Source organism: Peromyscus eremicus, chromosome 1 (assembly GCF_949786415.1).
Source record: "Peromyscus eremicus chromosome 1, PerEre_H2_v1, whole genome shotgun sequence".
Classification (NCBI taxonomy): domain Eukaryota; kingdom Metazoa; phylum Chordata; class Mammalia; order Rodentia; family Cricetidae; genus Peromyscus; species Peromyscus eremicus.
Window position 1 is genome coordinate 184462499 of NC_081416.1, and position 60948 is coordinate 184523446.

The window sequence follows — 60948 nt, forward strand, 5'->3', positions numbered from 1 at the left end:
AGCGGTTTTTAATGGATTCTTGTCAAGTTGGGTGCCAAATGTAGATGTAACCAACCGTCTTATTAAATAAGAAACACAGATCCGATTCAGAGAAGAAAGCCAAGAGGTCAGAACTAAGAGCCTTACCCTTCCTGCTTCAGCCAAGAGAGCTCTCCGAAAAGGAGCTACTCCCTGTGTGTTTGTCTTTATAAAGACTTTCGGTTCTGCCTTCTCATTGGTTGTAAACCCATGCCTAATCACTGCTTGTGTGTAAAGACTTCCAGGTCTTCTATGGTTGGGATTGAGATTAAAGGCATGTGTCTCCAATGCTGGCTGTATCCTTTTACACACAGAGATCTACCTAGCTCTGTCTACCAAGTGCTGGGATTAAAGGTGTGCGCCACCACCGCCACGCTCTTCCTATGGCTCTAATAGCTCTGAACCCCGGGCAACTTTATTTATTAACATACAATTAAAATCACATTTCAGTACAAATAAAATACTCCCATACATATTCATAAACCATAGTTTTGCTCAGTGCATTTTAAAATCACAGATCACATGCATTCAGTGTCTCCTGAGGTCTTTGTCTCTTTTAGGAATGCTGTGTCTCTGACATATAGACTTTTTCTTAACTGGGACCAGATCTCTGATATATTTTCTAATTCAAATATGCTAGCCCAAATACATTGAAATAGAAACAACTCTAAATGGAATAAGTAAGGTATATGTATCTGTATATGTTTACAACTCTCTATACATATAAAAGTACAAAAGGAATTCATGAATTTGGGTGTGATTAGGTTTATATGGGTTTAAGCAGGAGGATGAAGATGAGAGAAATTTTATGAATATAATATTAATATTTGAGACCTGCAAAGAATAAAACAATAAATAAATACAGCATTCGTTGTGTCCTTCTCTGGTATTAGGGACAGTAACTTGCAAGAGCTTTTCATAAGAAGCAGTAACCCTACCACTGAAAGTAGAAAACTCTATACATACTTAGCAGTAAAAAATCTGTACATCTTCATTTCTTCCCCTTTGGGAGCATAGAGCACCTTCCTCCTGCCCTAACTTTCAACTTATTGAGATCCAGACCTGGTCAATGTGCTCACAGCTGAAGTAAATAATGATAAACAACATGAGAAAGATAACACATGAGCCTTTAAGAACAAAAGTTAAAACAGAATTTTGTATAGAGAAATAGTACCCATAAGTTATTATCATCACCATGGTAATTGGAGGAAACCATATTGTAATTGCTCTGAATCTTTGCATAATTGCAGAGAGGCATGATGTGCTTCCAAGATTTAAAGTATTTTTATTTAGAAGAATGTTTTTATGGACAAATTTGTAGTTGGTTAATTTGTTTAAGGGATTAGGAATTTTGTTCCTAGTTCATCACAAAACAATGGGTCATGAACTTTTTATATGTTTATTATTAAATGTACAAAAGTATTGAGACGATAACAGTACTCCTGTTTGCTGCATCTCAAATACTAAATAGGACATATCACCACCCACAAAAAAGACTTGCCCTACATTTGTCCTGTATCCTCTGCAGTCCATATCCATTGAGAGAGGCTCTTTATCCCATACTTAGCAGAACATTATCACAGTGGCAGTGCAGGTCCCAGAATGCAAGTGAAGTAAATGAGCAGAAAAATTGTATGAGAAGAATTTATACATAAAACACAGGGTTACTTCAAGGTTCTACTTGCTTCTAAAATACTCAATAAGACTTCTTTGTAGCCTCGAATGTATTATAAAACAAGCAAAAACAACATTGGAAATCACAGATAAATAAGAAAAAAATGGGTCAACACATGTGAGGACTGAGAATTATGGAGGAGTACCTTAGTTTAGAAATGAAGTATTCAACTTATCTTCTCATGAATAATGATTGGTTGGGAGGAGAAGTGATAGGTCTTATGTAGTATATGAAATGAGGCATACAGGTCAGATGTTCTTTCTGAGCTCTTTGAATATTTTAAAAAAATCAACATGTAATTTTTAAATGAACTATGGTTCTTTGATGATCTGGATAGTTTTAGAACAGCAGGATCCAGAAAGTTAAATGATTTGGACTGGTTATTGGTTTTCAAGGCAATGGAATCACAGGCTTTGGTTAGATATTCTGTAACTGATACTGGTATAGAGTAGGCCCCACTCTGAATGCTGAGTTTAACTCAATTACTCTACACATGAAGCTGCTTTTCCATGACATGGACTTTGTGATACAATCCCAGTGTGTAACCATAAATTCTTAATTTATGAGTTCCCCTGAACCAATAATGCATGTCTCACTGTGGATAATCTAACAAAATACACTGATATCATTTCTAAAGCTGTTAACACTAACAAAAAGCTGAGACAGTCATTGGACCAAACGTTCCCAAAATGTTATTTTCCCTGGGTCTCTACTTTCCAAAAAGATGAATGATGTCATGAAACTAGCTGAACTATCATCCTATATATTTATCATCCAAATTGTACATCATGGACTATGGACAGCAGATAAAGAGCCCCAGGGAAGAGAGTTTCAAAGTATTCTCAACAGGTGAGAAACAAATGCACAAATAAAGAAAATGAATCCTGATACATAAGTAGCCTTTTATTTGGTTACAGAAATAAAAGTAAGTGGAGATGTCTGTGTGCCCATTTGATGTTCTGATAAGAACGGCATGTCACAATCCAAAAGTCTCAGGGTTATAGCAGAAAAAAAAATGTTCACTTTGATTTTACTCTTCTTGCTCCTGAACATTTCACTTCACGTGTCAAGTTCCATTCATCCCAGTTGCTTTTGGACAACAAAGCAGAGTGAAGACAAGGATGGAATATTTCAGTCATGTGACTTTGTACTTGACACAGTACATGGGCCAGTGGAGATAACAGAGTTCATACAACCTTTTAAAGAAAGGTAAGTGCCTTATACTTTTTACATAGATGCCATCATGAATATTTCATGAGGGGTCAGAGGATGAGGATCAGAGCAATGCCTTAAAATTTCTGCCTCGTTCTCCCAACCTGCACATCAATAAACATCTCCAAATTCTTTTAGAAAGTCAATGCCATTTTTATACTTTTAATTTGTCCAGAGAGTGTTTTGTTTTTCTCCCACTTACCCTCTAACTTCTAAGCCTGGAAGCTGAGTGAAGAAAGGACTCCATACATTGTCGCATCACATATAGTCTGCCTCTTCACAGTTTCCATATCACAATATCTGGTGATGTCTCATCAAAAGGAACCTCATTCTAATTCAGTGAATGCCATCCTAACTGGGAAAATAAATGCCATACAGTAGAGTCAGCTGATGGATATGCCATCAATGGGTAGTTTTTAACACATTGCTAGGGCAAATGATATTTTTGGCACACTAGCTACAGAAAATTTTCATATAGCTGTTCAGTTACTCTCTCAGATGATCTGCATGTAGTCACACTGTGCCTTCTAAAGATGCACCAAGAAGGAAAGTAGGAAACCTATCCACTTTGAACTTCATATGTGTTCCCGTTTCCCCATTCTTCACTTGTATGTATGTATAATCACTGGCCTTTAATTTCAAAGTCCATTTATTCACTCTTTCTTTACAGTAAAGAAGGATTGTATGGACTGTAAATGATGTGTTTGCATTTTTTGAGAACTGTGGCTGTCCTTAGTAGTGATGTCTGCTTCCTTACCTAGTCACTAGCCTGAGACAAGTGTAGCATGTGATAATTGGCTACAATTGATGGTAGGGAGAGAGGTGTTGCCCACTAGCTCACATTTACCGTTATTTAAGAAGCTGTGTCTTCTCTCTATATATGTCTAATCTGTCTATTCTCTGACACTTACATCACATTCACTACTTTTGTTTTTCTTTAAGTAATCTTATTCATTATATCTGCTTATTTTACCAATTTCAAGACTATCTACATTTTAATTTTGTGTATATTTGATCTTTATTGGTTAGATGGTATGAAATGACTAGGAAGAAAGTGGAGTTATTATTCTTCCCATAGACATAAACACAAGCTGGTATCATTCTCTTCCAACTGACCTGTCACTCATTTTTTTTACATGAAACTTCATAAACTTTTTCATACATTTTACCTTTTAGAATCTTCTATTTTACAAACATGTAGTAGTGGCACATACAAATTTTAATAGGATGCTATTCTTGTGTTAGTGTACCTGAGAAGGTCTTCAAACAATGTTTTCTACAAAAAAAATTGTCTTGGTTAGATAAACCCAGTGTGAATATATGACATGGCAGTGTAAACATAAAATAAGTGAACAATACTAAAGAGGTAGTAATCTCTGCACTCATGACCTAAAGGAAGTGTATCCCTGTGCATTTGAGGTCCATTTAGTCCACAGCTGGAATCCATTCCCTTCTTATGTATTAACTGAGCATTAATATTATCCATTACCATAAATGAATACAGATATACATTATTACCAAATCTGTCTCTGGTATTTGAATTTATTCAAAAACAAATCCTTAAAAAAGATTTTATGGCCACAAAACATAGACCAGAAAGAAGAAAGATAAAGATTGTCAGGATGGCATATGTTAACTATATTGCCCATTGATTATAAAGAATTGGAAGTAACAGAGCCAAATGTTGTCCTGACTATCATGCATAATCTGACATTCAAGATTGCCTTACCCTATCCAGTTAATTTCATAAGAAAATACTATAAACTCAATGATTCACACACCATGTGCATTTTACATATTGCTCAATAATTTAAAAATGAAATCACAATCAGGTTTACTGTTTGGTCAATGTCTTGGGCCTTGTCTTTACCTTTTGAGAAAGAACTAAAAAACCAGAGATATACAAGGCTCTCTGTAGAAGATTCTTATGGCTCCTCTTAATTATAGGCCTGTATTTTCATGAACTTTTAATGTTTTTGTAAGCTTCCATCTTCTTATGTCATCTCAAAATCCCAACATAGAAATTTTGTTTGAGTCTTTGGGGGTGCTTGGGAATACCATCCAGTACAGGATAGTCCTTGTATTGATTACACATGATTATCTTTAAATCTCTGTCCCTATTAATCACTGTAACCTTTTACAGAGGAGGAAATGACAACAATCAGTTTGCACTGGCCTTAGCTTTTTCAGTGGATCAAGTCAACAGGAACCCTGATATTTTACCAAATACGTCTTTAGCATTTGGATTTCTAGCAGATGATTGTAAGTTCATGTCAAAAGCATATGATATCATTCAATCTTCTGTAAAAGATCATTATAATGCACCTAATTATAACTGTGTTAATCTGAACATATGTTCAGTGTTGCTTTTAGGACCAAACTTGGCAGAATATTTAGTAGTTGGGAAAACAATGGACCTCTACAATTCTCAGCAGGTGAGATTTTGTGTGGTAGTTTTGCAAGAAATCCTGTCTCTATTGGTGCCATTCCAAGATGCAGAGAAGAGTGTGAGGGAGAAACTGACCTTACACTTATGTAAAACTACATAGTTCAAGGGTACTATTCAGAGATTTTATGGGCCTTTCATAATACTGTTTTTGAAGTATAGATAAGGGAATAAGTAACAGGTAAGGGGATATTTAAGATCTCTTTGCCAAAAAGTGCGTTTAACAACTTATTTTAATGCATGTTACCTCATGGTTTTCCCTGTGTCCCAGGTCGTTCAATTTACCTTTGGACCCTTCCATCCTATCCTGAGTGATCATGAACAATTTCCTTATTTGTATCAGATGGCCCCCAAGGACACATCTCTAGCCCTGGCCATGATCTCTCTCATGATTCACTTCAGCTGGAACTGGATTGGGCTGACCATCTCAGACAATGATCATGGTATCCAGTTTCTCTCATATTTGAAAAGAGAGATGGAAGAAAATATAATCTGCTTTGCCTTTGTGAACATGATTCCAGCCAACATGCATTTATATGTGTCAAGAGCTGAAACATATTATAAGCAAATCATGACATCATCCTCAAATGTTGTTATTATTTGTGGTGATACAGATAGTACTCTAGCTTTGAGCTTTAGAATGTGGGAATCTCTAGGTATACAGAAAATATGGGTCACCACCTCACAGTGGGATGTCACTTCAAGTATGAGAGACTTTACACTTGACTCATCTCAAAAGACTCTAACTTTTGCACACCATCATGCTGAGATTTCTGGTTTTAAAAATTTTCTCCAGACATTGAGCCCTCTCACCACAAATGAATACCTGGCAAGTCTGGAGTGGATGAACTTTAACTGTGAAGTCTCAGCTTCTAATTGTAAAACACTGAAGAACTGCTCATCCAATGCCTCATTGGAATGGCTAGGATTACAGACTTTTGACATGGCTTTTAATGATGGCAATTATGATATATATGATGCTGTGCATATCGTGGCCCATTTCTTCCAGGAGAATCTTCTTCAGACAATGGATAAAGTAAAAGAACATCAATATAATTGCTTGAAGGTAGTGTTTCTTCTATTGGATGATATTTGGTGTCATCAATGTCAGAGTCTTTAATAGTCTCTCTGATGCCACATTCTAGTTGATTAGGAAATATTTTGCCAAATGTAAAGCTTTCTGAACATTTTTGCTCCTGAGAAAGTAAATCTAGTGGTTGGTATAAATCTCAATTGCAAAGGCACTAGAGTAGGACACAGAATTTATCAAGGTAAATCAGTGATTTTTTTACAGAGGACCTGAATATCATCACCCCTGTTCTAATACTAGAAACATAGGAGTCCTTCTTCATTAATCATCTCTCTGATGGGAAGATAAGCTTTTCTTCATTATTTGTCAAATAAGTTGTAATCAGTGTAGGGGATACTTTTCTACAGTGTTATTAGCTTATTCTGCCCCAAATCTAGGCATTGGAAAATACACAGAAAATAATGGTAGGATTCTGTTCAGTACATATATGTGTATCTATATGTGTGGATGGATGGCTATTATTGTTTATGATGTATTTGTGTTTGTTTCTGTGTATCTAGGTGTATATCTGTGTTGATGTGAATAAATGTGTTTCTGTCTATCTGCATATCTGTCTGTTTGTAGAACTTAATGTTAATTTTTCTTACATCAATGTTTTTCCAGTAGGTGTGTGTTTCTGTATGACTCTTCCTGTGTGTATTTGTCAGCACATGTGTCTACATGTGTCCATGTGTGTTATTTGTGTGTATGTTTGGATTCCATTGTGCACATGTATATCTCTGTTTCAGCGTATCTGTGTGTATTTGTATGTGTGACTGTCTCTCTTTGGATTTCAGAATAAATTTGTTTGCATCAATGTCTCCCTGTGCATTTGTATCTGTATATATCTATGAATTTGTGAGTGTGTGTGTGAGCCTGTGTATGTTTTTTGTGGGTTTCTTTTTCTGTGTGTCTGTTTGGGTGCATAAGTGTGATTTTGTGTGTCTTTGTGTTCGCATGTGTGTCTTGGCTTGCATGTGAGAAAATAGTATGTGGCTGTATTATATATGTATCTCTGTATCTGTATGAGTGTGCGTATGTGTTTCTGTATATTTAATATTTATGTTTGGTGTCTGCATGTATGTATGCATTTGTGTTTAGTAGTTTATACTGAGAGAACTGCAATTCTAGGGACATTATGATAATTTTATTAATCCACTTGCTTTCATTGCAATTTCTCAACTGTGCACCTTCAATAAAGTTGTATTTATAATGAAATCAGAATACATTTTCTGACTTCAAGCAAGGACACACACACTATAGAATGTTGACTGTCTTTCAGCTGCACTCCATTCTTAGGAAGACCCACTTCACCTATAATGTTGGGGACAAAGTGATAACAAAACAGAAAGAAAAACTGCAGGCAGAGAATGACATTTTCCAGATTTGGAATTTCCCAAATGGTCTTGGACTTAAGGTGAAGATTGGACAGTTTAGCCCGTATTTTCCACATGGTCAACAGCTCCATTTATATGAAGACATTATAGAGTGGGCCACAGGAAGTAGAGAGGTGGGTCTGACCTAACTGTTCTGATTTCCATTACACAACATTTCTATTTGTGCTTCCTTGTAACTTAGTGAAATGAAATAGATCGTCACAATAGGGACCATTCTTTAGAATCCTTTAGTATGACTCTCCTTTTCACTTTTTGATATGATTTTTTATTAATTCTTTGAAGATAACAGACATGAACACATTGAATATTTATCATACTAGAACATGTTTCTGTCTTTTAATATAATTATAAAAATGGTTGTTAGCACTGTTTAATATTATTTCCAGTAAAGTGAAATTCTTTTGGTACCACTCTGAGTACTACACAATGATTTTCCTCTTTTCTGCTGAACCCCTGACACCAGTGGTGAAAAACTGAGGCTAATTGTAATGAGGAGAAAATTACACATATGCAAATCTTTATTTTTTTATTACAGACTGAGTTCAAGAATAACCAGGGCTACAAAGAGAATCCTTGTCTCTAAAAACAATACAAAAAAATAAAGAAATGGGCAGAAAGAAGGAAAGAATGAAAAGGAAGAAATGCCATTAATTAAGATCATCTCTTAATTTTTTTATTTAAAACAAAATTTTATTCATTTTACATACCATTTTACGTACACAGATCCCCCTCTCATCCCTGGTCCTGCACCCCCGATCCTTGCCTAACCACCCTGAGCCACCCTTCATCCCCTCCTGAAAAAAGTAAAGTTCTCCCATGGTGGGACAACAAAGCCTAGTACATTCAGTAGAGGTAGAACCAAGCCCCTATCCCCGGCCACAAGTGTGAACAAGGTGTCCAACCATAGGTAATTGGATCCAAAAAGCCAAAGATATATCCTAATCACTTTGCCAGGGGTCCCTCAAACAGATCCAGCTATATAACTGTCTCCCGTATGCAGAGGGTCTAGTCTGGCCCGATGCAGTTTCCATAGCTGTTGGTCTAAAGTTTTGTGTTCCTCTGTGCTTGGTTGAGCTGGCTCTGTAGATTTCCCCAGCATAATCTTGACCCCCCTTGCTCATACAATCCCTCTTCTCTCTCTTCAACTGAACTCCCAGAGCTCAACCTGGTGCTTGGTTGTGTATCTCTGCATCAGCTACTATCAGTTACTGGATGAAGGCCGTGTGGTGACAGGGTATTCACCAATCTAATTAGCAGAGTAATTCTGTTTAGGAACCCTAAACACTACTGCTAATCATCTAATCTTGGGATATCCTTGTGGATTCCTGGGAATTTCCCTAGCACCAGGTTTCTCTCTTACCCTATAATGTCTCCCTCTATCAAGATATCTCCTTCATTGCTCTCCCACTCCATCACTCCTCCAGCTAGACCACCCTATTCTGTCATGTTCTCATCCTCCATATCCACCCCACAATTGACCCTCCATATCCCAAGTTCACTCCTGGAGATCTCTGTTTCCCCTTCCCAAGGTGATTCTTATGTCCCTCTTTGGGTCTGCCTTGTGTCCTAGCTTCTGTGGAGATGTGGGTTGTAGTCAGATTATCCTCTGCTTTACATCTAGTATCCACTTACCATGTTTGTGTTTCTGAGTCTGCATTACCTCACTCAGGATATTTTCTAGTTCCATCTATTTATCTACAAATTTCATGATGTCATTTTTTTCTCTACTGAGTAGTACTCCATTGTGAATATGTACCACATTTCCTTTATCCATTTTTCAGTCGAGGTGCATAGATTGTTTCCAGGTTCTGGCTATTATGAATAATGCTGCTATGAACTTAGTTGAGCAAGTTTCCTTGTGGTATGATTGAGCATCCATTGGGAATATGTCCAAGAGTGGTGTAGCTAAGTCTTGATGTAGATTGATTTCCAGTTTTCTGAGAAGTCCTCTTACTGATTTTTGGAGTGGCTGTTCAAATTAGCACTCCCATCAGCATGTCCTTTCCTTATAGAAGGTTCTCAGTTTCAGGAGGTATCATTTATTAACTGTTGCTCTCTGTGTCTGTGCTACTGGTGTTATATTTAAGAAGTGGTTTCCTGTGTCAGTACAATCTAGACTACTTCCTAATTTCCCCTCTTTCAGGTTCAGTGTAGCTGGATTTATTTGAGTTTTTTTATTTTATAATTTAATTTAATTTTACATAGCAGCCGCGGATTTTTCTGTCCTTCCTCCTCCTGCCCCCCCCCGCCCTTCCCTCCAGCCTACCCCCCATTTCTATCTCCTCCAGGGCAAGGACTCCCCTGGGGATTCAGCTCATCCTGGTAGATTCAGTCCAGGCAGGTCCAGTCCCCTCCTTCCTTCACCCAGGCTGAGCAAAGTGTTCCCGCATAGGCCCCAGGTTCCAAACAGCCAGTTCATACACTAAGGACAGGTCCCAGTCCCACTGCCTGGGGGCCTCCTAAACAGTTCAAGCTAATCAACTGTCTCACTTATCCAGAGGGCCTGATCCAGTTGAGGTTTTTGATACACATTGATTTGAGTTTTGTGCAAAGTGATAAGTACAGATTTGTTTGCAGTCTTCTACATGTTGACACACAGTTATGTCAGCACCATTTGTTGAAGATGCTTTCTTTTTTCCCTTGAACAATTTTTGTTTCTTTGTAAACAAAAAATTAGGTGTGCATAGGTGTGTGGAATAATGTCAGTATCTTCATTTTGATTCCATTTGTCCACATGTTCGTTTTTATGCCAATATCAAGCTTATTTTATTACAATAGTTCTATAGTAGAGCATGAAGTCAGGGATGATAATGCCTCCAGAAGTTGCTGTATTGTACAGGATTGTTTTGGCTATGTTAGGTTTTCTCTTTGTCCATATGAAGTTAAGTAATGTTCTATTGAGGTCTGTGAAGAGTTGTGTTGGGATTTTGGTGGGGATTGAATTGAATATGTAAATTTATTTTGTAAAGATTTCCATTTTTATTATGTTGATTATACCTGTCCATGAGCATGGGAGATCTTTTTTATTTTCTGATATCTTCTTCAATTTCCTTCTTCAAGGACTTCAAGTTCTTGTCATACAGGTGTTTCATTTGTTTGGTTAGAGTTACACCAGGGTATTTTATATTATTTGTGGCTATTAGAAAGGGTAATGTTTTTCTGATTCCTTTCTCAGCCTGTTTATCATTTGTATATAGGAGAACTATTGATTTTTTAAATTAACGTTTTATCCAGCCACATTCCTGATGGTACTTCTCAGTTGTAGAAGTTCCCTGGTAGAATTTTGGGGGTCACATATGTAGACTATCCTATCATTTCCAAATAAAGTTTGACTTCTTCCTGTCCAATTTGTATGCTTTTCCTATCCTTTTGTTGTCTTATTGCTCTAGCTAGGACTTTGAGTACTATATTGAATAGATATGGGGAGAGTGTGCAGTATTGTCTTGTTCCTGAATTAAGAGGCATCACCTTGAATTTCTGTCCATTAATTTTATGTTTGCTACCAGCTTCCTGTAAATTGCCTTTATTATGTTTACGTTTATTTCTTGTATTCCTGATTTCTCCAAGAACTTTATAATGAAAGGATGTTAGATTTTGTCAAATGCTTTTTCAGCATGTATTGTGATGATCATGTAGGTTTTTTTTTCTTTCAGTTTGTTTATATGATGGATTACGTTGATAGATTTTCATATGTTGAACTATCCCTGTATCTCTGGTATGAAGCTTACTTCGTCATGGTAGATGATTTATTGATATGTTGTTGGATTTGGTTTGCCAGTATTTTATTGAGTATTTTTTGCATCAATGTTCATGAGGGAGACTATTCTATAATTCTCTTTCTTTTGCATCTTTGTGTGGCTTGGCTATCAGGGTAACTGTAGCCTCATAAAAATAATTTGGCAATGTTCTTTCTGTTTCTATTGTGTTGAAAAATTTGAGGAGCATTGTATTATTGTATCTTTGAAATTTTTGTAGAATTTCACTGAAACCAATCCTTTGGTAGAATGCACTGAAACCATCTGGCCATGGGCTTTTACTTATGGGTAATAGGTCTATTTAAATTGTTTAACTGGTCTTGATTTAATTTTGGTATATGACACTTATCTAGAAAATTTTCCGTTTGTTTTAGATTTTCCAATTTTGTGGAGCACAGGTTTTTGAAGTATGACTTGATGATTCCCTGGATTTCCTCATTCTCAGATGTTATGTCTTCTTTTCATTTATGATATGGTTAATTTGGATATTCTCTATCTGCCTTTTAGTCAGTTTGGATAAGGGTTTTTCTCTATCTTGTTGATTTTCTTTTTTTTTTTTTTAGGGTTTCTTTTTTTTTTTAATTTTTATTTTGCAATACAATTAAGTTCTACGTACAGGCACAGATTCCCTTGTTCTCCCCCCTCCCGCCCCCCTCACCTTCCCTCCAGCCCGCCTCCCATTCCAATCTCCTCCAGGGCAAAGCCTTCCCCACAGACTGAGATCAACCTGGTGGACTCAGTCCAGGTAGGTCCAGTCCCCTCCTCCCAGGCTGAGCCAAGCGACCCTGCATAGGCCCCAGGTTTCAAACAGCCGACTCATGCAATGAGCCCAGGACCCAGTGCCAGTGCCTGGATGCCTCCCAAACAGATCAGGCCAATCAACTGTCTCACCCACTCAGAGGGCCTGATCCAGTTGGTGACCCCTCAGCCATTGGTTCATATTTCATGTGTTTCCGTTTGTTTGGCTATTTGTCTCTGTGCTTTATCCGACCTTGGTCTCAACAATTCTCTCTCATATAAACCCTCCTCATTCTCGCTAATTGGACTCCCAGAGATCCACCTGGGGCCTAGTCATGGATCTCTGCATCCAGATCCCTCAGTAGTTGGATGAGGTTTCTAGCACGACAATTAGGGTGTTTGGCCATCCCATCACCAGAGTAGGTCAATTTGGACTGTCTCTCGACCATTGCCAGCAGTCTGTTGTGGGGGTATCTTTGTGGATTTCTGTGGGCCTCTCTAGCACTTTGTTTCTTCCTATTCTCATGTGGTCTTCATTTACCATGGTCTCCTATTCCTTGTTCTCCCTCTCTGTTGTTGATCCAGCTGGAATCTCCCACTCACCCAAGCTCTCTTTCACTCGACCCTCGCCCTTCACTACCCCCACTCATGTCCAGGCTGTTCATGTAGATCTCATTCCATTTCTCTGTCATTGGGCGATCCCTGTGTCTTTCTTGGGGTCCTGTTTTCCAGGTAGCCTGCCTGGTGATGTGAGTAGCAGTCCAGTCATCCTTGTTCTACATCTAGTATCCTGTTATGAGTGAGTACATACCATGTTTGTCTTTCTGAGTCTGGGATACCTCACTCAGGATGATTTTTTTAGGTCCATCCGTTTGTCTGCAAACCTCATGATGTCATTGTTTTTCTCTGCTGAGTAGTATTCCATTGTGTATATGTACCACATTTTGTTTATCCATTCTTCAGTTGAAGGGCATCTGGGTTGTTTCCATGTTCTGGCTATTACAAACAATGCTGATAAGAACATAGCTGAACAAGTGCTCTTGTGGTGTGGTTGAGCATTCCTTGGGTATATGCCCAAGAGTGGTATAGCTGGATCTTGGGGGAGATGGATTCCCAATTTTCTAAGAAAGCGCCATATTGATTTCCAAAGTGGTTGTACAAGCTTGCATTCCCACCAGCAGTGGAGGAGAGTTCCCCTAGCTCCACATCCTCTCCAGCATAAGGTGTCTTCAGTGTTTTTGATCTTAGCCATTCTGACAGGCATAAGGTGGTATCTCAGAGTTGTTTTGATTTGCATTTCCCTGATGATTAGGGATGTTGAGCAATTCCTTAAATGTCTTTCAGCCATTTGAGTTTCCTCTGTTGAGAATTCTCTGTTTAGTTCTATAGCCCATTTCTTAATTGGACTGTTGGGCATTTTGATGTCTAATTTCTTGAGTTCCTTATATATTCTGGATATCAGTCCTCTGTCAGATGTGGGGTTGGTGAAGATCTTTTCCCATTCTGTAGGCTGTCGCTTTGCCTTGTTGACCGTATCCTTTGCTCTACAAAAGCTTCTCAGTTTCAAGAGGTCCCATTGATTGATTGTTTCTTTCAGTGTCTGTGCTACTGGTGTTCTATTTAGGAAGTGGTCTCCTATGCCAATGTGTTCAAGACTACTTCCTACTTTCTCTTCTAGCAGGTTCAGAGTAGCTGGATTTATGTTGAGGTCCTTGATCCACTTGGACTTAAGTTTTGTGCACGGTGATAGATATGGATCTGTTTGCAGCCTTCTACATGTTGCCAGTTTTGCCAGCACCATTTGTTGAAGATGCTTTCTTTTTTCCATTGTGCACTTTTGGCTTCTTTGTCAAAAATTATTTGTTCATAGGTGTGCGGATTAATGTCAGGGTCTTCAATTCGATTCCATTGGTCCACATGTCGGTTTTTTATGCCAGTACCAAGCTGTTTTTATTACTGTAGCTCTATAGTACAGCTTGAAGTCAGGGATCATGATGCCTCCAGAGGTTGTGTTATTGTACAGGATTCTTTTGGCTATCCTGGGTTTTTTGTTTTTCCATATGAAGTTGAGTATTATTCTTTCCAATTCTGTGAAGAATTGTGTTGGTATTTTGATGGGGATTGCATTGAATCTGTAGATTGCTTTTGGTAAGATTGCCATTTTTACTATGTTAGTCCTGCCTATCCATGAGCATGGGAGATCTTTCCATTTTCTGACATCTTCTTCAAATTCTTTTTTCAGGGACTTAAAGTTCTTGTCATATAGGTCCTTCACTTGCTTGGTTAATGTTACCCCAAGGTATTTTATGTCATTTGTGGCTATAGTAAAGGGTGATGTATCTCTGATTTCCTTCTCCGCTTCTTTGTCCATTGTATATAGGAGGGCTACTGATTTTTTTGAGTTGATCTTGTATCCTGCTATATTGCTGAAGGTGTTTATAAGCTGTATCAGTTCCTTGGTGGAATCTTTGGGGTTGCTCAAGTATACTATCATGTCATCTGCAAATAGGGAAAGCTTGACTTCTTCCTTTCCAATTTGTATTCCCTTAATCTCCTTATGTTGTCTTATTGCTCTGGCTAGAACTTCAAGTACTATATTGAATAAGTATGGAGAGAGCCTTGTTCCTGATTTTAGTGGAATTGCTTTAAGTTTCTCTCCATTTAATTTGATGTTGGCTGTTGGCTTGCTGTAAATTGCCTTTATTATGTTTAGGTATGTTCCCTGTATTCCTGATCGCTCCAAGACCTTTATCATGAAGGCGTGTTGGATCTTGTCAAATGCCTTTTCAGCATCTAGTGAGATGATCATGTGGTTTTTTTTCTTTGAGTTTGTTTATATGGTGTATCACATTGACAGACTTTCGTATGTTGAACCATCCTTGCATCCCTGGAATGAATCCTACTTGATCATGGTGGATAATTGTTTTGATATGTTCTTGGAGTCTGTTTGCCAGTATTTTATTGAGTATTTTTGCATCAAAGTCCATGAGGGAGATCGGTCTGTAGTTCTCTTTCTTTGTTGTATCCTTGTTTGGTTTAGGAATCAGGGTAATTGTAGCCTCATAGAAGGAGTTTGGTAATGTTCCTTCTGTTTCTATTGTGTGGAACAATTTAGAGAGTATTGGTATTAACTCTTCTTTGAAGATCTGGTAGAATTCTGCACTGAAACCATCTGGACCTGGGCTTTTTATGGTTGGGAGACTTTTAATGACTGTTTCTATTTCATTAGGGGTTATTGGACTATTTAAATAGTTTATCTGGTCTTGATTTAATTTAGGTATGTGGTACCTATCCAGAAAATTATCCATTTCTTTTAGGTTTTCCAGTTTTGTGGAATAGAGGTTTTTGAAGTATGACCTGATGATTCTCTGGATTTCCTCAATGTCTGTTGTTATGTCCCCCTTTTCATTTCTGATTTTGTTGATTTGGATGCTCTCTCTCTGTCTTTTGGTTAGTTTGGATAAGGGCTTGTCTATCTTGTTGATTTTCTCAAAGAACCAACTCTTTGTTTCATTAATTTTTTGTATTGTTCTCTTTGTTTCTATTTTATTGATTTCAGCTCTCACTTTGATAATTTCCTGGCATCTATTTTTCCTGGGACACTTTGCTTCTTCCTATTCTACAACTTTCAGGTGTGCTGTTAAGTCACTAGTGTGAGATTTCTCCAGCTTATTTATGTGGGCATTTAGTGCTATGAATTTCCCTCTTAGTACTGCTTTCATAGTGTCCCATAGGTTTGGATATGTGGTGTCTTCATTTTCATTGATCTCTAGGAAGTCTTTAATTTCTTTCTTTATTTCTTCCTTAACCCATTGGTGATTCAGTTGGGTATTATTCAGTTTCCATGAGATTGTAGGTTTTCTGTAGTTTTTGTTGTTGTTGAAATCCAACTTTAGACCATGGTGGTCTGATAGAACACAGGAGGTTATTCCAATTGTTTTGTATCTGTTTAGATTTGTTTTGTGGCCAAGTATGTGGTCGATTTTAGAGAAGGTTCCGTGGGGTGCTGAGAAGAAGGTATATTCTTTTTTGTTAGGATAGAATGTTCTGTAGATATCGATTAAGTCCATTTGGGTCATGACATCAATTAAGTCCTTTATTTCTCTATTAAGTTTCAATTTGGGAGATCTGTCCATTGGTGAAAGTGGGGTGTTGAGGTCTCCCACTATTAATGTGTGGGGTTTTATATGTGATTTAAGCTTTAGTAATGTTTCTTTTACATATGTGGGTGCCCTTGTGTTTGGGGCATAAATGTTCAGGATTGAGACTTCATCTTGGTGGATCTTTCCTGTGATGAGTATGTAATGCCCTTCTTGATCTCTTTTGATTGATTTTAGTTTGAAGTCTATTTTGCTGGATATCAGCATGGCTACACCCGCTTGTTTCTTAAGACCGTTTGATTGGAAAGTCTTTTCCCAGCCTTTTATTTTTAGGTAGTGTCTATCTTTGAATTTGAGATGTGTTTCTTGTATGCAGCAGAAAGATGGGTCCTGCTTTCGTATCCATTCTGTAAGCCTATGTCTTTTTATCGGTGAATTAAGTCCATTGATATTGAGGGATATTAATGACGAGTGATTGTTCATTTCTGTTATTTTTTGGTGGTGATGTGTGTGTACTTCTCTTTGTTGGGGTTTACTGCTGTGGCTTTATCTATTGCCTGTGTTTTCGAGGGTGTATCTGACTTCCTTAGGTTTGAATTTTCCTTCTAGTGCTTTCTGTAGGGCTGGGTTTGTGGATAATTATTGTTTAAATCTGGCTTTGTCATGGAATGTCTTGTTCACTCCATCTATGATGATTGAAAGTTTTGCTGGGTATATTAGTCTAGGCTGACATCCATGGTCTTTTAGTGTCTGCATTACATCTGTCCAGGTCCTTCTGGCTTTCAAAGTCTCCATTGAGAAATCGGGTGTTATTCTGATAGGTTTGCCTTTATATGTCACTTGGCCTTTTTCCCTTGCTGCTCTTAATATTCTTTCTTTATTCTGTACATTTAATTGTTTAATTATTATGTGGTGAGGGGACTTTTTTTTGTGGTCTAGTCTGTTTGATGTTCTATAGGCTTCTTGTATCTTCATAGGCATTTCCTTCTTTAAGTTGGGAAAGTTTTCTTCTATGATTTTGTTGAATATATTTTCTGTGCCCTTGAGTTGGTATTCTTCTCCTTCTTCTACCCCTATTATTTGTAGGTCTGGTCTTTTCATGGTGTCCCAAATTTCTTGGACATTTTGGTTCATGACTTTGTTGGCTTTAGTGTTTTCTTTGACTGATGAATCTATTTCTTCTACTGTATCTTCAACGCTAGAGATCCTCTCTTCCATCTCCTGCATTCTGTTGATTATACTTGCATCTGAAGTTCCCAATCGTTTTCTCAGATTTTCTATTTTCAGCATTCCCTCTGTTTGTGTCTTCTTCATTTTTTCTATTTCCCTTTTCAGGTCTTGGACTGTTTCCTTCATTTGTTTCATTGATTTTTCTTGATTTTCTTTCAGTACTTTATTGTTTTCTTCCAGGACTTTATTGATTTCTTCTAATTTATTTGCCCTTTCTTCTAGTTGTTTATAGCGTTCTTCACATTTTTTTGTCTTTTCCTCTACCCGAGCCTCTAGCTTCTTCATGATGTCATTCATAAGGCTATTTTCTTCTGCTTCTTCCAATTTCTGATATTCAGGTCTAGGTGTTGGAGGAGGGCTAGGGCCTGGTGATGCTGTATTGCTATTCATTTTGTTGTATGTGTTTCTGCCTTGACATCTGCCTATCTCCTTGTGGTTTGTTCTTGGCCTTATCCGCAAACTTGGTTCTGACAGAGCTGACAGATTCAGGAAGTCTCTCTCTCTTGTCCAGACGGGAGCTCTCGTGTCCAAATTGGAAGTTCGGGGCAGGATGGGAGCTCTTGTCCAGAAGGCAAGTCTGAGGCAGGATGGGAGCTCTTCTCTCTCTCTCTCTCTCTCTCTCTCTCTCTCTCTCCTCCAGAAGGGAAGTCCGGGGCAAGATGGGAGCTGGGGGCCGGCCTCTAAGTCTCAGGAAGAGGCTTGGGTCTTGAGCGGGTGGCCATGGGGGCAGGGCGTGGAGACTGCAGGGTCTGCCAGGGTTCTTGGGGAAGGGGATCCTTCCCGGTGGGGCTAGAAGAGAACCTGCCTGGTGGCCAGAATCTGGGGCCAAGTTGGGCATGTCTTCCCAGAGTGGCTGGTGCCCAGGGATGGGGTCCGGGGCAAGCTGGGGGACTCACCTGTGTTCCAGAAGGGAAGTCCGGGGCAAGATGGAAGCTGGGGGCTGGCCTCTAAATCTCAGGAAGAGGCTTGGGGCTCGGGCGGATGGGCATGGGGGCAGGGCGTGGAGACTGCAGGGTCTGCCAGGGGTCTTGGGGAAGGGGATCCTTCCCGGTTGGGCTAGAAGGGAGCCTGCCCGGTGGCCAGAACCTGGGGCCAAGTTGGGCAGGTCTTCCCAGAGTGGCTGGTGCCCAGGGATGGGGTCCGGGGCAAGCTAGGGCACTCACCTGTGCTTCAGAAAGGAAGTCCGGGGCAAGATGGGAGCTGGGGGGCCGGCCTCTAAGTCTCAGGAAGAGGCTTGGGGCTCAGGCGGATGGGCGTGGAGGCAGGGCGTGGAGACTGCAGGGTCTGCCAGGGGTCTTGGGGAAGGGGATCCTTCCCGGTGGGGCTAGAAGGGAGCCTGCCTGGTGGCCAGAACCTGGGGCAAATTTGGGCAGGTCTCGTGCTAATGATTTTGTACACGTACACGAGACCTTAAATATTCACTGTGAAACTTCTTCCATCTGATGATTACTCTCTGGAAAGTAGCAGATTGCAAAATCACTACAAAAATTAATTGCTCTTGTATATAACAGAAAGGATAACACTGGGGAATGTGTCAAGAAAGCAACTCCATTGCAGTGACCTCTAAAACATGAAATACCTGGGAATAAACATTACCAAGGATGTTAAGCCTCTTCATAGTGAACATCTTATAACACCAAGGAAAGAAACCAACAGACACTGAAAGATGGAATCTATCTCACATGCTTCTGGATTGATAATTAATATTGTGCAAATAATAAATGCCTATATAATGAACAATACACTGATATTCTGCACAATGTTCATCGAAATCAAGAAAAAATGGGACTATGAAAAAATTTCCTAAAATTCAAATAGAAAAACAGACTCTGGATGGACCAAGCAATGCACAACAAAAAGAACAAAGCTGGAGGTATCATCATATTTATATTCCATTACACTCTATTGATATAGTCACAGAGGATCTCCATACTGACACTACTATATACAAATATTTCAATGGGGTAGAAAAGCATAATTAGATTGCACAGCTATAGCTAGCTTAGCATTGAAATAGGTTTAAAAAATACTAATGGAAAAGACAAAACAGCTTAACCAATACTTTTGGGATCCTGGGAATAAAGGATTAGTATATCTAGAATCTAAAAGAATGTAAAATCTGAACAAGTTAGCTCAATTGTGAAAAGGTACAGAACTAAGAGTTCTCAGAAGATGAAACACATATGGCTGACCAATACTTAAGAATGTTCAACATCTTTAGCCACATGAAAATGCAAATTAAAACTACTTTGAAGATCAAATGGGAAGAGGGCTGGCAGGAAGGAAGAGTGAGGAAATGTGTAGAAAGATGGCTAAAATTAAAGGCCACTTGAGGAATATTGTGTCAACCGAATACAGTAGAAGCTTTCTAAATTATACACATGCCTAAAGGGGATATAAATAAATTCACTAAATAATAAGGGAGACAGAGACCCAACTAGCCATTTCATCACAATATGAAGTTGGGTCACATCTAATTAAATTGTTGCCTAAAGGGATCCCATGAGTGTCACCAAACAACCCAGGCTGTGGCCAGGATTATAGGTTGTTCTCCACAGACTGGTGGCAAGGACCAATTAATAAGACCTTCACAACAGATTAAACATGCAGAAGTTGATCTGGTGCCTTCATTGAGATTTCCATGTTCTGGCTATAACAAGCAGTACTCTAGTGTCTTTGATACTGAAATGTACTCTGGCCATTAACAAATGAGAATTGTAAATGCCAACACATCCAAAACCCCTTTGATCTATAGTGATGTCCTGCCTGCAAGATAGCTAGGGAAATGGTGGTGGTGCATGCCTTTAATCCCAGCACTTGGGAGGCAGAGCCAGGCAGATCTTTGTGAGTTCGAGGCCAGTCTGGTGTACAGAGCGAGATCCAGGAAAGGCGCAAAGCTACACAGAGAAACCCTGTCTCGAAAAACCAAAAAAAAAAAAAAAAAAAACAAATTTGTAAGAGTAAGCAACCAATATCTGATTTGAATGCATAAATACTCAACTTGAGTGAAAATCATCAGAGACTAGATATTCCAGTTACCTACAATTGCTACAGTTCTTTAAAAAGCAATAAAATGTCTTGTAATTGCATTGTGTTATACTCTTAGATCAAGGTCAGTCATCATCAGATAATCTTGATTCTTCAACAGACAGGAAAAATACAGAAATCAACAGCCAGATATTCTAGTGAGAAAAAGAAAACTAAATTTAAAAGGGTTGTCTCCTTCACATATATACTTACAAGGCACAGAGAAGAGCATGGATGCATATATACAAAGAGTATAAAATCCAGAGGGCATTCAGGACACCAAAGAAAAAAGACCTTTTAAATAAACAGCATTGATATACAAAAGAAATAATAGGACCTGAGGGTATAAGAACAGTACTTACATGGATGTTTTCCCATTTGTGGTCCAAGACCTGAAAGTAGAATGAACACAAGCCTCCTCCCTAATTCAGAAGCAATCTTGAGTTGATAACCACCAGCTAATGAGAATTTACTTTCCTCCAAAGGAGCCTCAATAAGGAATTAAACTACTTTTAATTGTAGACTGGATGCCCAGAAATAGATGAAAACAGAAAATTCAGTCAATCTCATTTTTGGAAGTCCTCATCTCATAATGTTGTGTCAGAGTTCCCCTCGTTTCCCCATTTTTTTTAGCATATATATGTATACACGCACACACACACACACACACACACACACATACACACACACACACACACATATATATATAATATTTTAGGATATTCATAATGTATTTAAATATATATACACATATATATGTATACACACACATACACACACACACACATATGTATGATTTTTACGGAAATCCTCAATATGTAAATAAATGGGTCAGATTTCCACGATTTCTCTTGGGATTTTTTCCTTCTGTTTGCCCATTTTGACCAATTCCAATGTGTTACATAGACTTTATCTTAGTATATTTTTATTATTATCCCATAGAAACCTGACTGTTTTCGAATGAGTGATAGAAATGGGGTGGATTCAAATAGGAAGGGATGTGGGGAGAAGCAGAGGGAGGTGGAAACATAATCAGGGGACATTATTGCTGTGGGATGTTCTGTATGGCAAATGTGTTGCTCTGATTGGTTGGTAAATAAAACACTGATTGGCCAGTAGTGAGGCAGGAGGAAGTATAGGCGGGACAAGGAGGAGAATAAAACTGGAAAGTGGAAGGCTGGGTCAGAGACACTGCTAGCCGCCGCGATGACAAACAGCGTGTGAAGATGCCGGTAAGCCATGAGCCACATGGCAAGATATAGATTTATAGAAATGGATTAATTTAAGCTGTAAGAACAATTAACAAAAAGCCTGCCACGGCCATACAGTTTGTAAACAATATAAGTCTCTGTGTTTACTTGGTTGGGTCTGAGCAGCTGTGGGACTGGCAGGTGAGAGAGATTTGTCCTGACTGTGGGCCAGGCAGGAAAACTCTAGCTACACATTATGTGAAAGAAAATCTGTTTTCAATGAATGAGAAAACAAGTGTTGCAGTATAGTGCTATGTAAAATTCAACTTAAAACATTCATTGAATTTCAATTTTGTGTCTATGCTTTTTGAGTGTGTTATCACTTTCTCATCTGAGTGTAGGTGTTTTTGGAAGACAGAAGAGGGTATCGGATCCATTAGAGCTATTGTGAATAGAAGGCTGTGGACTGTAAGATGTGTGGATAGGTTAGTGAACCCATCTCCTCTGGGAAAGCCACACATGATTGTAAATGCTGAGATATCTCTCCATATTTCTCAATATTCATTCTACCTATTTAATAAAACATCTTTCTGTCTTGTAAGTTTTACTCTTCTAACTTCCAGCATACAACAGGATTCTCTTGTCTTCCTCAGCAAAGGGGAAAATTAGTTTCATCATCTAAAAACATTCATTCACAAATTTTCTCTTGTTTTCTTTTACATTCAAAGTCACACATTCACTCAGATATCAAAAGAATTACTCAGAGTATTTTAAGTCTATTTTTGAATTAGAGAAAGAAAAGAACACATCCTCTATGTGCTAATATCCAAGAATCAGGTCTTGTGTAATAAGAGGTTGAGTGGAAGATTGTAGGCCAGGATGTACAGAAAAGTAGTATACATGGTATTTCTTGACATCATCTTTAGAAGACACAATGAGAATCACTAGCTAATGCATACATCTTGCATTGTATCAGAGTAGGTGGTTCTGTACAAACACTATAGTTATCAGTATCAATTTATGAAGTGGATGTTCAGGGAGATGTTTTACCCCTTATCTTTTCAAGAGAATTTCTCTCCGGTTTAAACAAAATTATGTAGCACTTGGGGATAAAGATGCATCCCAGCAAGCCTGCACTTGAGGACAAAATGGAGAAGACCTCCACTACCACCATGACCTTGCCCCTAGTGCTGTGGTAGACAGGGAGAAAGGTGACCCACACACTGCAGAACAACAGCATGCTGAAGGTCAGCAACTTGGCTTCATTGAATTTGTCAGGGAGATTCCTGGCCAAGAAAGCCACAATGAAGCTCCCAAAGGCAAGAGAGCCATGGTATCCCAAGACACAGTAGAATGCAGTAACTGAGCCCTTGTCACACACAATGATGATTTGGCCATGCACAGAGTGTGCATCAATGTTAATAGAGGGGGGAGAAACTCGCAGCCAGATTGCACAGAGAATAATTTGGATGAGGGTACAGATGGCAATGATGTAGTTGGGTGCCCTTGAAATCAGGAAGAACCTCATCCTTCTTCCAGGGGCTGTAACTGTGAAGGCTAGCAGCACAGTCACTGTTTTGGCTAACACAGTGGAAACAGCCACAGTGAATACAACTCCAAATGTGATTTGCTGCATTGCACAGGTAGCTGAGTTGGGTTGACCAATGAAGAGCAAGGGGCACAAGAAACAAAACATGAGTGAGATAAGCAATATGTAACTAAGATTCCGGTTATTGGCCTTCACAATGGGAGTGTCATGGTGTTTGACAAAGACCCCAAAAATCAGAACTGTGAATGCAGAGAACCACAAGGCCATTAAGGCAAGAGCCATCCCCAAGGGATCTTCGTAGTTCAGAAAGATCACTGCTTTGTGAATGCACTGGTCCTGCTCTCTGTTGGCATACTGGTCCTCTGGACACCTCACACATTTATCCACATCTGATGGAGAGAGAAAAGTATGATTAGAGCAGCTTCAGCCATTTATTGAGAGGATATTTCAATTAAGTGTGTTGAACAAGCATTACAATATCTGCATTTGTTTCTGAGGATGTAGTTGATGGACATTGCTGCATAGCAATGCTTCCTTTCCAAAATACTCATTCATTGTCTTTATGAGGAATGAAATCAAACAATCATTATGTTTTCTATTTGACAGTGTGTCGATGATGCCATTTTCTATATTATTTTAAGTACATTCTGAATACTATGATGAAAGGACTTAAACTGGTGAATTGACAGAGGGTAAAATCATTAAGCATTATTTTGCACAGAGTTTATTTTAAAGTATCAGATCCCATGGTTGTAGTGCCTCCTGATGTCTTTCTGTCTGTTTTATGCCCGCTGTTCCTGTAATTGATGGAGACCATGTTTGCTATTTGGACATGCCCTGTGATGTGCTTTCTACTTTCAAATTACCGGCCCAAACCCATTGACATAGAAGAAATGCTAAACACGGTCAGTAGGGACCCTTGGAGTCTGCACAAGTCAAAACCAAGTTCTCAATGCAAAGTATATTTATTTGCATCAGAGGACTATTGTGGGATGACTCATCCCTAATGGGCTTGAGAGCCAGACAGCCCAAACAAGTAAAAAAGATACTTTCTGAGAGCCAGCCTGGGTCTGCTGAAGGGTCTTAGCAACAGCAGCTGAAACATGATCTGGAGATGACCTGGACCAATGAGAGGCAGCCATGTCACGCCAGCAGATGCATATTCATCAGACCTCCCCGCAGGAAGGGGTGGAGGGTATATAAGGCTTGCCTCTTCCTGAATAAACTGAGCTTGTTGTTTCCACATTCTCTGGAGTCTATGTGGTTTGACTCTGCAGCTACTTGGCCCCCTCCCACAAAGGGAACAACAGCAAGGATCCTGCTACAGACAATGGCCAGGAAATCGGAGGCAAAATCAAGAGACAGAGAATGAAGGAGAAGGGTAAAGCAACAAGAGAGTTGGGGAAGGGTTTTAGGACAGGGAGGACAAAGAACTGCCTCTGAGTAGAGAGGACAGAGATGTGGCCTTTAGGAAAATGCCAGTTTATGAAGGAAAAATGGGAAACCCATGTTAGGATGAACTGTTTAATTTTGATTGGACACGTTAATTGGAAGAGCCACAAGGGAGTTATTGCTAGTTTAAGTTCAAAACTTTGATAGCTTGACCTTGATAGCCTCAGGAGGAGAAAGTGGCCAAATAAGGGAATAGACACTGGTGGCTAGCTTTAAGAATGTAGCCTCAGTTAGGGTTTCAATTGCTGTAAAGAAAAACATAACCACAGTAGTTCTTATGAAATTAAACATTTAAATGAGTGACTTAGAGTTCAGAGGCTCAGTCCATTATCATAATGGTGGGCCTTGTTGCTATTCAGGCAGACATAGGTAACATAAAGTAAGTTGTCTCATTGTGTATGGCTTAAGCATTTAAGTGGCCTTGAAGTCTGCATCCACAGTGACACACTTCCTCCAATAAGACTACACCTTCTCCAACAAGACCACATCCTCTGATGGGGCCAATTTCATTCAAACTATCATTGGAATCTAATGAATTTTATCAAGGCAAAGGGAACGGGCGAGAAGGGCAGGACTTGTTGTAGTCATATTTGCCATAATCAGCCTCACTAGAGTCCCTTCAGGATCAGTAAGTTGTGTGTGTGTTTGTTTATGTGTATGTTTGTGTACATGTAAAAATAACAACAGAGCTCAAATATGAGAGTGGTTGTGCTTATATGAGGAAAATAGGAGGATGAGAATGAGAGAAGGATGTTACATAAATATAATTTTTATGTTTTAAAATGCAAAAGTTAAATAAATCAAATAAATATGTCCTCAGTTGTATCCCAATCTGGCATTAGGAATGCTTTATCCCTGAGTCTTATTCATAAGAAGCAGTAACCCTATCCTGAAGGTAGAATCCTCTGTACATACTTATCATTTAAATGAGCTACCTCTTGATTCCACCATCTTTGGGAATAGACAACCACTTTCCTCCTTTACTAATATCCATCTATATGAGTCTCAGTTTATGTTAGTGTACTCAAGTGTGAAGTAGATACTGATACAATACCATGAGCACAATAAAAGAAGAAAATTCAAGCAAGAACGATAGCACAGAAGGTTTGTTGTGAGGAATAGTACCCCATCCATAAATTGTAATCTCCACCAAGGAAAGTTTATGAAATGAGGCTACACTTGCTTTGAATCATTGGATAATTGAATAGAATGATGATATGCTTCTAGATTTCAAGTCTTTTTATCTAGAACAGTGCATGTATGGACCCATGTATTTAGTTAATTTGTTTAGTGGAATGGAAAGTTGTCTCAGTTGTGAGGAAAAATGTACTACTCTTGCAGAAGAGCTGCATTCAGTTCCAAGAACCCATCTTGGGTTTCTCACAACTGGATGTAACTCTAACTACAGGGGCCTTGGTTGCTTCTCACATGCAACTGCAATTGTGTACATATAACCACATACATATAAACATAATTAAAGAAATGATAAAAATATTTTTGGCTAATTGTTGTATTTATTGTTGTAATACCCTTTACTCTTATATGTTTTTATATTTTAAACAGTTTCATTACAGTTTGTGTAATTAAATTGGAGTATGTTATATGTGTGAATGCACAGAGATCAGAACACGACCTCTAGGGGTTGGAAAACTCTTCCTACTATATGGGCCCTAGGGATGAATTCATCAGCAGATATAGTAGCAAGAGATTTGATTTCTGAATCATCTTAATGGCCATAAATGTCCTTTAAGGTCGTTCATTATATAGGATGACAGGCAATATGAGAGAAAGTCTATGTATCTGCTATTTTTCTGTAACCAGCTCTGAACAAATAATCATTTAAATCACATGAGCTGTGTAGGTGACAACACCATTTGAATAACTGTGGCTAGTTGCTTTCATACAAAATCATTTTAATCTCCTACTTTTTGACATTATTAACTGTGTGCTGTATATAAACAAATTGACTATAGGACTCAATACTTCTACATTATGTGCCAACACTTATCCAAAATTCCCTAGATTTCAAATCACCTTGAACCTTTGAAAAAGGGGGCTCTCTGGATATTGCTTGAAATCTTCTTTATCATATATCATCTTATAATTTTACAAGCAATTATTTCCACTCTTCATTAATCTTACAGAGGACTTAGATTTGGTTTCTAGTACCCACATAAAAGTGTCAATGGATCTGATACCCTAGTCTTTTCTCCATTGATTTCCTGCATGTACATGGTACCTATAAACTTATGTAAGGTCACAAACAGACATGGAAATAGAAAAAAAAATTAAATATTTATGACTGGAATCTAATCTACATGTAGTTTCAGGGAAGATTTTTCACTAGTTAAAACATTGTATAGAATTCTCTAATTTATTAGTTTGATTATGAAATATTTCTTTGAGAATGTCACTTACAATGGATTTTCAACGTTTGAAAGATGTATGTCATAGCATAACATGTTATTTAAAGTGACATTGTTAATGATCATAGTCCCATAAAAACTAACTGGAGAAAGTGATATGGTTTATTTTTACAGATGTCTTTTAGAACCTTTGATTATCCCAGTGTGTTTGGGAGAAGATTATCTATGTGAAGGATTTATCTCAGCAGTAAACACTCACTTGTCTCATTAGAAACTTCATTTTCTGGACAGGGGATGCAATCAAAACAGCAGGCTGCATTTCCCTCCTGCAAGAATTTTCTGAATCCAGGACCACAATCAGCACTGCACACAGAGGGTGGCATCTGAGGAAAATCAGACATATGCTGCTATCAGGAGTTTTACCAACGCCTTCCATAACTATATTACATTAGCATGCTAAAATATTGATAAGCTTATTTTACGTACACCAAATGAGTGACCACATTAAACTTAGTATGTTTTATAATGCCCAACAAGCAAATGTATGAAAACAATCTGATGTAAAGTTGAGTAGCTTCCCAATCTTAGAAAATTAGGAATAAAAAAGGGTTGTTTGCTGTGGGCAAACACCACAGAGTGCAAACTGATTTTTCTAGTTAATTTTCATTACGTTGACAGAAAGACCATTGAAAAGTTAGAGAAAACTCTAACTAAAATATTTCTCTCCAAGGAACTAGCTGCTGTCATATTATTTATGCATTTTATTAATGGGTAATTGATGTAGGAGTTCACAGTCCACTGTGGACAGTGCTGTCTCTATGCAGGGCTATTTTAGAGATCAAGCAGAGCAAGCCAGTAAGCAGTGTTCCTTCAGAGTTTAGTTGCAGTCTCCAGATTTCTACTTTGTCTTCCCTTTACTGTAACCCATGAACCTAATCAACCCTTCCTCCTCAGTTTGCTGATGGTCAGTGTTTAATCACAGCAACAGTACAGCAAGCTAGGATAAATGGATATCAGAAAGATGGGAAATATCTCTTCAAATCTCTAATAGAAACAAGAACTACAATAAATGCCACTGCAAAGCATGACAAACAAATTGTAAAGAGAAAAACAGCTAAATAGGCAGAGCCTGGTGCATTTCTGGTGAAGAAGTGTTGGATTGATATGTATGGAGCTTCAGGTGGAATGTTTCCTGAGGTCATAGTGTCTTACAAAGGCTGCAAATATTTGGGGAACTGGAATAAAAGTTAGATAGTTTAAGTTAATTAAGGGATTTCTTTAAGTTTAAATACAAAAACTTTGTATAATCAAAACCTGGTGATAGCAATCTATATACTGTTTTAGACAGCTGCTGATTGTTACATACTCACTTTGCATCCTTTGTACAATACTGAGTTGTATCAAAATCACATGGCCTCTATCTCTTTCTACACAATATGATTATGTACAAATATTCCTTTTTGTTGTGGTTTTCTTGAAACAGGGTCTCACAATGTATTGCTGGTATACCTCAACTACATATATAGAGTAGGTTAACTCAGATGACACAGAGATCTGCCTCTCCTGCCTTCTGATTGCTGGGTTTAAAGGTGTATGCTACCACTGGGCACATTTCTTCCCTTATGTCTGTATTTCATGTTTACCATTTCTTCTTGTACATGCTAAGATTAAGGGCAATTTTCAAGAGGAGTGGAGAAAATGTATATCCTTCTCCAATTTCTTTTTTAAGAAATTATTTATTTTACTTACCAACCACAATTGCCTCTCCCTCCATTCACCCTGTTCCCTCTCCACACCTCCTTTCTTCCACCCTATCTACTCCTCAGAAAGGGTAAGGCCTCCCACAGGAGTCAACAACGAATGGCATACCAAGTTGAGGCAGGACAAATTTCTTCCCCCCTGCATCAAGGCTGAGCAATTAATCCCACCATAGGGTATAGTTTCCAAATCCTTCTCGTGTACCAGGGACAGACCTTGGTCCCACTGCAAGGGCTGCAAACAGACTCAGCAATATAATTATCATTATATTAACATTCAAGGGGCTTAGGTAGATACCGTGGAGGCCCCCTAGCTGTAGGTTTAGAGACCCTAAGCTCCTACTACTTGGGTCAGCTTTCTCTGTGTTTTGCCCTGTCATTATCTTGACCCCACTTGCTGAAATAATACCTCTACCTTTATTCAACTAGACTGCCAGAGCTTGGCCCAGTGCTTGCCAATGAATCTCTGCATCTGCTTGTATAGTTATTGGATGAAGATGAACTCTTTTAATAGAGTTCATGGGGGAATCTGCTGTTATCTTGAAGGGACCTTTTGAAGAAATATGTTTCTCTCTCTGCAGCCTTCAGTTTCCTTTCTTTACTTCTATAATTCAAGTTTTAAGTAAAATATGTGATGGGAAGATATCTTTTATTGATATGTGTTTAGAATTTAAATGCCTCCTGTCTCTAGATGTCCACATGTCTCCCTATATTGTGGAAAATTCCCATTATATTTTACTGGATGTACTCTTGATGTCTTGGTAAGTCCTTCTTCTTCTCTTCTGCTCATTGTTTGTAAATTTGATCCTTTAATCCTATCCCCCTGGTCCCATATATCCTTCACTTGTCCTTATTTTTACCTTTGTCACAGTTTCAGTTTCCTAATTCTTTTGCCTTGTCTTCAAGTCTGCCATCTTGTCTCCAACTTGAAATATTCTGTTAGTGAAAATTTTTATTAGGATATTTATTATTTATTTTCCTTTCTTTACATATTTTAGTTTGATTTTTTTCATTTGTTTATACCTTTTCAAATGTGTTAGTCACATGCTCACTCTCAGTTCCTCATTGTATACAAGTTTTTGTGATCTCATTGTATTCTTCTGGAGGTGATTTGTGTCCTCTTTGATATTCTGGAATACTGTTATAATCCTTCTTTGAATTCTTACTTTAGCATGTCTTTGAACATACTCACATTTAAGCTTCTGACTCTGACATTTGGAGTTGTATTGATTTGCTTTCTTTATATTTTGTTCCTCTTTTCTGCATAGAAAATTTTATATCTGGGAGTAGAGCACTGTTTGCATTGTTCCTAATCTGCTGTACGCCTCCAGTGGATGTTTTTTGTAATGCTCAAGTGAACTTGATTAGAAAACACTTGAAATTTCATTGCTGCTCTCTGAATGGATAGAAAGTGCAGTTTCTGTACCTTCGGCTCATATGTCCTCTTCCCTGATAATAACTTTCCTTGTCATTCTGAAAAAGAATATTTTTGTAGATTTTATACTATCTGGTCTTCATGAGAGACAACTTTATATCAAGCTTGAAGACTTTTCTGAAGTTAGCTTCTTTAAATTTCAAGGTACTTTATAGTCGGGAAGTTGGAATAGGATACCATAAAACTACCCCCATCCCAAATCATACCTATATCATGCCATAGACTTATAGTAGAATAAATCATTTATGAATTTTCAAAAACCATTTATTTTGCTAATAATACTTCCTCACCACACACATAAGGAAATTAGACACACCCTTGTTTGTGTGGACTGTGAAAGAATTAGTGGGACCAAGAAACATTTTCTACTGAGCAATTTCTTTTACACAGGACGTGCTTCAGGGACTAGAGAATTGGTTCAGCTATCTGTCACAATTCTTGACCAGGTAAAAGGCCCCAGTTTGATTTTTAGCACCACTGTGTGGCCCTGCAATGTCTCCATTTCGCAGGGATCCAAGTCTATATGCATGTATCTGCACCAGGCAAACCAGTGTTGCAGAGACTTATATGCAGACAAGACATCCATACACATTTAATAGAAAAAAAGGAAAAAAAGAAAAATGTTATCATTCATCGGGTATCTAATGTGTTATGAAAATATTATCTTAAAGTATAGTTAGAGATGTTGACCATTTAGAAGCTTGCTGGTAAAAAGGATTAAAGCAAATTATATAATAAGAAATAATAGTTTGCATGTGTTACTTAAAACCTCCTTAGATTTGGCCTCAGTCTTTCAGCATCTATGTCAAAGGTTCAGCAGAAAAAAGGACAATCACTGTGTAGTAATCAGGATGGCTTCGATAAGATATTGCTCACTTTGCTAGAAATAATAGAGTACAGTGGTAACCAATTTTCTTTATATATTAAAAACCAGAAACCTGTTCTAGAGTAGTAAAAATTCACTGTATGTGTGGCATGCATGTCTGAGACCCTCAAAGAATTAGTCAAATGTCACATCAAAACCTGAAAAGAGAAAATATAAATTAGAGGCTAGAAAATGCTTCTCAATGTGACAATCTATTTCACCACCTGACAATGTTACCACGGTGTAACAGAAATGAGTACAGTTAAGTCAGACCCACCTGTCTATTTCCTGTGGACCACTCTATCACATCTTCATATATATGGAGCTGTTGACCGTATGGGAAATATGGACTAAACTCTCCTATCTTCACCTTAAATCCAAATCCATTTGGGAAATTCCAAATCTGGAAAATGTCATACTCTCCCTGCTGCTTTTCTCTTTGGTTCATATTCACTTTTTCTCCAACAGGATTAGTGAAGTGAGTCTTCCTCAGAAAGGAGTGCAGCTGAAAGAGAGGCGGCATTCTATATTGTGTGTGCCCTTCCTTGATGTCAGAAAACATACACTGATTTCTTCTTAAAAGCAACATTATTGAAGGTGTCCCGGGAAGAAATATAATAAAAGTAAGTGGATAAATGAAAGTATCATAACATTCCTAGAATTAAAGTTCTTTCAGAGGAAACTACCAAAAAGAAAACCAGACATACAAACAGATACCAAACATTGATATAAAAAATGCACACACACAGAATGAGAGAAAGACACACAGACAGAGAAAGAGACTCACATCCCTACAGACTTTCATACATCATATAGCGACATACAACATACACACACTTACCTATACATATACTTGTCAGACACACACCTGAAAATACAGTCATAAACAGACAGACACATGAACACAAACAGACATACAGAAACCTACGAACACAGCCTCACAAACAAGTGCACACTTTTATAGACTACACACAAGGAGACGTACACAGATAAAAGCACCCACACAGAGAGACATTGACAGGCAAATTTATGCTCCCATCCAAAGAGAAATTGACAGACAAAGATACAGATAGACACACAGAAACACAGATACACAAATGTGATAGCAATATGCAAAACACACAAATAGTCACAAGCAGACACATGGTAAGAAACACACAGGGATTTATACACAGAAACAAACTTCCACAAAGAAAGGCACTGACACAAGACATTTTATGCTCAGTTCCACAGACAAGAGAATTGCAGATAGAGAGAAACACATATATACACAGCAACAAAAATATACACACAGAAACATACACCCATACACAGTGGGAACCATCCATACACACTTATAAATACACATGTATATTCTGAAATGAGTTATGGCACTGTTTCCTGTGAATTACTCTCAGAGTGCCAAAGGAGTTCTGCAGAGCCTACAGTGGGACAGAATCTGTTGAGAACACTTGTAAAAACCATCTGATACACCGATTACCACATATTTGACAAATGATGAACAAGGGCTCTTCTTCTTTTCATGGAAAGGATTAATGAGGAAGGACTGTTAGGTTTCCAGTGGGGGAGCAGAAGCAATGATATTCAGATGCTCTGTAAGATAATTACTACTATTCCTTGATAAATTGTGTTTTCCACTCCGTTGCTTTTGCATTAAGATTTATACCAACCTCTAGCTTACATTTTCAGAAATATGTCTATTTTATTAAACATTTACTAATCCAGTAAATCAGGGCATCTGACAGACTGTTGATGACACAACATTTCATCCAATAGAAGAAACACTACCTTCAAGCAGGTACCATAGTGTCCTTTCCCATCATCCACTTGTTGAAGAAGCATCTCATGAACAGCATGGGCCACAGCATACACTGCATTATATATGTCATAACTGTCATCACTAAAAGCCACGTCGAAAGTCTGTCTCATTAGCCATTGCAACGAAGCATTGGATGAACAATTCTTCAGTGTCTCACACTTAGAAGCTGAGACTTCACAGTTAAAGTTCATCCATCCCAGCCTTGTGAGGTATTCATCTGTGTATTTGAGAGGGTTCAGTGTCTGAACAAATTTTTTAAAACCAGAAATCTCAGAATGGTGGTGTGCAAAAGCTAGTGTCCCATGGGATGAGTCAAGTGTTAAGTCTCTCTTACTTGTAGTGACATCCCACTGTGAAGTGGTCACCCATATTCTCTGTATACCTAGAGATTCCCACATTCTAAAGCTCACAGCTAGAGTACTGTCTGTGTCACCATAAATGATAACTATATTTGTGGATGATGTCATGATTCGGTTATAATACATTTCAGCTCTTGACATGTATAAATGCGTGTTGCCTGGGATCATACTCACAAAGGCAAAGCAGACTCTATTTTTTTCCATCTCTCTTCTCAAATGTGATAAAAATTGGGTACCCTCATCATTGTCTAAGATGGCCAGTCCTATCCAGTTCCAATTGAAGTGAAGCATCAAAGAAACCATGGCCAGGGGTAGAGCTGTATCCTTGGGGGCCATCTGATACAGATAGGGAAATTTTTCATGATCACTCAGGATGGTATGGAAAGGTCCATAGGTAAGACGGAGGACCTAGGACACAGGGGGGCAGCATGAGATTGCATGCACTCCTAAGAACTTGTAAACACACTTTTTGCAAAGAGTTCCATAAAATCCTCTTAAATGTTACTTCTTTCCTAATCTCAATTTCAAAAAAGGAAATGAAGCCCCATCAAATCTCTGAAAAGCACCCTTGAACCACATTGTCTGACATAAGTGTGAGGCTAGTATCCTCCTCACACTCTTCTTAGCATCTGGGAGTGGTACCAACAGAGTCACGATTTCTTGCAAACCCACACCACAAATGTCTCACCTGTTGAGATCTGTAGGGGTCCTGGTATAGTGCAAACATTGCAGATGTTGCCAGGTTTGGTCCACTCAGCATCACTAAACACATAGTGTCTTTGAAACAATTATAATTAGGGGGAAATTTTCGATTTTCTTCAGATAAAGGCACGCGCCTGTATGATTTTGACACAGTCTTACAACTACCTTCAGGGAATTCAAATACGAATGACATATTTGGCAAAAGATCAAGGTTCCTGTTGACTTCATCCAGGGAAAAAGCTAAGGCCAATGGAAAGTATTTGTATTCAATTGATGTTCTGGAAAAGGGTATGGTGTTTATTAATGACAGAGATCTACAGATAATCCTTTGTAGTCAATAGAAGGAATATAATGAACTGGATGGTATTCCAAACCACCCCCAAATACTGAAACAAATGTCTTGTGCTGTGAGGTTGGAATGACATAAGAAGCTGGAAGTTTACAATGGCTTTTAAAATTCATGAGAGTGCATCTTCCATGAGTAACATGAGCCATTGGCATCTTCCACAGACAGGAGTGTCCATTTCTGCTTTGGGAGTTCTTACTTAGCAGATAAAGACAAAGACACAGGCTTTATCCAAGCAGCAGTCCTGATCATGTCTTCATTTTGGAATTATCAAACAATATGAAAAATACATGTGATGTGCGAACCAATGAGACTATGGCATTTTCTTATGATTTTAACTGACTTGGCTAAGGCAATCAAATAATGTTTTATGAGCACACAATAGTTTGTACATTTGGCTCTTGTGCTTACCATTATTTATAATCAGTGGGCAATCTAGTTAACATATACCCTCATATCCATTTTGTCTTGTTCTTTTATTTTTCTGGTTTATGTAACGCAAGTGTAAAATTTTTATTTTAAAGATTTGTTTTTAAATCAATTTAACTACCAGAGATGTATTTGGTAAAGGTATATGTCACTATTCATTTGCATATATGGACAGGACTAATGCTTATGTAGGCCATAGTGGGGAACGGATTATATGCTTTTGAATGATACCTTCTTCTAGAGCACACTGGCCTGAAATGTACGATGATATGCCTGCTCCAGATACTGAGTGCAGAGATAAAGGGCATTTACTACCTCCTCAGTATTGTTCACCTATTTTATGTTTTCACAGGCAAGTCATATATTCACACTTGGTATATCTGGTCAACATAATTTTTTTCTAGAAAACATCTTATGACTATCTTTCCACTTACACTAACACAGAATGCACATACTACTGATATTTGTATATGCCAGTATTAAATCTTTATAAAATAGAAGACTATAAAGTGTGAAATGTATGAAAGATTGTTTATGAGGGCTTTTTTGTAATAAAAATAAGTAATATACAGTTGGGTGTGAAGAATACCAACTTATGTTTCTGTTTATGGGAAGAATAATAACTTATGTTTCTTTATACTCAATTCACATCATCTGACCAATAAATATCAAACATACTTGTTCATTCTGAAGGATTCATTCAGAGTTAAAGACAATCTCATTTCCAGTTAGAAATTGTACCACTGTGTTTTCTTTATATATAAAAAATAAGATTTACCTATACATTTTTAAAATAAAAATTACTTTAATATTTCTTTATTACAACCTAGAAAAATACCATTGAAAGTTTCAGTATCACACAACAGGAATTTGTGAGTAGAATTGTAAAGCTCACACACTAACTCCTGCACACTAAACATTCAGAAACTTAAGTACCTGAGCCATTAGAGTGGCCCAGTGAACAAAAGTACTGTGTTTAATAACTGCCATCCACATTCTACAAAATGAAATGTGTATTATGCCCTGTTTGACAAAAGATGCATATATAATAAGCAAAATTACAAAAAGTAAGCATAGGAGGTAATTGGGATGTAAGAGTCAGAGAATAAACAATTTAAATATAAAGAAAGAAGACACATGTTTCTTACATAATGGCAAAGATGTGCAAATAGGTAACTCCTCTATCCGTATTCTCAAGTGTCCGCAAGTAACTCATACCACAGCCATCTCTCAGGGAAGTGACAGTCTCACTTTTCAAAGAATGCAAACATATTATTTACACTCTATAAATTCCTTATTTACTAAGTAGAGAGTGAAAAACAGAACTTTGAAATTAAAGGCCAAGCTTTGTACATGTATGTAAGTGAAGCACAGATAAATAGGGAAATATGATATTCACAGTGAACATGTCTCCTACTTCTGTTCTCGATGAGACTTCAGAAGACATAATGTAACCACATTCAGAGCATCAGAAATAGTAATTGTATATCTATGTGAAAATTCTCTGCAGCTAAGTGTGCCACAAATATTAATTGCTCTAGCACGTGCATTAGGACCTACACAGTAATGAAAGGACCATCAGCTGACTCTACTCTATGGTTGTTTATATGTACCATGTTAGAATGATATTAATTGAAATAGAATTGTGGTCCATTTGATTAGTCATCACCTGCTACTGTGCTACGAAAACTTAGAAGAGGAGAGCTATATGCGATAGAACAAGGTAGAGTCCTTTCTTAACTCAGCTCCAGCCTTATAAGTTGGAGTTGTAACTGAGAGAAAAACAAAAAACTCCCTGGACAAAATAAAATTAGAAAAATAGCATTGAGTCTCTAAAATATTTTTGAGTGTTGATGTGCAGGTTGGGAAAATGGGGGAGAAGATTCAAAGCTTTGCTCTGATCCTCATCCTGTATCCCTCATGAAATATTCATGATGATATTTCATAAAACATACAAAGGAACTTATGTATATTCAAAACATTGTTGAAATTCTTTTTCCTCTGGCCACTGCACTGCTGCAAGGGAGAAGACACAACCTGTCACCAAGTCTCCATCTTTGTCTTCATTCTGCTTTCTTCTCCAGGAGCATCCACGATGAATGAAACTGGACACAAGAAGTGGAATGCTCATGAGCAAGAAGAGGAAAGTCAAAATGAACATATTTTCCAGCTGTATGCCTTAGCGGTATCAACTGTGACCAGCCATGCAGATAAGCACATCAAATGGGCAGTCATGTATCCCCATCTGCTTTGATTTCTGTGGATGGAGAAGAGACACCTGTGCATTTATGATGCTTTTTTTTCTGGTGTTTCCTCACTCCTTGAACAATCTCTGACACTTTCTACTCTGTGGCTCTGCATCTGATGTCAGCAGTCCATGTGATTACATTTGGTTGATAAATATATATGAGGAGAGTTCAGGTAGTTTCATGACATCACTCATCTTTGTGGTAATTAATGCCCCTGGCCGGATGCAATTTTGGGAATATTTGGGACCATGACTGCCTCATCAACCCATTAATGTTAATGCCTTTAGATGGGTTGTCGTGGATGTAATAGATGATCCACAGTGAGGCATGCATTATTAGTTCAGGAGGATTAAAAATCAGAATTTGTGGTTATACACTGGGCATTGTATCACAAAGTTCTTGTCAGGGTAAAGCAGCTTCATATTTGGAGCAATTGAGTTCCACACAACTTGTACAGTGGGGCCTATGCTACAAAAATGACAGGTCCAGAATATTTACCAAATCCTGTGTTTCTACTCTCTTGAGAACAACTACTCAGGCCACATTCAGAAATTTTCTGTATTCTGCTGTTCCAAAACTATCCAGCTCATCAAAGAATCACAGTTCATTTTTACATTTGATGTTGATTTTTAAATATTCAACAAGACCCCGAGAGAACACCAAACCACTGTTCCTCATTTAATATACTATATAAGACGTATTGCTTCTCCTCCTCCCAATCAAACATTATTAATGAAAAGACAAGCTGCATATTTGATTTCTAAAACATGACATTCCTTCTTGATTCTTGCATCTCACAGATCAATACCCTTCGATAATCCATTTATTCTTCTTTATCTTTGATTTCCTACACTGTTTTTATTCACTTTATAATCCAGTAGTGGCTGCAAAGAAGACTATTTTGAGTATCTGATGAGCAAATAGAAACTGTGATGTGACCTCCTTATACTATTTTCCTAGTCATCTACTTAGTCTGAATTCTAGAACATGTACTGCCTGTGTGACAGTATTCTGATGAGCATGGGATGATGACCTCTTTCAGTGGACATGGACTGCAGAGAAAGTAGGAATGCATGGGGCAAGTCTTTGCTGTGTGTGGTGATAGGTCTTATTTAGTATTTGAGATGAGGCAAATGAGACTGCTGTCCTCTTCTAGAACTTATTGTACATTTAAATAGAATTATTTAAAATGAACATGACCTCTGATGTGTGATGAGCTATTCTGGGGTCCTAAGATATATGGAGGAATATAAAAGGAAGATTCTTTCATATGAAGACAGAGCAAATTCACTTTTCTTAAAGGGTGCAAATTAAAATTCCAGTGGTCCAGATTCAGGATTGTATCTAATTTTGTTTTGAGTGTAATACTGATTTTTAATTAACATACATCATAAATGGTTTTATTATGGCCATTAACACATGTGTAGCATGTCGTTTGTTGGTATTTGCCCCTCTATCACCCACATCTATTGCTCATGTAAATACTGATTCTATTTTCTTAGTTAGAACACCTTTATTTTCACTTTATTATGTATATGTGCTTGTTTAATTTATGAAACGTGTGATGTTTTCTTCATACTTACTTCACATATTATACCAGTCCCAATTCCTTCAGGCCCTCTGTTCTCAAATAATACCTCTCTTACTTTCTTCATGTCAAAACATGTGTATGTGTGTATATATGCACACCCAAAGAGAGAGGCACACTGTGACATCTAGAATCTGTGAAAAATCTGAATTTCCAGAGTCTGTCTCTTTAGTTATTATGACATCCTGCCCCATTCCCAGTTCCTGCTAATGACATCATCTACTTATTTCAGATTGGGGACAACTTCACTATGTGTATATAAATCCTGTGAGACTTTCATCTGAATTTGCATATGCCTAAGAGCATTCTGTACCCAGTAATCATATTTGTTAATTTTCATCATTGATTTAATCATTTGTGAATTGCATATAAGTACGGTGATATTTTATTTGTATGAAAATGTTATTTGTATGTTAATAAATAAAGTTGCCCGGGGGTCAGAGCTATTAGCAAGCCATAGGAAAGACAGGTGGTGGTGGCGTATGCTTGTAATCCCAGCACTTGGTAGGCAGAGCTAGGCAAGTCTCTGTGTGTTCAGGGATACAGCCAGCATTGGATATGCACGCCTTTAATCTCAATACCAACCATAGAAGACCTGGAGGTCTGTACAGATAGGCAGTGACCAGGCAGTCATGTGGTTGAGTTTACAACCAATGTGAAGGCAGAACAGAAAGTCTATATAAAGACATTAACACAGGAACTAGCTCTCTTTTGGAGAGGTAGGACCATCAGAGGAGGAAGGGTAAGGTTTTTGCTCTTAGCTCTGACCTCTTGACTTTCTTCTTTGCATTGGTTCTGTGTTTCTTATTTAATAAGATGGTTGGTTACATCTACATATAAGTGATTTATTTAACGTTCTCTAAAATCAATGTATATGGTATAGTTTAAAATCACTTGGCCAGATGGAGGTGGCACACTCCTTTAAACCCAGCACTCTGGAGGCAGAGGCAAGTGGATCTCTGTGAGTTCAGGGCCAGCCTGGTCTATAGCATGAGTTTCAGGACAGAGAGGACTGTTACACAAAGAAACCCTCTCTGGAAAAGGTAAAAAAGAAATCACTGTGTATATATTTAATTGTGGTAATTAATGAAATGAACCATTTAAAATTCTGTAAATGAATTGGAAATATCAATAATGAATCTTTTTTATATAAAATAAAATCAACATTTTATATGAAGTATTTTCTTTATTTCCACTTCTGTTAAGGGGCATGAAGGTTGATTCCATATTTTCTTTATTCTGAATAATGCTGAAATAAACATGGGCAGGCAAGTGTCTATGTGCTGTAACTAAAGTTTTCCTGCCTGACCCACAGTCAGGACAAATCTCTATAACCTGCCAGTCCCACAGCCACTCAGACCCAACCAAGTAAACACAGAGACTTGTCTTGGTCGCAGGCTTCTTGCTAACTGTTCTTACAGCTTAAATTAATCCATTTCTATAAATCTATACCTTGCCACATGGCTCATGGCTTACCGGCATCTTCACATGCTGTTTGTCATAGTGGAGGCTGGCAGTGTCTCTCTGACTCAGCCTTCCACTTCCCAGATTTATTCTCCTCCTTGTCCCGCCTACACTTCCTGCCTAGCCAATGGCCAATCAGTGTTTTTTTTATTGACTAATTAGCAACACATTTGCCATACAAAACATCCCCCAGCACTTCCTCCTTTTTTTTTCAAAAAGGAAGGTTTTAACCTTAACAAAGTAAAATTACATATAATTTGGGAATTTGGGCGTAGCTTCTCTTACTACTTCCTGCTGGAGGGGGGCGCTGTATCTTATGGGGACACAAAGAAAATTTTAGGATTATGGAATAGTCCATGAGGGTGTATCATCTGAGCTAGTTGCCTTCAAACCATTCTGGATGTTGGATCATTTGGGCCATGGTGTCATCATTGGAGACCTTTCAGGGGGTCTTGGCTGGTCAAATCTGATGTATCTTAATCTGGAACAAATCCATAGCCTTTGGCTTTCTGTGGGAACAAAAGAGAATCTTTTCCAAAGCAACATATCTTTATATCCAAATTTTGAAGTCAAGGTATCTTTAAAGTATACATATTGGTTTAACTCAGCTTCCTTAACAATCAAATATCTCTCTGCAGTTATGAATCCCAAAGACAACACAATCCAGATTTTCTGTGTAATATTCATCTTCACGTGGCTTATTTTTTATATTAATTTTACTGTCTCTTTAAAGACTTTATTTTTTAAAACTATGTATTTGTTTATATAACTGTATATATCACCTTTTTTGTCTCTTTCAAGCCTACGTATATTTCACACATTGTAAACTATTACATCTGAATCTGTCTTATTGTGAATCTATTGCCTTAAATTGCAGCAGCTGTGGCTGCTGGCTCCGCCCACCTCAGCTTCCCAACATGGCTACGTTTACCACCAGCTCTGGGAGCTATTGTGGGTCTATGCTTTTAGCCAAGCAGCGTGTAGTCCAGAAACCTCTTTTTTGTTTTGTACCTGCAAAGGCTAAATCCACTATGCAGCTTAATGTGCCACTTGCAGAGGCCTCATTCCTGCCATACTGCAGGTCCAGCGCACATGCCAGGAGCCCACCAGTAGCTCAAACCAGCAGCTGCCGCTCATTTGAGAGAGACAATTAGGAAGCTGTTTTTAGCTCCGTTTTAGAATCTTTTTTTCTCAGTTTTTAGGTGGAAACTCTTGCCACCACGTTGGACGCCCTTTGTAACTAAAGTTTTCCTGCCTGGCCCACAGTCAGGGCAAATCTCTCTCACCCGCCAGTCCCACAGCCACTCAGACCCAACCAAGTAAACACAGAGACTTGTATTGGTTACAAACTGTATGGCTGTGGTAGGCTTCTTGCTAACTGTTCTTACAGCTTAAATTAATCTATTTCCATTAATCTATACCTTGCCACATGGCTCATGGCTTACCGGCATCTTCACATGCTGTTTGTCATCATGGCGGCTGGCAGTGTCTCTCTGACTCAGCCTTCCACTTCCCAGCTTTATTCTCCTCCTTGTCCCGCCTACACTTCCTGCCTAGCCAATGGCCAATCAGTGTTTTGTTTATTGACTAATTAGCAACACATTTGCCATACAGAATATCCCACAGCAATGTGCTTTGTTGACTTATCTACCTTCAGAAAGTTCAAAAGATGGTGTGGATGGACCTTAAGATAATTGGTACATTTACTGACTGAATTAGATATATGTGCTTACCACATTGAGGACCTTAGTTTCTACTCATATTAAAACAATGATGGGAATTCCCAAAACTCCTACATGCTCATTAATTTATTTGGTCTTTTTTTTAGCTATTCATTCTCACTGTAAAGTGGGACATCCTAACTATGGTTTTCCATTATTACAACTAAAACATTTGAATGTACTTTCACACTCACATAGTCTTATATGATTTTTAAAAAAAGGAAGTGTAAAATACTGGTTATATAGAAATCAGCATTACTGTTATATTTGTCTAAATTTAGGTTTTGAGGGACTACAAAACATTGGGTGAGTTTAAACAGTAGCTTTAGTTCAGCAAATTAAGGTTTTGGGAAATAGAACAGTACAGGAGAAAATGTGAATATGGTGTGAGTTGATCCTGGGTTCATATCCAGCCTTCCTCACATATTGGGCTCCTTGGGTTTCAACTCAGATTTATAACTGCCATTTTTTGTTTCGTTTTTTGTTTTTTTAAGATAAAATGGTGGTAGTAAGTATGCCACCTAATAGGAGACAAGGGTTACTTTGTGTCTTTTGCTCTTAAGTAAAGACCTGGCACATAGTAAACATTTTATAAACACAGATGCCCCTCTCCAGTCCCTGTAGCTTCTTGACACCATACTGTGTGGGCTTTACAACAGTGGACTAGAGGGACATCTTTCACACCTGTACTGTACTAATTCCCTGTCAAGTCTGTTCTCCACTGCTTTGAATCCAGCCAGATCCAGCTATGCCCACCTCACCCAGTGTGAGTAGGTAGCAGGGCCTTATGCTTTCCATCAGGAGTGTTGATTCCTGGGGCTGAACTGAGTCACCAGAGGATTCATATGGTAGTGTGGAAGTATCAAAGGCTCCTTGTCCCCTTGTACCACAAATCCACCATATTCTTCAGGCATGTTCCTTTACTTTTATTGTGGTTGTTTTAATGAGGTTTTATTGTTTGGTTGGGTGTTTTGTTTAATTTTGGTTTTTGTTTAAAGTCACAAGTTTAATTATTACTCAGGTAAAGACCCAAGGAGATTGTTAGCATAGAAGAATATTGTTGGGAAGCCTATTGATTCATGGTGCAATTCAGAGTTATTTAAATAAACCCTTGGCCCCTGAGCATATTTCAATAGCACAGTAATGAGTGAAGGGTGCATATATTCATGAAATAATAAATAAGGTGTTTATAGGCTTTCCACAAACTGAAAAAGAAATGGATTTTATCCACCTTTGTCCTTAAAGTAATCTAACCCACAAGATTATAGTTAAAATATTTGCATGGTGCTAATAAAAAAAAACCTTCATTGCAAATGAGGTTCCTTAAATGAGAATGGACCTCACTCTGGGGAACACAGAAATTAAACCTAGGGCCAGCATCCCCAGTAAGATACAGCCCGTCCTCCCAGTCTTCTCTTCACCTTCAGATAACAGGAACCAAGGGAATCTAGTGTAGGAAGGATGCTTCCAAGGTAAAGTGGAGCAGGGAGAAGACGAGAGGGTGGGACAGAACTTGTTTGTGCAGTCTTCACAGAATGCCACGATGCTGACACACAGTCCCTGAAAGTCCACTTTCTTATCTCCCCAATACCTGACATTTGAAATGAGTTGCCTAGTTGCACAAGCCAGAGTGAAATGCCTGACAGGCAGCTTTGCTCCAGGCCCTCTCCTTCCCTGCATGGCACTCGTCTCCTCGTGAGACTATGAAGTTAAGGAAAGTGCCATGCTTGCCCTACTGTGTCCTATTGGAAACCAGACCTCAAACCAGCAGTATCTGCATTGCCTGGAAACTTGTTGAAATGCTAATTGCTGTTTTCAAATATTCTACCTTATTTATACTTTTGTCTACATGAGCCTGTGGAATTAGTAATGTTAATCTTCCATTGAAAAAAGAAAGCAAGCCGGGCAGTGGTGGCGCATGCCTTTAATCCCAGCACTCGGGAGGCAGAGCCAGGCAGATCTCTGTGAGTTCGAGGGCAGCCTGGACTACCAAGTGAGTTCCAGGAAAGGCGCAAAGCTACACAGAGAAACCCTGTCTCGAAAAACAAAAACAAAACCAAAAAAAAAAGAAAAGAAAAAGGAAAGCAGGTTTTCCCCACCCATGTGTCTTAGTCACAAGGGAATGCATGAGAGAGTCAGGAAGGTGCAATACAGACTGTCCATTTTAAAACTGAGGATGGTAATGTGTGATTTGACTGGGGAGAATGGAAGGAGAAGGTCAATATCTGTGGATAGCCCATCAGTTTCTCTGACCACAGCGTCCTGAGTGTTTCCTAGGTATAGTTGCTCAATTTCCTACTCAACAAAAATGAGTAGGAAATGAGTAAATCCTTGGAAAGGAAAAACAATCCACTGAAAGAAATGAATAAAACTGTATAAGATCTGAAATAGGAAACAGATCTATGAAGAAAACACAAAGCGAGGAACTTTTAGAAAAGGAAAATCCAGGTCAGCAAACAGGAAAACAAGAGATGGAGTAGAGAATCTAAGTCATTGAGATACAAGAGACAAAAGAGATACAATTATCAAAGGAAATGTTAAATCTAAAAAAGCCTTGTCACAAAACATCCAGAAACACAGGAACACTATGAGAAGGCCAAACTTAAGAGTAATAGGAATACAGGAATGATAAAGAATCCCATCACAACTGCCCACAATATATTTTTCCCAAAATCATAGTTTTCCTAATCTAGAAAGGAAAAGCCTACAAAGGTACAACAAAGTTTACAAAACACCAGATAGATTGTAACAGATAAAGGATGCCCTCACAATATAATCAAAACATTAAATATACAGAACAAAGTAAGAATATTAAATAGTATGAGGAAATAGGTGAAGTAACATGTAATGTAAACCTATCTGAATTGCATCTGATTTTTCAATGGAGACTATAAAAACCAGAATGGTGTGGCCAGTTGTCCTGCAGATGCTAAGAGAGCACAGAAGTCAACCCATACCACTATACCCAGAAAAACTTTCTATCCTTATAGAAGGAGACAATGGGATGCTCCATGATAAATCAAATTTAAACAGTATCTACCCACAAAGACAGTACTACAGAAGTTAATAGAGGGAAAATCCAAACAAGCAAAGCTAACCTCACCCATGAAAACACAAGAAACAAAATAATCTCTTACCAGCAAAATCAAAAGAAAGGAAACACTCACAAACATCACCACCAACAACAAACTACATCAACAAAAGAGAAATTAGCAATCATTTCCATTGATATGTCACTAGTATCACCTCCAGTATAAAAAGACACAGACTAACAGAATGAATGTGGAAAGAGTATCTGTCCTTCTGGAAATAATAATAAATATACCTCAAAATCAAAGGTAGCCATACCTTGGAGTTAATGGCTGGAAATTTTTTAAAGCAAAATGATGTAGAAAACAAGATAGGGAAGCATTTCTGACATCTAACAAACTACACTTCAAACCCAAATTAATCAAATGAGATGAGAAGAAATACTCCATATTTATATAGGAGAAAGCCATACAGATAACATTTCACTTCTCAACATCTGTTCTCTAAATGCAAGGTCACTCATATTATTAAAAGAAACATAACTTAAAATGAAAGAAAAAGAAACATAACTAAAGCTTAAATCACGCATTGACTCTCAGACACTGATAGCAGGAGATTTCAATATCCTACTCTCTCCAAAGGACAAGTCATCCAGACAAAAGCAAAGCAGAGTAATTCTCGTGCCAACAGACTTTATAAATGAAAAACCTAACACATATCTACAGAACATTGTACTCAATCACAAAAGAATATTTCTTCTTTTCAGGACCTCATGGAACTTTTTCCAAATTTGACCAAATACTTGGTCACAAAGCAAGTTTCAAACTTTGCAAGAATATTGAAACAACCCTTGCATCCTAACAGACTACCACAGATTAAACCTAAACTTCAACAATAAGAGAAAAAAAATAAAGCATTCAAACTCACTGAAAATGAACGGCTCTCTAATCAATGACTAGGGGATCAAGACAAGAATAAAGAAATTAAAAACTTCATAGAATTAAATGAATATTAATAAAACATACACCCAAACTTATAGGACAAAGTGACAGTGGTGGTAAAATAGGGTTCATTCATCTAGCTGTTTACAAAATAAGTTGGAGAGATCTGATACTAGCAATTTACAACACACCTGAATGCTCTAGAATGAAAAGATGTAAGCATATCCAAGAAGAATAGACTCTAGTATAATCAAACTGAAGTCTTAATCTATAAGATAGAAAAAAAGAGAACAATAAAAAGAGTCAATGAAACAAAGAATTGGTTCTTTGAAAAAATCAACAAGATAGACAAACCCTTATCCAAACTAACTAAAAGACAGAATATTCAAATTAACATAATCAGAAAAGAAAAGGGAGACATAATAATAGACATCAAGTAAACCTGAATAATCATTAGGTCATATTTTAAAAACTTGTAATTAACAAAATTGGAAAATCAAACAGAAATGGACAATTTTCTCAATAGATACCTCTTACCAAGTTAAACAAAGATCAGCTAAACAATTGCAACACACTTACAACCCCTAAGAAAATAAAAGCACTCTTTCACAGTCTCCCAACCAAAAAACCCAGAGTAAGATGGTTTTAGCACACGGTTTTACCAGACATTCCAGTCAGAGCTAACACCAGTTTTGTTCCAATTATTCCACAAAATGAAAAACAGCAGGAAGACTGACAACTTCATTTTATGAGGCCACAGTCACATTTCAAAAAACACAAATAATTCAACCACGAAAGAAGATTACAAACAAATTCCCCTTGTGAACATAAATGTAAAATATTCAATAAAATATTTTCAAATTGAATCCAAGAAAACAAAATATAATTCAACATCAGAAAATCTGTCAATGTAATTCACCATATAAAGAAACTGAAAGGAAAACACCATATAATAATGTCATTAGATGTTGAAATAACCTTTAAGAAAATCCAACAGCCCTTCATGATAAAAGTCTTGGAGAATGTTTTATTTTTTATTTTTTCAAAATCTAAGTAGGAAAGTGAGAGGGAATAAAGAAATGTGTAAATCAATCTTGGTTTCCAAAAACAGAGAATTTAATGAGGAAAATGTGGTATACAAGCAAGAAGTTTTTCAGTATTAAAGACATGAAGTTAGTTTTTGTGGATTTTTGGGGGTCGGAAATTAAATGCAATTAGAATAATCATATTAAGCAAATCATCGAACAAAAAAAAACCACTTTTTTCCTCTCAAAAAAGTCTTGGGGAAAGTAGAAATACAGGGAACATACAGCGCACACACACACACGTCCACTGCTACACACAGACGTACTGAATCCATAGGAAGATACATAAATAATACAGCTACATACTCATTTCTACACACTCAGGTACATGCCCAGACACACAGATAAACATAGTAACACACATAGACAGAAAGGCATATACCTACAAACAGACAAAAAGAAAGTTAAACACACAAAACACATCCACAGGCCCACACAAACATGCATAGTCTCAGAAATACACGCAGAGTGAGAGAGATGCACATACAAACAACTACACAGAGAGACATTGACACAGAAAAATTTATGCCCATATCCAAGACATACAATACAAACAGACACATGCACAGCAACACAGACATATGAATGTGCAAGAACATACACAGAAACATGCAAAACACACACAGAGGCACATGCAAACCCATGCACTAACTAATACTCACATAAAGATACACACAAAAACAAACACTCATACAGAAAGACATTGCCATAAGGCAAATTTATGATCACTTCTACAAATAGGCAGATAGCTATGCAGCTAGGCAGAAACACACACGTATATAAAGCAACACAGATACATACATAGATACACAGAAACACACTAACAAACATCCATGCACAGTGAGAACATCCATTCACATACAGAAATATGCATGTATGTATCGAAAAGAATCTTAGCAAATTTCTTATATAATTACTCTCCTAGATTTAAGTGAGGTCCCCAGAGCTTAGAGTGGGAGCAGAATCAGCTAAGGACACTTGTGAATACCATCTCCTACACTGATTAGAACATATTTGAGAATTGATAAATGAAGACCAATTTTCTCAACATGGAGAGCATTAATGACTAAGGACTGATATGTTTTCAGTATTAGGATGAAGTGAAGATATTCAGGTGTTTGTAACATAATCACTGATTTTCCTTGACAAATTGTTTCCTCCACTTAATTCCCTTTTGCATTAGAGACTTATAGGAATGACTAGATTTCCTTCCACAGCAGGAAAAATGTTTAGAAATCTATTTCATGAATATTTTTAATATAGTAGATTTGAACATCTAAGAGATTTTTAAGCACTATGACATTGAAGACACTAAATATCATCCAATACAGGAAACACTACCTTCAAGCAGTTAACATAGTTTTTTTTTCTTTTGTCCGTTGACTGATTATCTTCTTGTTGAAGAAGCATCTCATACAGATCAGGGGCCACAGCATACACAGCATTGTATACATCATAACTGCCCTCAATAAAGGCCACTTTGAAAGTTTGGAACACTAGCCATTGTAATGAGGCATTGGATGAGCAGTTCTTTTTTTTTTTTTTTTGGTTTTTTGAGACAGGGTTTCTCTGTGTAGCTTTGCGCCTTTCCTGGAACTCACTTGGTAGCCCAGGCTGGCCTCGAACTCACAGAGATCCGCCTGGCTCTGCCTCCCGAGTGCTGGGATTAAAGGCGTGCGCCACCACCGCCCGGCTGGATGAGCAGTTCTTCAGTGCCTTAGACTTAGATGCTGAGACTTCACAGTTAAATTTTATCCACCCAGCGTTGCCAGGTATTTATCTGGGTGTTTGAGATGAGCCAATATCTGGACAAAAAAATTTAAAACCAGAAATTTCAGCGTGATGGTGTTTTGTGGGAGTTTACTAAGCCTCTGTGTGTTTGTTTGTGACCAAGCTGCTGCAGAACACAGGAAAACTTCTGTCTAGAGTGCTGTGCGAAAGCTAGAGTCCCAAGGAATCAGTCAAGTGTGAAGTCTATCTTATGTGTAGCATCATCCCACTGTGAGTTTGGGACCTATATTCTCTGTATACCTGGAGATTGCCACATTCTAAAGTTCACCCCTCCAGTACTGTCCATGTCACCATAAATGATAAGTACAATTGTGGATGATGTCATGATTTGGTTATAATATACTTCAGCTCTTGGCATGCATAAATGCATGTTGCCTAGGATCATGCTCACAAAGGTGAAGCAGATTGTATTTTTCTATCTCTGTTCTCAAATGTGAGGGAAATTGAGTAGCCTGATTATTGTCTGAGATGGCCAGCCCAATCCAATTAGTGTTTATTGTGGTCAAAAATCTACAGATGATCTTTTGTAGTCAGAGTGACAATCATCTTGTATTGGTCAATATTCTCAACCATCTAGTATGATTGAAACAAATCTGCTGTGTGAGGTTGAGATTAAATAAGAGGTGGAAGCTTGCAAAAGCTTTAAAAGTTTATGAGAGTGCATCTCACATAAACAAGATAAGACTTGCATTTTTCACAGAGGGCTGTCCATCTTTAGTTTTTGAGTGCTTGCTCTGAAGGTAAATACAAGGACATAGCCTTGACCAAACAGTAAACCTGAATATGAATTCATTTTAAACTTTTTGAACACTATGAAAAATACGTGTAATGATTGAGCAAAGTTTCTGGTAATTTTAAGGAAAGAAACTGAATTGGATAAGGCATTCAAAGTATGACTGGTAAGTGCTCAGTAGTGTTTCTGGGTCAACGTTTAGCTCTTGTGCTTATAATTAATTGTAATTAGTAGACAATATAGTTAACATACTCCCTCATGTCCATCCTCATCTTATTCTTTTTTTCCTTCTGGTTTATCTGTTGCAGGCACAAAATGTTTTTTCAGAAGATTTATTTTTAAGTAAATTTAAATACCAGAGTGTATTTGGTAAATAAATGCATCTGTGTGTATGGACATGAGAAATACTCCTTGAGGCCATAAAAAAGCCATGGATTCCATAGTTTTGAATGACATTTGGCTCTAAAATGGACTGGCCTCAAATTCACAGAAATACACCTGCTCTTTCCTGAATGCAGAGATTAAGTGCATGTACCCACTATTGTTCACTTATTTTATGTTTACAAAAGTATGTTCAATGTAAATATACTTAGTATATCTATCAAACATAAATTTTCTTATTGGGAGCACCCTTTATATATGTTTCTGTTACAAATACACAAAACTAGCATTGTATTGAGAACTAGAGGGTCATCTAGAAATTGCAGTAAGAATTGTTTGTGCCAGTATTACATATTTGCAAAATGAAAGAATATAAAGTGTATGCTGTATGGGAAATATTTATGAATTTTGAAATGAAAAATTGTTGACAAGTTAGTAGGAATAGAACAATAGCATTTTGTGTTTATATTTTTGGGAAGAATAATAACTCCCATGTCTTCTTACTCATTTTGTGTCATCTGACCAATAAAACTCAAACTCAAACAAACATATTCATTATGAGTGATTCTCTCAGACTTAAACACAATCTGTTTTCCACTTAGAAATTGTACCAGTATGGTATCTTTATGTATAAATATATTTATCTGTTCATTTTGAAAACAATAAACATTTTCGAATATTCTTTATTACCACATGGGAAATGTCATTGAAATTTTCAGCAACAGTTAACAGGAATTTGAGATTATAACTTATGAATCTCAAACACTAACTCCTGCACACTAAACATTAAGATACATGAATGCCTTGAGCTGTTAGAGCTGTTACCCTACTGGACTAAAGAGCTATGTTTGAAAACAACTATCAGCAATACACAAAATCAAAATGTGTATTGTGCCCAAATTGGTAAAATAGGTAGCTATAATTAGTAAAACTACAGAAAGAGAAACGTAAGAGGTTAGTGTGATATAAGTGTCAGAGACTAAATAGCTTAGACATAAAGGGAAGAGACACATTCCTCTTAAAAAATGGCAAAGAGCCATTTGAGCATATTGAATTAATGAGACCAGACTGATATTTTCTTTATCCTGACTTCACATAGTTCCCAATACCTATTTCCTTAAGGCCTTAAATTCTCAAATAATTCCTCTCCTACTTTAATTGTTTCCATGCATGTACATACACACATACACATATAAACTCACAATCATACACATAACACACACACACACACACACACACACACACACACAATTATATCTGGAGTCTGAAAAGTCTGAATTTCTAGAGACCATCTGTTTAGGTAACATGATGACCTCCTAATTCATCCCCAATTCCTGCTAATGACATCATTTAATTCTTGCAGGCTGAAGACAACTCCATTATATCTAAATAAAACCTATGTGGCTTTCCTCTGAATTCTATTATATCTAGAGAAGTCTGGACCCAATGATCTTATTTGTAAAACTTCATAATTTTCAGTCATTTAGGAATTACATAGAATCTATTTATTTAAACTTCTTTAAAATTCATGTATATGGTATAGTTAAAAATCACTGTGTATATATTTCTGTATGGTAATTCATGGGAAGAAACTTTCAAAATTCTAAGAATGCATTGCAAATAGCAGTAATGAATCATCATATGAAAATAAAATTACAAAATTTTAGCTGATTTCTTTTAATTTCCTCATCTGTGGACAAGCATCAAGTATGCTTCCATATCTAAAATATTCTGAATAACAATGAAATAAACATGGGCAGACAAGTATCTGTTATCTACACTTACTTATGTATTTTCAGAAGGTTCCATGAGAGATGTGGTTGGACCATAATGTAGTCCTATGTTTACTGACTGAAATAACATTGCTACATGCTTATTAATTTATTTGGTAATATTTTGTCATTCCTTTCTCACAGTGGTAAGGGATTACCATCTTAACTATGGCTTTTTATTTTAATAGCTAAAACAATTATGTATATTTTGTACTCATGTTGTCTTTCACAGTTTGAAAAAATTGAAGTTAAAATCCAACACTGGTTATAAAGATATTAGCCTACTAATTTTTTAATGTTGGCCATGGACTTGCTTTAAAAGGCATTAATCAGGTTTAGCTATGTTGAACACAGGAATAGAATTGAAGTCCTAGATATAAGTTCATACACCTATGGACATCTGATTTTGATAAAAAAGACAGAAATACAGAATTGAAATCATATTGTATCTTCAAAAGATGTTGCTGGGATGACTGGCAGTCTGCTTACAGAAAAACCCAAATAGATTCACACTGCTCACCCTGCACAAAACTCAAGTCCAAATTTATCAAAAATATCACCAAAAAACAGATACCCTGAACCTGGCAGACAAGAAAATGGGGGATAGCCTTGAACTCATTGGAATAACAGAAGAATTTCTGGAAAAAGCACCATAAGTGCATGCACTAAAACCAATAATTAATAAATAGGGCTTCATGAAACTGAAAAGCTCCTTTAAGGCAAAAGACATCAACCCACAAAATGGGAAAATATTTTTACCAACTCTATATTTGGTAGAGGACTAATATCCAAAATATATGAAGACTTTAAGAAAATAGATATTATAACTAAACACAATTGAAAAACAGTGTACACATCTATATAGAAAATTATCAAAACAGGAAACTACAATTGCTGAGAAGCAGTTAATGAAATGTTCTTTGCCTTGTCTTACTCTATACTGTTTTGTCAACTTTGTTTCTTGTCTTTTGGAGTCTTTCTCCTTTTGTAAGAGAAATGGAGGCATAGTGGATCTGTGAGGGAGATTACGTAGGGTGTTTTTTTTTGTGTGTGGGGGGGTTTGTGTAACCAGCACAATGTTTTTAGTCTCTGCACTCTGCTGCTGTTAAAGGCACACATTAACTCAGACATCAAAAGAAGGACTCCCAGTAAATTTTAAATGTTATTGTATACTACAGAAACGAAAGAATTTCTGTTCTGCACTAATGTCCAACAGCCAGGTCTTGTAAAATAAGTGGCTGAGTGGAAGATTATGAGAGAGCGTGTATAAAAAGGTGGTGTACATGACACTTCTTAACATCTTAACATCTTTATTAGAAGAAAATTGAGAGTCATTAGATAATGCACACATCTTGCATTGTATCCGTATAGATGGTTTTATACCAACATTACAGTTATCAGATACAATTTATAGTGTATTTTGTTAATTTGGATATTCTCTCTCTGTCTGTTAGTAGTTTGGATAATGTTTCTTCTACCTTGTTGATTTTCTAAATGAACCAACTCTCTGTTTCCTTGATTCTTTGTACTGTTCTCTTTATTTCTATTTTATTGATTTTAGATCTCAATTTGATTATTTCCTGGCATCTGTTCCTCCTGGGTGAGTTTGCTTCTTTTTCTCTTCTCTAGCTTTCAGGTATGCTGCTAAGTCGCTAGTATGAGATATCTCCAACTTCTTTATGTAGGCATTTAGATCTATGATTTTTTCTTAGTACTGCTTTCCTAGTGTCCCATAAGTTTGGTATGTAGTACATTCATTTCCGTTGTAATCTAGGGAGTCTTTAATTTCTTTCTTTATTTCTTCCTTGATGCAGTGGTGATTTGGTTGAGCATTATTCAGTTTGCATTAGTTTGTAGGCTTTCTGTAATAATTTGTGTTTCTGTTGAATTCTAACTAAGACATGGTGGTTTGACAAAATAGAGATTATTCCATTTATTTTTGTAACTGCTGAGATTCGCTTTGTGATCAAGTTTGTGGTCACATACTTAGAGAAGGTTCCATAGGATGCTGAGAAGAAGGTATATTCTCTTGTGTTTGGTTTGAATGTTCTGTAAATGTTTATTAAGTCCATTTGAGTCATAACATCTTTTAGTTCCATTATTTCTCCACTAAGTTTCTGTCTGGCAGACCTGTCCACTGGAGATAGGGCAGTGTTGAAGTTTCTCACTATTAGCATTGAAGTCCCCCAACAACATTGTGAGATCCTCTTTCAAGAAAACTGCCAAAGAAAAGGAAGATTTGTAGTAATCCATATTGTGGAGAATATGAAAGAGCCTGTGCTTAGGAGACACTGCAGTTTCAACACAGAATGCAGTACTGAAGAAAGGATGCAAAGTGAAGACACAACAATCAGCAGCATTCTGAAGCAGCATTCAGATCGCTCTAAGGAGGTTTTTGATGAAAAAAAAATGACTTTTTATTTTAAACTTTAAGAAATCCTTTAATTAAGATTAAGTAAGCTAACATTTATTCAGGTTCCCCCAGTACTTAAAGCTTTTGTACAGCATTTTCACCTCAGGAAACACTCCACCTTTCAGTGGTGATAATTTCAGTGAGCGACAATTCTTGTCAATTCAGCATGTAATCACTACAAATGTACGAGGCTCTGCCATTTACCTAATTTTTCTTATACTCTCTCTTTCATGCTTTGCAGTGTTATTTTATTAGAGTTCATGTACGGTATCTGAGATACGAGGAGTTACTTCCCCTGTCATATGTCCACTAGTTCTAGGTTGCAATGTTGTTATTGGGATTAAACAGTGACTAAAAACAAAGTGAAGAGGAGTGTTTGATTAGGCTCATGGATTACAATCAAGGGAGGACAAGGGAGGATTCTGGATTCTGCAACTAAAGCATAGACACTTAGGGGGAAAATCTCTACTTACTTGCTTGCTCTGCCTCATTTCCCATATGCCTTGCTAGGGAAAATGCCCACAGTGGGCTGAGCACTCCTAAATCAAGTGCCAATTAAAAAAATGTATCACAGGTAGGTGGACAGGCTAGTTCAATGAAGAGGATTCTTTTAGGTCAGGTTCCCACTAACTTTTTAATGTACTTTGTGGTAAGTTGACAAAAATTAACTAGAAAAAAGTTTGCAAGCACCATAGTGTTTGCCCACAACAAACAACCTATTCTTCTTCCTGAATTTCTAGCAAGGTGAAGCTACTCAACTTTATATTAATGTTTCCACACATTCATATTAATGACATTATACAGTATACTAAGTGAAATGTGGTCACTCATTTGATGTATATAAAATAAGCTTATTGTGTAAATAAAATATGGTCACTCATTTGCTGTGTATAGAATAAGCTTATTTCACCATGTTCATCTAATGGATATATGGAAGAAATAGGTAAAACTACTGATAATAGCATGTGTCTAATTTTCCTCAGATGCCTCCCTCTGTGTGCAGTGCTGACTGTGGTCCTGGATTCAGAAAATTCTGGCACGAGGGAATGACAGTCTGCTGTTTTGATTGCAACCCCTGCCCAGAAAATGAAGTTTCTAATGAGACAAGTGAGTGTCTAGATAAATTCTTCCCAATGTTCATCCTCTCTAACCTACATGGGATGATTAAAGCGTTTAAAAGTCCAATCCACAAATCAAATACATCACTTGCCTACATTCATTTTTATAGGAATGTGATCAATAACAACATAAATTCAAGTAATACCCTTTGCCTTGGCATACAGCTTTGACTCATTGGAAATTCATTTCATGTGTCATTTTTTCAAATAAACAGTTTTGATAATCAAACTACAATATGAGGGGATTCTACAAAAGTCGTTTCTAGTGGGATTATCTCCTCTAAAATTACAGGTTGATTAACTCCAATAATGAGTCTTTAATAATATTTATTTCTTAAATTTGAACATACGTTTAAGGCACCATGTATGTGCAGGAGTCAGTGGAGAACAGATCAGAGCATCAGAGCCACTGAACTCTGTTATGTGGGTGCTAGGAACCAAATGAAAGTCCTCTGTAAGATTAACAGAGACAGGAATAATTATTTGTAACATTATCAGTTTAGCATGAGACAGAAAACTTCAAGCAATATCCAGAGATCCCTTTTCAAAGGATCAATGTGATTTGAAGTCTAGGAAAGTGTGAATAAGACATGTCACCTGATGAAGAAAATAGAGTGTCCTGTGTTCAATATTTTTCTATGCATCACTCATTTAATAATGCCCCAAATACAAGATTAAAATTATTTTATATGAAAGCAACTTGCCACAATTTTCTGAATAGTGTTGTCACCTACACAGCTCTTTTTAATCAAATGATTGTTTGTTAGCTCCATGCAAATGGCAGATGGATTATTTTTCTCTTTGATTACCTGTCATCATGTGCAATGAAATAAAGTCTATGAAGGACACTTATAGCCACTAATATTACACAGCAATTAAATTCCTTGTAGTAGGAAGAGGCAGCCAACTCCTAGATGTTTTCTTCTGACCTCCATGCACTCACACACATAATATTTACTGAAGTGATTAAATAAAGTCTAGTGAAATTGTTTTAAATGTAAAAACATAAAGGATTAATGTGTATTTACAATGATAAATACAACAGAACTTAAGCAAACAATATTTTATTTTTTCTTTCATTATGTGTATGTATGTGAGATGAGTGGTTATGTGTACTCAATTGCAGGTGTATGTGAGAGGCATCCAATGTCTCTGAAGTTAGTTACAGCCAGCTGTAAGACACCTGACATGGGTGCTGGGGACTGAACTCAGGGCTTCTGTAAGAGCAGTACATTCTCTTCACAACTGAACCAACTTTCAGTCCCTTAAACAAATTAACTAATTACATATGTTTTTAAATGCATTATTCTAGATTAAAAGACTTAAGATCTAGAAGCACATCATTACTCTTCAATAATGCTCTGATTCAGAGCAATTGTAATCACATTTCCTTATTTTGCCAGGTTAGATATTACAGCTTTGAATGGGGTCTTATTCCTAAACACAAACATTCTATGCTATCACTCTTACTTGAATGATCTTGTGTTGAGTTGCTCATGGTGTTATATCAGTATCTCCTTCACACTGGAGGACACTCACAGTCTCGGTCTCACACAGATGGATATTTAGGGAGGAGCAAGGTGCTTGTGTTCTTCCCAACAGTGTAGGAATCTGGATGTAGGATTTTTAATTCTAAAAATATACAGAAGTTTCTACCTTAAGTGATAGGGTTACTGTTTCTTATGAACAAGCCTCAGGACTACAGGGTCCTTCCTGCCAGATGAAGGCACAACTAAGGGGGAATTTATTTAATATATTTAATTATTTTTGCATTTTCAAACATCAAAATTATATAACTTTCTTCTATCATTTCATCTTCCTACTTACTCCATATAAACTGAATCACTCTCAAATTCATAAACTCTTTTTTTATTCTACATGTAGACACACATATAAATCTATACACATACACAAACACCCGCACAAAAACTTAATGATCCTGAAAGGCCTTTAGCCAGACCAAGTGTGGCCAACATATCTTTATCAAGCCCTGCCCTTCTCCCTCTTTCCCATTGCCTTGCTAAAAACCATTAGATTATTGAAGTAGTTTGAATGTGATTTGCCCACATAAGATCATTAGGAGTGATCCTTTTAGTATTGCCTTATTGGATAAGGAGTGGTCTTTTTGGAGGAATTGTGTCACTCTGGAGGCAGAATTAGAACTCCCAGAAACACTTAAGCCACACCCAGTAAGTCAGTTTATTACTGTTGATCAAACATGTATAATTCTAAGGTACTTCTACAGCAGATCAGCCTGCATGCCACCATGACCAACCATGATGATAACAAACTAAACCTCTGAATTATAAGACACCCAATTAAATGTTTTTCTTTATGAGAGTTGCCAAGGCGATGGTTTCATTCACAGCAGCAGAAATACTACCTAAGACATTTACATTTTTTTGGTTTTTTGAGACAGGGTTTTTTGTGTAGCCCTGGCTATCCTGGTACCAGCTTGACCTTGAACTCACAGAATTCTGCCTTCCTCTGCTTCCCTTGTGCTAGGATTAAAGACATAAGACACTACCTATGGGCTGGCAATTACATACTTAAAGCTAGCCACCAAGGTCTGTTCCCTTATTTGGTCATTACCTCCTCCTGGGGCTGACTATCAAAGTCCAGCTATCAAAGTATTGAAGTCAGGATAGCATCACCCCCTGTAGCTGTCCTAATAGACTTGACTATCCAATTAAACACTTCATCCCAAGATGAGCTGCCCCTTTTGCTTTATGAACTGCCATTTTCCTAAAGGGCAAGTCTGTCTCCTCTCTATCCAGAGGCAGTTTTTTGTATTCCAGCCAAAAACCTGTTCCTCATCTCCCATGTTCCTTTCCCTTCTCCCTCTTCCTTTATCGCCTGTCTTTATCTCTTATTCACTTACCATTTACCTCTGAGATAAATATGTTCAGAATTTAATTTTAGGGTATTTCTTGCTGACTCTGAGGTTTCCTACTGATTCTCTTTAGTGTTGCTTCTATGTCAATGTGTTTAGGCTGACAAATTCCCACTAGAAAATATATCACAGGTCTTGTCCCAGTAGAAGACACAGTCTCCATCTATAATGTGGACAGAATTCATAAAACAGAAAGACAAAAATCAGCAGGCAATGTATCTGTGCTTCTGAGACATTAAAATATACACTGTGCAAAACAATGGTTAATGATTTCAGCTTCTGTCACTAAAATACTTTAAGTCACTTTATCATAGCATCCACAATGGTGCTAAAATATTTGTGCTTTCCTTAAGATGACAAACCGAATCATTAACACACAGTTAAATACACAACATGATGATGGTTTGGTTTCCTTACACATAAATATAATGAATGAATATTGTGAAATTGAAGCATTGCCATGCAGCAGTGCCTTTCACCTACATTCACAGGAAGAATGTGGACATTGGACTGCTTCTGCAACACACTTAATTGAAATGTCTGGTCTCTAAATGTGCTAATCTGCACTAATCATACTTTACTTTCTCCATCAGATGTGGATCAGTGTGTGAAGTGTCCAGAGGAGCAGTATGCCAATGTAGAACAGAACCAGTGCATTCACAAATCTGTGGTCTTTCTGACCTACAAAGACCCCTTGGGGATGACTCTGACCTCAATGGCCTTGTGCTTCACTGCTGCAGTTCTTGGGATCTTTGTAAGGTATCATGACACTCCTATTGTGAAGGCTAATAACCGCAGTCTCAGCTACACCTTGCTCATCTCACTCCTCTTTTGTTTCCTGTGTCCCTTGCTCTTTATTGGCCATCCCAATGCAACTACATGCATCCTGCAGCAAATCACATTTGGAGTTGTATTCACTGTGGCTGTTTCCACTGTGTTGGCCAAAACAGTTACTGTTGTTCTAGATTTCAAAGTCACAGCCCCCAGAAGAACAATGAGATTCTACCTGACTTTAGGGGCACCCAACTATATCATTGCCATCTGTACCCTAATCCAAATTATTCTCTGTGCAATCTGGCTGGGAGTTTCTCCTCCATCTATTAACATTGATGCACACTCTGAGCATGGCCACATCATCATTGTGTGTGACAAGGGCTCAATTACTGCATTCTACTGTGTCTTGGGTTATCGTGGCTCCCTTGCCTTTGGGAGCTTCATTTTGGCTTTCTTGGCCAGGAATCTCCCTGACACATTCAATGAAGCCAAGTTGCTGACCTTCAGCATGCTGTTGTTCTGCAGTGTCTGGGTCACTTTTCTCCCTGTCTACCACAGCACCAAGGGCAAGGTCATGGTGGCTGTGGAGGTCTTCTCCACCCTGGCCTCCAGTGTTGGCCTTCTGGGATGCATCTTTTTTTCCTAAGTGCTACATAATTTTGTTAAGACCAGAGAGAAATTCTCTTCAAAAGTTAAAGGGGAAAACATCTGTCTGAACTGACATATTACAAACTGAAACGGACAACTTTAGTGCTGGTACATTACCACATTTTAGGATACAATGCAAGATGTATGCATTACCTTTTGACTCTTACTCTTTCTTAAAAGACAATGCCTAGAATCATCATGTATACTACTTTTCTGTACATATTCTCCCATAAACTTTCAATGAAACACTTATTCTGTAAGACCTGGCTATTGGACATTATTCCAGTAGATGTTCTATTCTTTGTCTAATATACATTAAGATTTGAAATAAACTGTGTTCTTTTGATGTCTGAATGATTGTGTGACTTTGACAGCACTTGAATGGTGAAACTTAACACAGTATGGTGTTTTCACACTCAATTCCTCCCTACCTACCCTCTCTCAGAGACCCAGAGAGGAGAGTGTCCAAGATTCTTACAGATGTGAGGAACCACCTGGAAAAAAAAAGATTCATAAATACACAAGTAGCCTTTCCTTTGGCTACAGAAATAAATGCAGGAGGGAATATATGTGCGCCCACATAATGTGCTGATTTGAATAACACTTCACAATACACACTGCTGAGGCTTACAGCAGGACATAGATGTTCACTTTGATTTTCCTCTTCTTCCTCCTGAACATTCCACTTCTTGTGTCCAGTTTCATTCATCCCAGGTGCTTTGGGGAATGAAGCAGAATAAAGACAAGGATGGAGACTTGTTGAAAGGTTATGTCTTCTTCCTTAGAAGAGTGCAGGGGCTGGTGGAGAAAGATTATTTGAACTACCTTCTGCAAATGTACTGCAAACTACATTCAGCCCCATTATGCAGCCTTTCAGGAACAGATGTTGAAAAGACTTTGGCTAACTGAAGGATAGAGTCAAATAAACATACACAAGTTATTAATTTTTATTATATAATTTTGTGTGAGTCTTTTTTACAAATAAATACTGTGGCTATTGCTCTGTGTAAATAAAAAGCTGATTGGCCAGTTGCCAGGCAGGAAGTATAGGTGGGACAAACAGAGAAGAGAATTCTGGGAAGCGGAAGGCTGAGGAGAGAGAGGCTGCCAGCTTCTCCTGCCTGGCCACAGGTGCCTTGGATGAGGCTGCCCCTTGCGCCCCTCTAGCTAAGTGTCCCCACCATGGTCACTCAGCGCCCGCAAGTGCTCGCCTCTCTTTGCCTGGGTCCCTGCGCCTGGCGCAGTCCTCCTCAGGCGGGCGCCTCAGCACCATGGCGCAGGCAGCAAGGCCCTTGGGCCAGGATGGATTGACCAGGAAGAAGAAAAGTTGGGGCATTGAGCCCCTGCCCATGGTACTGCGTGCTGTGGGAGCTTGCGCGCAGTAGGCTCTTGCTCTTCTAATCGATGGATA

The 60948-nt window shown here is 37.7% G+C and overlaps 1 protein-coding gene and 1 pseudogene across 1 annotated transcript; one reads left to right on the forward strand and one right to left on the reverse strand.

Moving 5' to 3' along the window:
- The first annotated feature begins 2708 nt into the window (after window positions 1-2708).
- LOC131893983 (vomeronasal type-2 receptor 116-like) lies at window positions 2709-59535 on the forward strand. Its single transcript, XM_059244180.1, has 6 exons — window positions 2709-2902; window positions 5049-5340; window positions 5623-6417; window positions 7703-7930; window positions 55088-55211; window positions 58709-59535. Exons 1-6 carry the CDS (start codon window positions 2709-2711, stop codon window positions 59533-59535), a joined length of 2460 nt encoding a protein of 819 aa, XP_059100163.1.
- On the reverse strand, window positions 22891-37097 carry LOC131895764 (vomeronasal type-2 receptor 116-like; annotated as a pseudogene).
- Window positions 59536-60948: the final 1413 nt, after the last annotated feature.

Coding starts and splice junctions, on each gene's coding strand:
- LOC131893983 (XM_059244180.1), top strand. CDS start 2,709: ATGTTCACTTTGATTTTACTCTTCTTGCTCCTGAACATTTCACTTCAC. Junction 5,341..5,622: donor ACCTCTACAATTCTCAGCAG/GTGAGATTTTGT, acceptor CCTGTGTCCCAG/GTCGTTCAATTTACCTTTGG. Junction 55,212..58,708: donor TGAAGTTTCTAATGAGACAA/GTGAGTGTCTAG, acceptor TTTCTCCATCAG/ATGTGGATCAGTGTGTGAAG.